Raw genomic sequence first — 59,119 nt, 5'->3', positions numbered from 1 at the left:
TTCCTAACATAAACACTTTTTTAAAGAAATAAAATCTCTCACAGGCCAAATTACTAGTCCACCATTCTCTTGTAATACAACAACAGTAATAATAATAATAATAATAATAATAATGTTGTTGTTTGTCTTTCGGCTTTTTCCCGGTAAGGGGTCGCCACAGCGGAACTCCGGTCCGCTAATGATTGGCAGTAGATTTTTACAAAACGCCGAGGTGCCAGCTCGACACCCAACCTTCAACAAAGGCACGCCCATTTACGCACGCATGTCTTTCGAACACTACCCAACCGCGGGGAGGACATGCAGACTCCACACAGAAGGCACTCCCAAGCCAAGCCGAGAATCGAACGGGAGAACCTCTTGCTGTGAGGTAACAACGCTACCACCGTACCACCGCGGCAACTAATAATAATAATAATTAGGAAGGCAAGGTGTAGTGAATTTATATTAGAAAATAGTTATATTATTATTATTATTATATATATATATAATAAATTCACTACACCTTGCCTTCCTTAGGAGAGCAACAGACAAAATTGCCAAACCTCTTACCTTCTTTTTCAAGCTATCCTTAACTAAACTGTTCCACCAGTGCTAAAACATACCATCATCGTCATCTTTCCTTTTCCTAAGGTACATTCCCCCAACATGCACAAAGATTTCAGATTAATATTCAACCTGTGCACACTAGCCAAAATATTGGAGAAGATTCTGTACAAATAAATGGTTACACATATATGGCCTGCTCTCTTATAAGCACCATGGATTCAGACATGCATTTAGCACTTTTACAGCCATTCTCTCTGCAACTGATAATCTACAGTAATATCAACAATGGTCACATTACAGAAGGTATCTCTGTTGATATGACAGTTGCTTTGAAACTCTAAACTATAAGCTACTCCTCAACAAGGTAAAAAATTCAACTTTGTTAGGAACACCATAAAACGGTTCCAAAGTTATCTATGAAACAGAACCTTTTAAGTCCTAACAACCAATGTTCTGCAAAAAGTACCCTTAACACAAGGATCCCTCAGGAATCAATATTAGGACCCGTACTATTCTTCTTATTTACTAATGGTATCAGAATTTACCAGCACTGGATTTGACCTTATATCCTGACAACACACTGCTACTCAAATCTCATAAATCTACCTCCTACCTACAAAGCCAACTCCAATAATCATTTTCTCTGCACCTGGGTTGAAACTAACAGCACTCTCATTAATCACAAAAAGAACGCGATGCTTTTTGTCACCCTCAGAAAAGGTAACCGTTTGAAATATTGGGAACTGCTAGAGTGAGCCCCGAAATACAAAGACTAAATGAATGAAAGATTGGACTTGTATATGCCAAGTCCGAGATGCTATTTCTCAAAATATTCCCTTTTCTCTGGGTGTGGCGATCTTGACATTGGTAGATATAAGTTCAGAGGAGTGCAGAGCGGCTTCCCCACTTGCAGAAAAAAGTTTAAAGGAGAAGAGTGATTTTCAAGATTCACTCTTCTTCTGTGTTTTCAATCTTTTTTTTTTTTGACATGTCTGCACTCAGCATTTTGAGTGCTGACATTTCAATAGGAAGCTCCAGAAAAGCACAGGAAATGCCTCACTGTGTGATAACAGATAATCATAATAATAATAACAGTATTCCCAAAGTCAAAGACTACAAATATTTAGGCATTATTCTAGATGCTGCCCTCACCTTCAACATTCATACTGGCAATGTAAATAAAGTAATTATACAACTGAAAGTTAAGCTATAGAATATCTCACCTTCCCTCTCTCCAGCTGTGCATATTTCTCTAGCTAAAAATGTTCTTCTTCCAAAACTTGAATATGGATTTCCATTCCTAGTATCTCACTTCTCCTACACTACCCACATGCAGATTTGTACTACTAGCAGACCAATTCAGCCACCAATGCAATTTTCTGAAACAAGTTTACTGACTTCCTGTATCAAAAAGAACTACTTATCTAGTGGGTGCAATGATATAAAAAGTTTATTGCCCAACCCTTAAAGAGAAAACTCCCTTTTACTGAACATTCATACACTTATAGGTTCATAGGTTCATACTAGGCTATCTGCCCTAGGGCATTTATAAGCCTAGCCAGAGTTGTGTGGCTTTCACCACCCCTTAGGTTGAAGAATACTATACCCATTAGTTTGCCGTGCCTCTGTCCAGCAGTGATACAGAGATGATCCCCGGGGTAAACCTATGATCTCCCATCCACTGGTCAAGATTCCTCTTGAACAGAGCCAGCGAGGTGCTCTGTCTCACATGGACCGGGATTCTGTTCCACAGCATAGGGAGTCTCTGGGTGATGAATCTGTCCCTCCAGCACGTCCTATTTATATCCGTGTTGAGGTTTAAGTCTCTTGCTCTTGTGGCTCTGGTGGATTTGGATTTTTTGAGGTGGAGCATGTTCATTAATTCCGGGTTGGACATGGCCTTGTATGTCAGGCACAGGTCACCTCTGAGCAGACGGTATGCGACTGAATAGAGCTGGAGTTTCTTCAGTCAGGCAGCATATGGCATATTTTTGAGCCCCTTTATCCTTTTGGTGAGGAACTTTTGGGGTCTTTCCAATTGCTGCAGGTGTCGGGTAAGATACATTCCGAATGGGGCATTGTACTCAATCATTGGTCTGCTAAGTGAAGAGTACAGGGGAACAATGACCTCCCTTGATCTGGATGTGAATCCCTTCATAATCAGGTGGGCAATGTAGAAGGTCCTCCTAACCACTTTGGCAATGTGAGTGTCAAAAGAATGGTTACTGTCAACTTGGGTCCCCAGGTCCCTGATAACCTCTTCTGTGCTTAATGGATTCCCACCTATGTGGTAACTTGGGGTTACCTTGTTTTTACCAAAGGGTATGACTATACATTTTTTGGCGTTTAGCTTAAGGCCATGGCTCTGGCACCAGTTATCCATTTCTATGTGACCTCTCTGAAGGATATCTGTGTCTGATGGATTTTCAACTATGGCGCCCAGTTTGCAGCCATCTGCAAACTTTGTCAGCCACAATCTTCCTATGTTTGCCTGCACTTCTGAAAAGTAGATGCCGAACAAGAGGGGGCCCAGGACTGAGCCCTGTGGGACACCGCTTGTGACTGGCTTGGAGTCTGACATGGCACCAGCAACTCTAACCCTGTGGGTTCTGTCCTTGAGCCAGTTTGCAACCCATCTTGTGACATATGGGTTTACATTTAAGCTGGTGAGCTTTTCTATGATACCCGAGTGGGGTATTGTGTCGAAAGCTTTTGCAAGGTCAAGGTAGGCTGTGTGAACTGCCTTACCCTCATCAATGGCCTTGGTGACTGTTTCAAAAAAGTCGACCAAGTTCAAGAGGCATGATCTGCCCTTGACAAAGCCAAATTGGGTAGGATCCAGTGTCTGTAGGTCCCCTATGTCTTTATTTATGAGTTCCATTATGATCCTCTCCATAGCTTTGCAGACCAGGCTTGTTAAGCTTATGGGGCGGTAATTACCAGGGTCCGTAGAAGCACCGCCTTTGTGGAGTGGGACCACAGTTGCCGTATGCCACTCTTTGGGTACATATCCTGTGGTAAGGCTAAGATTAAACAGCAGCCTTATGTGTGGGTTTAGTTCCTCATTGAGTTTGTGTAGCACACAGCCGGGGACACCATCCGGTCCCATTGATGCTGTGTTTTTAGCTTTAGAGAGAGCAGCTCTCACCTGGGCATTGAGATGATTGGGAGGCTACACTCTGCTGGGATAGATATTTCTCCTTTTGGGGGGGGAGGGAGAAATTTTCACTGAACCTGTCTGCCAGTATGTTTGCAATGTCTGTGGGTTCAGTGATTTTGTATCATTTTGGACTAATTCTGAGCATATCTGGGAGTTTCCACCCAGATTTCTAACATAGCTAAAGAAGGCCTTATGATTGTCTTTTGAGTCCTTGGCGATTTTTCTCTCAAAGTTGGCCTTGGATGATTTTATGAGTGATCGTAGTTTTTTACTAGTATTGATCAGAGATGTCTTCCCTTTTAGGGATTTTGCTCTATCTTGTAGTAGCTTTCTCCTCTTGTTGTAAAGTTTGTTTATGGCTGGGGTCCACCAGATCGGGCGCTTGCATTTGGTGGAAAGGGTCTTGATTTTATTTGGGATTGCTTGATCCATGCAATCCTGGAGGTGCTCGTAGAAAGCATTTGTAAGGGATTCAGCAGCGTGGGTTGTGGTTTAGAAGCAGACAAGAAAAAGTTATCTTATTGAGTAGACTCCCTTTTAAGACAGTCACTGGAGAACGTGCAGTCTCCATACTGAGCAATGCCATTTGGAACAACCTACCATAATAAAACGCCAGGGGACTCACCAGTGATTCAAGTCATTCCTGGCAGATCATCTCCATAGAAAAAAAGTCTATAAGTGCTTCTGGGATAATGGGTAATATGGGTACCCCCTTCCTGAAACCTCAATCCAATAATCATCCTACTAACACTGGTCTCCAACCTTTTTTGCACCATGGACCAGTTTCATGTAAGACAACTTTCTAGGGACCAGCCATCGTGCGCATAATAAGTAAGCAGTAATGCCCAATAGGGTGCTTGTTAATGTGTAATTAATGCTCACACAGGAATGTTATGAGGCTCAATGCTGCAGGTGGTGGGCCTCTACACCCCTGAAGGGAGTTAATTACACTAACAAACACCTTATCAGGCATTATTGTAGTTAGGGAATGGGCTCTCTATAAAATTGTTGTGTTGTACTTATTTTTTTTTTTTAAGTACTGTATTTTTTTTATATATTTTTGATGTAAAATGGTTCCTCCGCCTAATGTTTCAAACTTGCTGTAGTATATGTTAATAGTGTTGGAGGAAGCATTTTACATCCAGAATATAACACTTAAAAAATATCTAGGCATTTACTTTATTTTTTAGTCTCTCACTCCTTAGAATGTTTGGTTTGTTGCTAATCATTAGAGATTGAAGTTACTAAATAATGACATACATTTGAGTTTCAGACTATTATTTTCTTCAGACGATTCATACTAGCACAACTCCATTCATTTAAGCATGTCTGTAATTTTATAAGAACAGTAATTAAAATCTGTTTCTGTTTTTGAGTCTTTGTTCCCTCTTTAGTTTGTTTATCCAGATTTCTTCAGTTGAAAGGTCCAGAGGTATGCAAACCTCTTTACTGTCACTCTCACTCACCTTCTCATGCACACCTCTGTTTCAGAAAATATATGCTAACACAAATCCTAATAATCAAGTAAAATATGTTCCTATTTTGAGCCTTTGTCTTCTGTTTATTTTAGTTTATCCAGATATTTTGAGCTAAGAGCAACAAAGCATACATTTCAGCTGTCCAGATTTTTGGCTCATATGTTTGGTCCCATCCACATAAAAGGTGTAGTTTTCTGCCAAATGACTGGAGATTGAAGTCATTAAATAATTACAGGCATTTGAGTTTCAGACTTCATATAATTCAGGTAATAACAATAACCAGAATTTGCTTGAACTGCACAAGCCTGCTCATCCTCCAGGCAAACACCTACTATCCTTTTCCCTAGCTCACATCTGGAACTCCCTGCCACCTTTTATTTGTACTCCAGACAACTGCTCTACCTTTAAGACCCTGCTTCATTCTCATCTCAAAACCCTCTGGGAATGTTCCTGCACTCATCCATGACTCACCTCTTTTTCCCATTTCTCACACTCCTTTACTTCTCTCTTCTCTTCATCATACTGAGCTTCTCTGACTACTCCCATCTTCATTTCTGTCATTTACTCCTACTCTTGCTCTATTTTTTTTCTTTCTCTTTCTTATTGTCACACCTTCCTTATATTCAGCAATTAACACCGCTTATCCCCATCCTACTTTAACTCTGCTATGATTTCATGTAAAACTGTAATGCCTACCCTGTGTTAGTTCACATTCTAACAAATGTAACAGGAATATGCACCAATGGCTTTTTTCTTATTTTAATTGACCTATTTATGTGTGTTTGTGTTTGTAATTTATTAACTGAATTTTCAGTGCAATCGTAATTTTTTTATCATGTTATGTAATACCATCGTTCTTCAGTAGTATTACATAAATATAAATGCATTGTCTTCATATTATATTGCTGTTCATGGAGCTTTTCTCGCCGGGACTCCCATTGAAAATGGGCTCTTCTTGGCCCAATGGACTATCCTGGTAAACAAACTGTAAAATAAATAATACATGCTAATGGAAACCCTGTTGTTTTTGTAACTTTCCAAGTTTATAAGAGCAGTATTTAAAATCTGTTTCTATTTTTGGTATTTTGTCCCCATTATTTGTGGCTCTGACCAGATTTCTTGTGCAGAGAGGTTGAGAAGTATAGTCAAGAGGTATGTAAACTGCTTAACTGATGCTGCTGCTGCCAGGGATCACTCTCAGTCTTCACTCTCTGTGTCTGTCTCACACACACACACACACACACACACACACACACACACACACACAGAGCCTCTTCTGCTTTCACACACGAATGCATATATACAGACACAGTCTCTTTTGCTTTCGTGTCGTGCATGCATTCACTCACATGCAGACTGAAACACACACATACGCACACACTTTTTTTATGTTTCATTTATTTTTATTTTACACTCACTAAACAGCTTAGCGAGTGTAAAATAACTGCTTGATCGATCTCACTGTTCATTCTTTCTCATACACACATACACAGTCTCTTCTTTTACACACATACATATTCTGCTTTCATGCACGCATTCACTCACACATGTAGACAGAAACATAAACACACTCATACACATACATACATACACTTTTGTCTGAACAGTTGGGTCACCAACATAAAAAGTGTTTTATTCTTTGTGTGTGGCCCAGTATCAAATGACCCACAGCCCAGTATCAGTCCATGGTCTGGTGGTTGGGGACCACTGCTACTAAGTTAGCAACACATGAAGCTGTTGAATATCTGGTGGAATACATTGTATATAGAACAGCAAATGATACTTTTTAACACCTTTATTAAATTATCACTTAAGACACAAGCAGGCATATATTACTATAAATGAAAACAAACCATGTTAATATGTTTCTAGTTATATCAGTCCAACATTACATAAATCGCTCAATTCCTGCCTTCCCTTAAACTTTTCTCCTCCTGAACATTACTCTGAATCTACTGTTCCCACAATTTCCATTTATTTCTATTTAATTTGTTCCTTGCCCATTCAAAAGATCCTACTTACAGTTCTTTTATCTCTGTTACAATATTCATTGCTTAATATACATTTGGTCTAGATTTTGATTCCATTTTCTAGTATATTTTTTGGCAGCCATCAGAATAAAATACAAGGCCTTAATATATACAGACAATTCAGATCCTGAGTCCCATCTTTATTTTATTTATTTATTTATTTTATTTTACATTTGTTGACCGGGCTAGTCTAACTGGAGATATTTCCATTTTCAGTAGAGGCCCGGGGAGAAAAGCTCCACAGAGAATACAATTAAGGCAAGCATACTAGAGTTTAAAAAAAGTTTTAAAAGACAGAAACTAACAACTCTACAGTTACTCATTATTACTAGTGAGCTTAATACTGACTCACATAGTGACAGTCACAAAAAAAATACTTATATAAATTATACTATACTAAGACTGATAAAGATAACTAAAAAATAAATAAATACTACTACACACAGTTAAACTCAAAGACATTATATTAAGTTATAAAATACTTTTGAGAGATAATAATAAGATAGTAAGTGTGAGAAAGAGAGCTAAGAATATGAGTAATAAGAAGAGGTGGGTTGAAGGAAGTACAGCAAGTAAGATAGTTAGCAAGCAAAGAGAGCTAGAAGCCAGTCTATAAGCAAGGAATAATAGGAAAACAAGTGGCAGAAGAGGAGGAAAGCCAGTTGGATAGTAGAAAAGTTTAACGTAGGAGATAGTAATGAAGTAGAGTCTAAGTAGTGAAGGATTAATCAGGTTTACTACATGTGCACAGCCAGTGGTTTTGGAAGTGAAGTTTAATGTTTAGTTTGAAAAGAGGTAATGATGCAATGGTTGTTATGTTACTAGGAAGTTGGTTCCATTTTCTACCTACTGAATTGGTGAAAAGGGAGTCGCCAGCGGTGTTATTTGATTTTGTGGAATTAGCCAATAGTTTACTGGAGGAGCGGAGAGAGCTAAGATTATTGTAGGGGATAATGAGTTGAGAGAGTATAGGGGTGTTTGTTGGATGGTACAGAATTTTATGGGCAATAGTGAGTTGTTGGGTTGCAAGATAGTTTTGGAGTTCTGGCCAGCCTAGTAGTTTCAGGTTGAGACAGTGGTGTGTTCTGTAGGGGTTTCCTGTAGCGAAGCGAGCAATGTTATTATAGCAGGTAGAAAGTTTGGTAAGGTTGTTTTTATTGAGGTTGGTGAAAATGGGACAAGCATAGAGAAGAGAGGAAAGAAGATGGGAGTGAGCGATCCAAGTCCTAGAGGAGGGAGTTAGGAATGGTCTAATCCGATATAGAGATCCTATTTTCCTATTAACAAGTTTAATGGTGTTGTTAATGTGTTGGTTGAAAGAGAGATTATTATCAATTGTAATACCTAACAGTTTAGTAGTAGAGTCGGGAGAGATGATAGTGGCATTGTTAGAAGAGATAGTGAAGTTTAAAGGGGTGGTTCTGGAGGTAGGAGTAAAGAGGAGGAGTTTAGTTTTCTTAGCATTTAGTAAGAGAAATCGACTAGAAAACCATGTCTCGACGGTGTTAAAGACATTTTGAGTATGAGATCTAAGTTCTGAGGTAGAGGATGCAGAGCAGATGAGGGTAGAATCATCTGCATATTGAATGCAAGTAGCTTGGGGGATTGTGTTTTGGAGATCATTTATGAAGAGGGAAAAAAGAAGTGGGCCAAGAATAGAACCTTGTGGAACTCCAATAGAAACTGGCAGAAGAGAAGAGATGTGGTTATTCCAGAGAACAGCCTGTTTCCTGTTAGTGAGATAAGAAGAAAACCATCTAATGGCAGGGATGTCAAAAGATAGTGATTCTAGAGTTTTGATTAATAAAGAGTGGTTAACCATATTGAATGCTTTGGAGAGGTCTATGAAGATGGCAGAAGAGAGTAGGTTGTTGTTACGGTTCAGGTTAATAGTGTCTACAAAGGAAAGAAGGGCAGTAGTAGTACTGTGATTAGGTCTGAAGCCATGTTGACTGTTTGCTATGATGTTGTGGAGAGAGAGGTGTTGTACAAGCTGATGGTGTATACATTTCTCCATTATTTTGGCCAAGGGAGAGAGGAGAGCAATAGGTCTAAAGTTAGAGTAGTCAATGGAGTTACCACCTTTATGGAGTGGGATAATGTGAGAGACCTTCCATATATCAGGGATGATATCTTCTTTGATTGTCCTATTAATGAGAATAGAAATAGGATATGCGATAGCCTTGGCAGCTTTTTGTAGAAAGAGTGAAGGTAACTTGTCCGCAGAGGGGGTACAAGGTTTTAGCTTAAGAAGGAGTCTGTATATGTAAGATGTAGAGATGGGATGTAGAGAGAATTTAGAGGAGGAGTTAATGAGGTTACATGTTGGGTGTGAGTTATTAGTGTTTAATTGATTAGCAAGAGCTTGTATAGTTTCAGTGAAGAAACAATTGAAAGCATCTGCAGTTTGTTGGGGGGTATCAGGATCAGAATTAAGTGGGGAAGGTGTTTTAGAGCGTCCTGGGGAAAGAAGTCTATTAACTGAAGACCAGAAAAGTTGTGAATTATTAAGATGGGTTTCTTGCAGATTGAAGTAGAATTTCTTTTTATCAGCTATTATTGCTTTTTTGGTTAGATTTCTAAGCTGGCGGAAGTGAAGAAGATCAGGGTTTTTTCTATGTGATCTCCATGTGGCCCAGACTTTATTTCTAGTGAGAATACGTTTTTTGGTTTCATGGGAGAGCCAGGGGGCAGCATTGGATTTAGTTCTAATGCTACGTTCAGGAGCATGCAAGTCAAGGATAGATAAAAAAGTAGAGTTAAAGTACATTACTGCATTTTCAAGAGGGAGTGTTTTTAATGGGTTCCAATTACATGCAGTAAGTTCAGACTGGAACAATTCTGGATTGAAGTGTTTGATGGTGCGTACATGTCTTATGATACAGGGGTTTGTACAATCAGCCTTATCCCTTGTTATGAATGTTAAGGAGTGATCACTAACATCATCAGGTAAAATTCCTACTTTGTAGTTATCTTTGACTTTATTTATAAGAATCCAGTCTAGAATGCTTTCTCTATTACTTTGTTTGTTGAGCCTTGTGGTTGAGGTAATAGTTTGGATAAAACCATGGAGGTTGATATGAGAAGAAGGATTATCAGCAGTAATGCTATTCCAGTCTATATTCAGGTCACCTAGTATGATAGTTTCTTGGGGATATGTGATAGATATCCAGCTAAGGTAATTTTCGAGGATTGGTATGTTATTACCAGGTGGTAGGTACATGCATATAATATAGATGGATTTTTTGGAGTTTAATTGTAGTTTTGAAATGATAGCTTCTATTTTGCTATCTTGTGTTGGAGAGGCAGGAAGGGTAGTAATATTTAGATGATTTTTATGAAGAATTGCAACTCCACCACCTTTACGGTTGGGACGGTCAAGTCTTATGATATTATAACCTTGGGGAGTAATCTCAGTGTCTTTAGTGGAGGGCTTTAGCCATGTCTCAGAGATGCAGAGATGTCAAATGAATGTATCTGTAGGAGGGAATGCATGTAAGGTATTTTGCTGTTTATGCTTTGGGTATTAAGATGTCCTATTAGGAAGGTGTTATTGAGTTTGGGTATGGTCATTAGGGGAGAGTGGAAAGTTGGACCAGGGTTAGGGTGGATATCTCCAGATTGAAGGTTAAGATTGATAGGTTTCATAGTGTGTTTACATTTTAGAAAGGTTAGAAGTTTAGTTTTGTAGTCTAAAGACAAATTGTATTTTAGGTGTGACAGTCGGTGGAATCTAGGTGGTTGATAGCTAGGTATAGAAGAAATATATGGATAGGAATTTAGAGGATTTAGATATATTGTAGTTTGTTTATGTGGATTGAAAGGTTGGACATGCAGTGGTTTCTCATAGAGGGATAGAAGGTATATTGAGCATAGGGTGGAAACTAATAGTGTGGAAAGTAAAATGTGGGATGACATGAGTGGAGCCATAGTGGAAGTATGTGTATTTACGAAAGGTGAAGAGAGGTAAGAGAGGGTGGAGTAGAAAGGTGTTGTTATAGTAAAGGAGAAGTATGGAAGAATATAAGAAAGATAACAGAGGATAGGGGTATAACAGAGACCAGAGTACAAAGAAAGAGGTAGGTTTTAGTGTAAATAGAGTACAGTAAGGTGGTATGAGTGAAGGAAGTAGAGTTTAAAAATAGAGAGAATTCAATGTGAGTGTGAGACTGAGAAGGGGTAAGGGTGGTTGAGGGAGGAGGGAGGATTGGAAGTTTAGAGTAGGGGTGTGTTCAGGGAAGGGAGGGAAGAGGATTGGAAGAATAGGGTAGGGGGTGTGTCTATGGGGCTTTATGTTTAGGACCCCTGGGGTGGGTGGGAATTGGGGGTAGGGAGGGGAGCGGAGTGAGCCCGAAGGGCGAATGGAGTGGGTTCAGCCAGAGGAGTCTGAAATTGAGGAAACAATCAGTCAAGTGTAAAAACAGCAGGTAAGTTAGAACTGGTAGAATAATGTTAGGAGGTAAGGTGATAGTAGGCAGAGCTATAGTAGGCAGGTTAAGGTCAGGATAGAGATGGCAAGGGAGGGGGATAGGGACTATGTTAGAGAGCAGATACAGGTAGAAGGCTGAAAACAGTAAGTTTGGCAAAGACTGAGAAGAGAAGGTAAGGTTATGGGAGAAGCAGTGGGAAATATAATTAGAAGTCAAAGGAGGATAGGCAGAAATGCAAGTGATAATGATAGCAGAGTAGGAATAAGGGTCTGGGCAGTACGATATAGGGAGAGTTGCTGGCTGCTAGTAGGCCTGGCCTATCTCAAAAGAATAATTTCCTTTGTTACACCCATCCCATCTCAAAATAATAATTTCCTTAGTGACACCCATTTTCTCAACCAGTATTTCTGATAGAGTACTTTGTATGGGATTTTTAAAGTCTGCCAACTCATTACACTCCCAGAACATATGCTCCAGTTACCTCTTTCTTCTCCATCACACTTTCAACATTTGCCATCTACATTAGGAAAAATTCTTTGGTGTCTGCTTGGGGGGAATACCTATGCAAACACTTCCAAGCAAAAATCCTAAAACTTCTAGACTTTGTTGGAAATGTTGGAGATATACATATGTCCTTCCTTTGTTCTCTTGTTAATTGCTTATTGAGTCTCTCTTCCCAAGCTTTTCTAAGCTCCTCTGATCGATTCTCACAGCCATTGTGAAATATTCTATTTGCCCTACTAATAATCCTTTTTTAGCAGCAGCTTCTGTTCTAAATTCAACTAAAAACTCTACCAGAGCAGGTCTTTCATTTAGGATTCCTCTATCCCTTTCTCTTTGCTTATACTCTGATATCAATCTTTGGTATGGAGAGCAGTCTTTGGCCTGCAGTCCAAATGTCTTCTTGGCCTCATCCCATTCTATTACATTTCCCCCCAGCTATTTGCTCCCAAAACCTTACTTCCTTTGGCAGTTTTGTCCAGTAAGTTCCAGACCTCCCTTGTCTATCACTACCTGCAGTCATTCCTATTGGCAAAACTTCCTTTCTCCATTCTTGAGTTGGCTTAGTTCTTAGAATACTTTCTGCTACTTTAGAAATATAATATTATATTCTGTATGGCTGTTGTTGATCTCCTTAAAGATATGCATCCAGAATCCCAGTCTGTCTTCTTATATCTTGGCCCCCCTTTCAACTTTGAATTATGACTTCCTGTTTGTGTTATGTATATGAGCCTTAGCCTAAAGCTCTGACCATCTTGGTGACTACACCACTATCACAGTAGCAGCCATCTATATTCCTTCAGGAGACAACATTCCTCTGCTCGAAAATATTCTTTCATACTTTTCTCAACACATCCCCAATGAAACTATCCTCCTTGGGGATGTCAACATTAACTGGTTAACTCTTAGTAATCCAAACTCTAATACTCATATTAATTTATATGGCTTTACACAGCTAATCTCCCAACCTACCCATACAAAGAACTCTCACACATCTAGTAGTCTTATTGACTGGGTACTTGTATCTAATCCTTCCAAATATCATAACCCTGAAACCCTACCAAACACCCTGAGTGATCACTCCCCTATAAAAGTGCTTAGGTTCACTCCCCATTTCTCAAAACCTCCTAAATTTATCACTTGTCGCAAACTCTCTAACTTCCATCCAGAAACCTTTAATGCCCTCCTCTCTAAAGTAAACTGGAAATTCCTTACCCAGCTCCCACTAGAAGAAGCAGTCCTAGCTTTCAACTCCACCTTCCTTAGCATCTTAGACTCACTTGCTCCCCCTCGCAAACTCTGAATTAAGTCCACCATATATCCGTGGCTTTCAAAAGCCACTCGTACCCTTATGATAACTAGAGACAGATTACAGAAAAAATGGTCACAAACTAAGCTCTCTGCGGACTTACAAAAATATAAAGAACTCCGAAATCTGACAAAAAAACACATAAACAAAGATAAAAAGAACTTCTATAACAAACCTCCCACAGCCCTAAAATCTAATCCTAAAAAAATTCTGGAACTCTACTAACCAAATATTACATCCCAGTAATCTTAACTCCCCCAGTCCATGCCCAGACAAGACATCTGAAGAAACTGCCACTATCTTCGATACCTATTTTATTGATTCAATGTCTAAGCTACTGAACCCTAACCCAAACTCCTCTACTAACATCTCCAACTTTTCTGAACCTACTCCTAATACTATCTCCTCAAATACCTTCTCCCTCAAACCTGTACCTACTAGCTACATCAAAACTCTACTCTCTAAATTAAAACCATGGTCAATAACAGCTGACAATATTCCTTCCACTTTTCTTCTACTAGCAGCTGACTCTCTTGCTCTCCCTGTATCTATCCTAATTAGTCGCTCTATCTCTGAATCGAAAGTCCCTTCCATCTGGAAACAATGCTACACTCTACCTATACAGAAAGGAGGTAACCCTCTGATATCTCCAACATTAGACCTATCACTATCCTCTCCCCTCTCTCCAAAGTACTAGAAAAATGTATTCATAAAGTTATGCGGTATCTAATACAGGAAAATCTGCTTACACCCACTCAACATGGCTTCAGATCCAAACATAGCACCACTACAGCTCTATTATCCTTCCTCAAGACTGTCTCTTTAGCCATGGATGACCATAAACTTATTTCTTGCCTATTCTTGGACCTGTCAAAAGCTTTGGACACTGTCTCACACTCTCTTCTGCATAAACTGCATAACCTCAACTTCTCCTCTGATACTGTTGCATGGTTCTTCAGCTACCTCACTGATATATCTCAATCAATGAGATGATGGCACTCTGCACTCTCCCCTCCTCTCCCTGTAAAAGTAGGTGTACCTCAAGGGTCTATCCTAGGGCATTTACTTTTTAATAGCTTTACTAATCAGCTCTATACCTCCTGTCCTCAGTCATCTTTAGTGCAATACGCAGATGACTCTACAGTCATCACCACAGCCAATTCTCCCTCTAAGCTCTTCTCAGCTACTGAGGCATCTTTTAACTTAGTTGAAACATGGCTCTCCAACAACCAGCTCATCCTTAACCCTAAAAAAACAAAGCAGTTACTCTTTCTACTTAAAAAGTTCAACAATATTAAACCCTCCTTCTCCACAGTCCATTAATAACACTCCAATTCAGGTAGAATCCAGTACTAAGCTCTTAGGTGTAATCATCAATGATTAGCTTACATTTGACTTTCATGTTAATAACTGTATCAAAAAGACTCATTCAAAACTAGGGCTCCTGTACCGTAACAACAAATTCCTCACCTCTGAAGCCAAGATTACTCTCTCTCTTACCTACCTTCTACCCAGTCTAATGTACAATTCTCAAATTCTCAAAAATCTTAACTCAGCACTCCTGACCAAACTTGAATCTACCTACAACAAGGTAGCTAGATTTGTTGCCCAACAAACCTATAAATCCCATCACTGTCTCTCTCTCTCTAAAACACCTAAACTGGCTTGAATTACCACACCAGCTTCTTCTCTCAGATCATCCATTATATCCTATACCAGCCTTCCTACTGTCCAGCACTATCCCCCATTATTCTCCCTCCAGACCTCTCCGAAGCTCTAGCCAAGACCTACTACAAATCTACAAACCCAAGTCTAAATTTGGATGCAACATGTACAGCTATCACCGCACTATTGCCTGGAATAGGCTCCCACTAGAAATCAGGACCCTTACACATCCTAAACAATTTAAGACAGGCACCAAAGAGCACTTTAAAAGTCACTGGTCCTGCCACTGCACTCTCCCTCCTTAAACATCCCCTACTTCTCATACCTTAATCTACTTTCTGCCCTCACTCTTCTCACTAGCTCTCTCTAATCTTCCTTGACTACTCTTTCTACTGTCTTCTAAAATCTATTAAGCAAATTGCCTCAGAGAAACATTCTATTGTAATTGTCTTGCCTTCATGCAACTACATTATGATAAAACTGGGTTTTTGTAACCACTTACCTCAAAAACTATACTAATCTTAATGACATATTTATTTTTATACATTGAAATAGTTACTCTATACTCCTGATTATTGACACTGTATAACATTGTATTGCTACTTAATGCCTTGTAATAATCCTGTAACATTGCTGTTTAATGCTAATTTATAATGAAAATTGTATAATATGTTGGAGCTTTTCTCCCTGGGCCTCCGCTGAAAAAGGGCTCTTCAGCTCAGTCGGATAATCCCGGAGAACAAATGTAAAATAAATAAATCTTGACACTTGCTTAAGATTGTAACTGTAATGCTTTGCCTAAATTAATGCACTCAGTCATATTTCATAACTCTTTAAGCGATCAGATATAACTTCTGCAACTGTAAAGCAAACTGCATACTGGAATTATTGTATAATTTCTGTAACTACAAACAAACTTCATGGGAGAATCCATGCCACAATGTATATTCTAAGCAAAAGTAAGAGGGAGAGAGCCCTAAACTGGAAATGCTCCCTCCTCAGCTTAAACAAGCAAATAAGACTTCTTATGAAGTCATCCAAAGCAAACTATGAATACAAATTAGCTTTCTCAACTAAGGACAACCATAAGGAGTTTTTTTAGTTACATCTGTAACCTAAAAGGAAAGGCCCAGATTTGTGCCGGACTGGTAGTTAGTGATACCATATATACTGAGCCTGTAGACATAGCTAACTTCTTAGCCAACAGGTTCTGTGAAAACGTCACTCCCCTGTCCCCACCACATGTACCCCATGACATCCCTATCACCTGTCCTCTACCTTGAACCTCTAAAGAGCAGGTCATACCTCCATCATCTTATAATACCTGGTCCACTCCATCCCACTTCCTACACACTTACTATTTTTCCTCAGTTAGTTCTCCTAGCTCCTTCAGATACAATACTAATTACAACCCTTCCTGCTTTTTACTCTAAGCAATACTCTCCCATTCCTAGATCCTAATCTACTATGTTTGCAAAACCTGCCTTCTACACAATCCAAATACTTTTTTTTACCTTATCCTATCTCACTCACCCACTTATGTCCAATCATTCCCCACCTTACCATACAACAAATACATTTCCCCATAACCCACACACACATCAATATTCATATCCCCTTATCTATATCTCTTCAATTACAGTCTACGTACTCCCTTTAAATGTATTTCTACCATCAAGCATTCTACTTCAGCTCTAACCAGTCTTACCACCACAAATCTCACACCACTCAAATCTGACACTAAGCAATCCAAGTTCCTCTCTTTCTTTATCCGCCAAATTACTACCATCCTTCTCCCTGGTGACATACATCCTAACCTTTCTACCCCTCCTTCAACAGCAAACTCCATTCTATTTACTTCACTAAATGCCCAAAGCATAGCTAATAAAATCCCCAATCTCCATGCCTGGCTTCTGTCTAATCAACCTGATGTCTTATCCATCTCTGAAACTTGGTTAAAAACGCACATAAAGGATACTGAAATAATATCCCCCAATTATTCCATTATTAGAAAAGACAGAACCCACAAAAATAGGTGGGGGTGTGGCCCTTCTCTTCTCATCCTCCCTCTCACTTACTCCATATACCAAACCTATTCCCCAATTCCCCAACGCTGAATTACCTTTAGCTCTATTTCAAATAAACAGAAACAAAAATATATGTATAGCCTCCCTCTACATTCCTCCTGGAGATAATATCCCAGTACTTGAAGATATTCCCTCTTGGTTCTCCACAAACATCAGCAATGAGACTATAATTCTGGGAGATGTGAACATTAACTGGACATCCATTCAAGCCCCAACAAACCCCATAAATATAAACCTCTATAATTTCACTTAGCTCATCAATTCCACAACTAGACCCTCCAGAGACTTGTCCTCAGGTAGTACTCTACTGGATCTTAGTGTCCCACTCTCATTATATCTCTGATACTGGTACTCTTCCCAATCCACTTAGTGATCACCTCCCCACTTTCACTCATCGCCTATCCTCCTCCTTACAGCTATCACACACCTATATATCCATGCGTCCTCTGAAACATTTCAATCCCAATACCTTCTCAAACTCACTAAAAGCAACAAACTGGAGCCCACTAAAACACTCCCCTTTAAAAATGCTATTTCCTACTTCAACACAATATTCCTAAAACTTGTAGATACTTTTGCCCCCCTTGCATACAAAAAGAATTAAAAGTAAAACTGCCCTCTGGTTAACTAAGAATACACTAGCCTCCATGTGCCTTTGAGATAAAGCCTGGAAAAGATACCAGAAAAATAAAATTCCCACCACCCTTAATGAATACAAAACACTTCGGAACAAAGTCAAAAGGCTGATTTTAGCTGACCATAAAGCTTACTTCTCCATACTCCAAACTAGCCACAAAATAAATCCTAAAACATTTTGGAATAGTATCAACTCCCTCCTCAATTCTGGCAGAGAAGAAAACCCCTGCCTTGATCCAAATGCTTCAGACACAGACTTAGCCACCCAATTTAACTCTTTCTTCGTCAAATCTATTACCAAACTAACATCTTCCTTCACTAATTACCCAACAGCCTCTCCTCTACCATCCCCTTCATCGTCAAGAACCCCAACCCCCCAATCTCCTCCTTTCTCTATAAGACCCATCCATATAGCTACCATAAAAAACTTCTTCAGAATCTGAAACCATGCTCCAACGCTCCCGATAACATTCCCTCCTACTTTCTAAAGATAGTTGCAGAAGCCATCGCCTTCCCCACCTGCACTCTAATAAACAGGTCAATACAAGAAGGCCACATACCCCAGCTCTAGAAAAAGGCCTTCATTATTACCCTTCACAAATGTGGTAATAATTACAATATTTCAAAATTTCGACCTATCGCCATTCTATCACCCATCTCTAAACGTCTCGAAAAATATATCCACCTACAACTTCTGCCCTATCTCATTGACAACCACCTACTAACCCCTACACAACATGGATTCAGACCTGGCCATAGCACTACCACTGCTCTCATCTCCTTCCCTGAAACTATAAATAAAGCCTGTGACTCTGGCTGTATCGTTTTTACTCTACTTGTAGACCTTTCAAAAGCTTTTGACACCATTTCTCACAACCTCCTACTAACTAAGCTCTCTAATCTAAACCTATGCCTCTCCTCTCACAGTTGGTTTACCATTTACCTCTATAATAGGCAACAAGCAGTAAAATGGAAAAAAGCCATCTCTCCATTCCTTAATACCCAGACAGGTGTACTACAAGACTCCATACTAGGTCCCCTTATTTTCAATATTTTCATAAATGATTTCCACCATTCTATTCCCAATGCAAACCTCATCCAATACGCAGATGATTCAACTATCATCTGTTCTGCCACTTCCATCCCCACCCTTATAAAACTAACCCAAGATGCCTTTAGCACCATGGAACAATGGATGTTAGACAACCGCCCAGCACTCAACACGTCCAAAAAAAAATGATGATATTCAACCCTTCTAAATCAACCACCATAGACAAAAACTTCTCCATCACTAGCCAGAGCAGTACATCTCTCAAATTAGTTTGTGAAGCTAAACTCCTAGGAGTCCTCATTGACGACCAACTTAAGTTCAACACCCATCTACAAATAAATATTAAAAAAAAAAAAAACACCAGAAAGTTGGCATGCTTTATCTCCATAATCGCTGCCTCACTCCCTCTATCAAGTTCATTCTCTCTACCACATACCTTATTCCTTCTCTACTATATGGTGCCCCACTCCTTACTAATCTACAATCCACTCAAGATGAAACTCTCCTGCTGTTACAATAAAATTGCCAAAATTCACCTCAGGATACAAATTATCTACTCATCACTGCACTGCTCTACACAAACTTCATTGGTTAGAGCTACCAAATTATCTCACCTACATTCAACTCATTCAAGCTCATGAACTCATCTTCATTCCTTCCCTCTGTCCCTCCCTTTCCTCTACCTTTAAAATGCACCTTCTAGAAAGACTATTAAGATCCAACAACTAGAACATGATTGAATTGCATACACCATTATGCCCTCCAGGCAAAAACCTTTTGTCCTTCGCCTTAGCATGCCCATGGAATTCCCTACCCCCACTTATCCGTACCACCACAAGGCACTCTACCTTTAAAAAATTACTTCACTCACATCTAAAATCTGACTAGGAATGCTCCTGTTCCCATCCCACATAACACCTTTACTTCTTACCTTCCTCTCCCCCTTACTCTCCCACCTCACATCCCCACTAACACCAAAAGGTCATTTCCCAGCTGCTTTACAGTAGGAACAAATATATTTGTAAATACTTGCTTATATTTTATAGTTCTCTTTGTGGAGTCCTGTATTTTTAGTGTGGATTTTCAATTATTGTACCTCTAAATGCCTTGTTTTATCTATATTACTGTCCTATTATGTTACTGTCAATTTATTTTTCATGAATATTGTCTTTATGGAGCTTTTCTCCACAGGACTCCATTGAAAACGGGTTCCTTTTGGCCCAATTGGACCATCCTGGTAAACCAACTGCAAATGAATAAATAAATAAACACCTTCTCTAAGGCCAAAAACACAGCATCTATAGGACCTGATAACATCCCAGGCTGCATTCTACATGGGCTCAAACAAGAATTAGCAACACCACTGGATACTGTTTTCAATTATAGCTTAAGCACTAGCTTCATCCCAGCTGAATATAAAACAGTAACTGCTATCCCCTTGCACAAAGATGGTGCATCCACTGACCCTGGGAACTATAGACCTATTAGTCTGACTAGCCTTATCTGCAAGGCCATGGAGTAAATCATCATGGACCTTATCGACAAAAATATAGGTAATTTCCAAACATTTGACCCTACTCAGTTTGGATTTGTCAAAGGGAAATCATGCCCGTTAAACCTGGTGGACTTCTTTGAGACAGTCACCAAGGCCCTGGACAAGGAGAAATACGTGCATACAGCCTACCTAGACTTAGCCAAGGCTTCTGATACTATCCCCCACTCAGGCATCCTTGACAAACTCACCCAGCTAGGTATCAGCCCTTATATTTTTAGATAGGTAGCTAACTGGCTCACTGATAAAACACAAATAGTCAAAGTACGGGAATCCATCTCCAACAGCAGACCTGTAACCAGTGGTGTTCCACAGGGATCAGTCGTGAGACCTCTACTGTTTGGAATCTATTTCTCTGAAGTACAAGCTAAAACTAAATGTCTTTGGCTGACAAAGTTTGCTGATGACTGCAAACAGGGAGTGGTCATAGAATTTCCAAATGATCTCAACATCCTTCAAGAAGGTCTTACACAAACAAATGATTGGTGCCAAAGTCATGAAGTTAAACTTAATGCAAAAAATGTATTATCACCCCTTTCGGTAAGAGCAATGTTCCTGCTAAATACCACATCAATAACAACACCTTAAGTACACACTCAGTGGTGAGAGACCTGGGCACATAGGTTGACAGCAAACTTACCTTTGATCACCATGTCTCTACAGTGGTAAGAAGGGCATTCTATATTGCTCATCTCATAAGTAAGGGCATTGCATCCAACAAAAAAAGAAGTTAGAACCGCTGTGTACTCTTCCCTCATCAGGCCAATAACTGAGTACAATGCCCCTTTTGGTATGTAGCTTTCCAAGCACCTGCAGTACTTGGAGAGACCACAAAGGTTCCTCACAAGGAAAATTCAAGGTCTTCAGCATCTGTCCTATGTGGATCATCTGAAATGACTGTCACTTTATTCTGTTTCATACAGACTACTCAGAGGCAATCTATGCCTTACATATAAGACAATCTTTGACCCTGCTTAATTGGAAATGCTGCATAGCAAGTCAAATGGTACATGGGTTACTCACTGTAAAGACCTTAACCTGGTATGCGACATTAATAGAACCTGCTGGAGGGACAAATTTGTCTCCCAGAGGTTACCACACCTTTGGAATGGACTCCATTTCATAGAGCACCTCACTGGCCCTCTTCAAACACAATCTGAACACTTGGATGGCTAATTGTAAATTCACATGGGGGGGGGGGGGTTCCACCTGTATCCCTCTTGGACAGAGTCAGTTAGTGCCGATTGTGGAAATAAGGATAGAACTTGGCTAGGCTTGTAAGGGCTCTAGGGCCATTAGCCTAGTAACGTCCTATGATCCTATGAATTGTGGACCTATTGCTGTAGTATTTGAAAGTTCTGTATTCTTGCCTTTAATGGTTCCGGGTCCTTTCTAAATAGGGCTGCCACCTTTTCAAATGGCCAAAGTGGGACATTTTTGGTACAAACATCAGATGTTACAGGCCGACACATACCCATGGCCAGTACAAAGGATAGAACTTAACTTTTTTGCCTAAATAAAAGCTTATCCTTGCAGCATTTTAGTTACTTATTCTGTTTCTTATAACATTTAGTTATTTTCAAATACAGAATAACTGTTTTATGCAACTATTACATAAAATATAGGAAATAATTTTGTCCTACAATCTCAGGACATTTGCCATTTTTACAATTTTTTGTCAGGACACAACTGCCCAAAGAGGGACAGGTGGTAACCCTATTTCTAAAAAGGTCTCTGGACCAGCTCAAGAAACTAAATAAATATCCTTTATAAAGTAATATCCTTCAAACTAAAGGAAAACCTGTTATTCTGTTGTCTTTCTAAGTTAATACGAGCAATATTTAAAATCTGTTTTCCGCTTTGGGACTTTGCGTCCTCATTGTTTTTGTCTTTGTCCAGAGTGGGAGCAGGCTTTTATGACAAAACGATGGTTTTAAGTTTTAAATACGTATAGTAGTCCATGGTTTTAAAACTTGTGTCGAATTTGGGAAAATTGACCTTCGGACTGCAAAGCCTACCCATATTGTGAGACGATAATACATTTTCCAGGTCAATGTTTGACGATGATATCTGCAGTCTATTGGTCGAGCCTTTTTTTTCTGACATCACTTGTGTTGGACGATGACGGTAGTGGCATACTCTCTTTCTTTTCTGTCGTTCTGAGTGTTAAGATTTCTGGTGGTGGATTGGACTGTTCAGTGTTTTTTTACTTTTCTTGATTTACGTGAAAGAAGTTAGATAAGAACAGCAAGATGAGCAAAGCGCACCCCCCTGAGTTGAAAAAGTGAGTCTAATAGATGCCGCCGTAAAGTCGGCTTTTATTATATGCAGTTTGGCCTACTTGTTTGCAGTTTATGATTTTTTGGCGGTAAGCGTTGGTATTTTCCAATTACAAATCACGTTTTAAATATGATAAACTTCTGACGTTAGCGTTGTTCGCGAGGAGGGTGGTAGTAGCTACAGCAAAAGACTGTACTAAACTGACACAAGTTTAAGATATGTGTTTGCACGTGGATATCCTTGAAGGGATGCACATGGTGTCCGGTATAGACTTTTGTTCAGAAACATATGGGCCAGAAGATTTTAAGGATTTACCTGATGTTCATAATTGCCCCAAGATTACTGTCTGGTGTATCACCTTAAATTGAGGCCGAGGGAATCAAACCTTGCCAGACAAGAAGCTACTTGTTAATGATCTCGATCCCTAGTATTAACTGTTGTACTATATTTCCGATTTGTATTACTGAGGAGGTGCGGCTTTCAAGCGTACTTTTATATTTATGTCGATAGACGTTTACGTTTGGAACTGTTGGTGTTGTAGTACAGATTGTGGCGATTGGAAAGCCTAGCCCCGCTTTGGAGTTCTAATTCCTCGCCACTTTCAATGTGCATAGGTAAACTATCCCGGGTATACACTTAGTTGATAAGTTTCATCCTTAGCATCGGCACGCCGCTATATGTAGGTGGGCAGAACACACTCGGAGAGGTACTAGGAAAGAGGAAAACGCCAGCTTGCAAGTAGCTATCAACTGTATTTCTTAGAATGATGACCGTGTTTTTTATTTTAAGTGCTCTCTGTTCGATTCATCTAGTGTCTCACACGTGCATATTTAATGTGCTTCTCAGGTGTCCACGTCATACATATCAATCTACATGGACTGACAATACCCCCCCCCCCAAAAAAAAAATCCTGGCGCCTAATTAGCACCAACATTGAGTAATAGGATGCTAGGAGATTACTGGTCTATCGACCCGGAGGTCATTTTAAACCCAAGTCCATAACTCTCAACCTCTTAGAGCAAGAAATCTGGACTGGAGAAAGTCTTTAATAAAAATGGGACAAAGGCCTAAAAATAGGGACGATTTTTATATATTGCTCTTGCAAACTTAGAAAGTTGATAGAATAATAGGTTTTGCATTAGCATGACTTTTTCTGAAGAGTATAAAGTCTGAAATTAAAATGTATGACATTATGTTCTAACTTCAGTCTTAAATGATTTGCCAGAAAAAACAGAGTTTTATGACAATTGGACCAAAATATGAGGGGAAAAAATCTGGACGTTCTGTAAAAAAATCTGTACAGTTGAGTGGTATAAGTCTTAACTGTTTCATCCCAGTGTAATACTATAGAAATGCTAATCAGTACCCAAGATTGTATTTAGTGATGACCCTCCTTTCCAGGAGGGTTATGGGCTCTATCCCCGGTAGGAATTTGTGTCCCATCCAGTCATCCAGGTTCCTCTCTAACAGTGTCATAGAGGTGCTCTGTTTCACGTGAATTGGTAGCCTGTTCCAAAGACACGGCAGTTGCTGGGAGATGTCTGTCCCCCCAGTATGTCCTATTTGTCACAGGCCATACTCTGGTCCCTGGAATGGGCAGCCCTAGTCCTGTTTGATTTATGGATATGCAACAAGTTCATTAGGTTTGGGACTTCTCTGTAGGCCAGGCATAAGTCTCCCATAAGAAGTCTGTGCGGTACAGTGTAGTGACAGGGACTTTAGTTTTGTGTAAGGCACGTGTATAACTTCCTTTACTAATCACGTGTGCTGCATAGAAAGTTTTCCTTGGTATGGTAGACATATGGTCAAAGTTAAGGTTGCAGTCAACTTGTGATCCCAGGTCCCTTACCAACTTATGGGTACTTAGGATATTATTGTTGATTTGATAGTGTGAAGGGACAGTGTTTGTGCCAAAGGGGATGAAAATGCATTTCTTTACATTCAACTTGAGACTGTGACTAATACACTAGTTGTTGGTCTGTGCAAGACCCTCCTGGAGTATTTGGTGATTCAGTTATTGCATGTAGTTTGCAGTCGTCTGCAAACTTGGTCAGCTACAACCCCTCCTGGAGTATACTGACTTTTGGTGATTCAGTTATTGCATGTAGTTTGCAGTCGTCTGCAAACTTGGTCAGCTACAACCCCTTAGTTTTGACCTGAACCTCTGAGAAGTGTATACCAAACAGTAGGGGGTCCAGTACCCTGTGACGCCCTACTGATGACAGATCTGCTGGTTGATGTGGAGTCACCCAATTTGATAGTTTGTCTGGTTTGTGAGCCAGTTGGCAACCCATTTTACAATGAAGGGGGTTTACATTCAGGTGAAGTTTATCAGTAATGCCTGAATGTGGGATTGTTGAAAGCGTTGGCCAGGTCGAGGAATGTGGGATTGTGAGGTATACTGTGTGCTCAGGTTTGCCCTCGTCAGTGGTCTTGGTTGCATTTTTCAAAGAAATTACCAGATTTAATAATTTAATAGGCAGGGTCTGCCTGCCATTCACAACGCCAAATTGGGTAGGGTCCAGGGTTTGGAGGTCAGCTATGTCTCTGTTTTTTTTTTTTGTTTTTTTTTTTTTATGAGGTCTGTAATGATGCGTTCCATGTAGCCTTCCAGTTGAGGCTGGGTCAGGCTTATGGATCTGTAATTCCCTGGATCTGTTCCCAGGCCACCTTTGTGGAGGGGAATAACTGTTGTTCTCCCTTCCGTAGAAGCAAAGCGTATAGTTAGACTTTAATTGAAAAGAGCACTTGGTGATGGTGCTAGTTCATCTTTTAGCCTGTTTAGAAGACAGTCTGGAATGTCGTCTGGTCCAGTAGAGGCTGTGTTTTTTTGCCTTGGACAAGGCTTTGAGGTTCTGTTCTTCAGATATGCAGGGTGTGTGTGTGGTGGGGGTGTTGCAAGTTAGGAGGGGATAATGGAGTGAAATTTTCGTCAAACCTAGCAGATTTGTTAGCTCTCTGGGGTCAGTGTGTGTGATACCATTGGCCACTAGTTCTGCACATGCTTGGGTCCTACCTTTTTTGGCTACGTACATAGCTGTAAAAGGCCTTACGGTTATCCTTGACTATACTTGCTAAGTTTCTCTCAAAGGAGTTCTTGGAGGGTTTGACAAGTTGTTTTATTTGCCTGTAGAGGCAAATAGTGTACAACGTTCCAGTTTGTAGTTGGATTTAGAGAGACTACTTGGGGAACACGAGTTTAAAAAATTGAGTATAATGTGAGTGATGCAAAGCGCATATGCGTATTGTCGTAGACCTGTAAACATTAATGAATTGTGTTGGAAAGCTCTTCCTCACATGGCCATTAGTGTTTGCTACTGAAAACGGGGGATATGGCACATGTGCCTGCTTTCTTTGTCTTAGGCTCATATGCAAGTATTATACTGGCTTCCCTTTAGCAGTTTTGAGCCTAACCAGTTTCTCTTTTTGGACGAGTTAACCTGGCCCATTTGATTATTAATTTGCTTTATCCATTCCCATGATCGATAATTGTATGTTACTCTCTAACGAGAATAACTGAAATCATGCTATAGATAATTTGAAGGACCTGTGCATGGAATAAGGCATTTTGGAGCTGCCTTTGTCTGTTAGTAGTATGGGGGCAGTCCTGGGGTAAATTTTCATCAAATTTTATTTTGAGTCACACTGTCCTCTGGCAGCACCAGCAGTCTGAGGAATTAGTGATGGCCGAATACAATTGAAGGCACAAGTGAATGGGAGCAGTATATGCTGTCAAACCCTGATCATGTAGAAAGGTAGTGCACACATTTTTCCCTTTGCAAAGGCTTTGTTTTCGTGTATTTTTTGTAGAAAAAATAAGGATATTAAGATACAAGGCATTTGGTTGTGCATAGTATAATTAGTCTATGGTGTTGTGGTTATTGTGCAGAAGTCTTCATGTCTGCTCCTATAAGGATACCTGTACTGCAGATTGTGCTGTTGGAAAATATGTGAGCACACTGCAAAATTCTGCCACACAAGATCATTTTATTTTTGCGTCAGAAAGAGAGGTGCAGGATGTGTCCTTTTCATTTTAAAGTATTATTGCCACTACTATGGGTCATGTTGTTCCTTTAGGTGGACAGAAACATCACTAGACTGTGCTTGACAGATGAGGTGGTACAACATATGTTCCGCCATTCAAGACTGTATGGTCTAAATTGAAATATTGCCAAACTTTTTGTTTCCTATCTATAGATCCAGGTTGCAGTGGACTGTAGACAGAGATGACATTTTTTATGTGGCCCTAGACTAGTTTCTAACTTGGTTGGGGGATGCTTTATTTGCCAAACACAAGTCACTTTTTAGGAGGCTCTGGGATACAGAATATAGTGACAAGGCTTTGAGTCAGTCAGTGTGGGACATGTTTAGGTCTTGTATTTTTGTGGGAGTTGAGTTGCATGTTTTTTTGTGGGAGTTGAGTTGCGTGTTTATGGGCAGATATGTGCCAAAGGGGGCATTATATTCAATGACTGGCCTGATGAAGGCTTAGTAAGGGGGGGGGGGCAGTGGCATCTAACACTGTGTAGTGTAGAAGTACTTTTTTGACCAACATGTGTCCACTTTTGTAACCAGAGTACTGTTCTCCATAAGTTCCTGAATAACTTGGTTGGCTCTTAATGGGCATATTATCAGTGTGTGTGTTTTGGGATTGATGACTTCCTAAAGAAATTTTTTAGCATTTAGTTTTAGTCCATGATTTTGGCACTAGTTTGTTTGGGACAAACCTTCTTGTAGGATGCTAGTCATTTGGGGGTTCACTGAATGCTCCTAGCTTGCAGTCACCTGCAAACGTAGCCAGAGAGCCTTTTGGTATTTGGTACATATCTTTCAGAAGAAAAAGCCAGTTGGTAGAGGTCCAAGCACAGAACCCTGGGGGACTCCACTGGTGACTGCTCTGTTTGTGAAGGTAACGTCCCCTGTTTGGATTTCTTGCATCCTCTTTCTGAGCCATTTGGCAGTCCAGCAGGTGACATGGGGTTATTTTCCTAGTTTACCTTTTCTGCTGTGCTGTGTAGAATTGTCAAAAGCTTTGGTCAGGTTGCGTTTTGCCATTTTGCCTTCATCTGTTGCTTTGGTGACCTTTTCAAAGAAAATCCACTAAGTTGAGTATGCCTGACCTTCCCTTGAGCAATCCAGACTGAGACCAGTCAAGTGTTTGGAGTATGCCTGACCTTCCCTTGAGCAATCCAGACTGAGACCAGTCAAGTGTTTGGAGGTTTTCTATGTCCTGATTTAATTAGTTCCATGTTTTTTTCCCATGGCTTTGCATATGACAGGTCAACATTGTGGATCTGTGGATTCCCTCCCTTCAGCACTTATCAGTGGTGCCACCAATTGTGTTGGTTGCACAGCATGTTTTCTTGTGGACTAAATGGCTTCAGAATTCCATGGGGGTTCAAAACATTGTGTGAAGGGATAAATAAGCCAGAAAATAGGGGCCTATTTCCAAAAATAGGTACCTCGTGAAGGAGTAAAACTTGAAAGTAAGTATGGACCTCCAAAATATGTAGAGTTGAGAGGTCTGTAATCTTTCCTAAATGTGCTAATTTTTTTTTTTTGGGGGGGGGGGGGCAGTGTTGATTACACTTTGGCAATAATTGTAGGATCTTAGGAGGTTACTGGGCTAATGACCCTGGGCCTCAAGTCTAGGCAAGAATTTATCCCCAAAAAGAAACATCAGTGAGTGCCTGTCAGTGAGGGACAAAGGTTGAACCCCTGGGACAAATTTGTTGCTTCCCATCCAGTCATCAAGGTTGCATTTGAAGAGGGTCAATGTCTGTGTATGGGAAGTCTTTTCCAGAGACTGGGCAGCCTCTGGGAGACGAACCCCTCCCTCCAGCAGGTTTTGTTAATGTCACATGTTGGACTCGGGCCTTTCAAGTGGGTAATGCATGAGGAGTTAGACTTGCGTAGGGCAGGTTCCGAGATTTCCTTATAGGCGAAACACGGATCACTTCTGAGCAATATGTACGATACTGAGTAGAGTGATGGTGATTTGAGCCTGTCCGCATATTACAGGTAAGAGAATCCATATCTGTGGCCTTTGTAGCTGGTGCAGATGTGTGGAGAGATGCATACTAAACTGGGCATTAAACTCCATTATTGCTCTAATGAGGGAGGAGTATAAAGAGGTAATGACCTCCTTTTTTTCCTGGATGCACAGTCCCTTTATTTAGAAGATGAATAAAGTAAAAGGCTTTTCTGACCACTGCCCCCTACATGATCGAATGTGAGGTTGTTGTCAACCTGAGTACCCAGGTCTCTTGCAACAGATTGTGTGCTTAGGGGGTTGCCATTGAAGTGGTAATCAGTAGGGGCTCTGTTTGCAGAATGGTATGATGCATTTTTTGCATTTAACTTGAGGGCGTGACTTTGGTAGCAGTAATTAGTTGTTGTGAGACCCTCTTGCAGTATATTAACATCATTTGGGGAGTCAGTGACATCACCCAACATGGTCAGCCACTGGCCTTTTGTCTTTGCCTGGACCTCTGAGAAGTAGATGCCAAACAGTAGGAGTCAGAGTACAGATGGAACTCCACTAGCGACAGGTCTGCTATTGGAGGTGGAGATGCCTGTTTTAACCTTGAGGGTCTTGGTGAACCAGTTGGCCACCCACCTGACTGAGATAGGGATTTACGCCAAGTTGTGTTGGCTTTTAGATGATGCCCGAGTAGGGAGTTGTCAAGGTAAGCTGTATGTACTGACTTCTCTCGTCCAGGGCCATGGTGACAAGTCTCAAAGAAGTCAACCAGGTTCAGCAGGCAAGATCTGCCTTTGACTGATTCAAACTGGGTGGGGTTGCCTATGTCCTACGTTCCATGGTTTTACAAATCCGACTTGTCAGGCTAATGGGGCAGTGGTTTCCAGGGTCAGTAGTAGCACCACCTTGCAAGGAGATGACAGTGGTAGTTCCACTCTGCTGGAATGAATCCTATACTTGGGCTTTGGTTGAATAGGATGCTCAATGGTGAAGCTAGTTCTGGCTGGAGATGGTGCAGAATACAGACTTGGATACTATTGGGTCCCATGGAAGCTGTGATCTTTGCCTTGGATAGGGCCTTTAACACTTCTACAGAGATGTGAGGTGTGGAACAAGTATCGAGTATGTAGGAAGGGCGTTTGGAGGGGTGAAGTTTACGCTAAGTCAACAGGATCAGTGTAAGTGATACTAATAAGTTCTAATTTTGAACAAACCTTGGCTTTGCCATGGAGGTTCCTGACGTAACTGAAGAAGGCTTTGTGGCTTCCCTTTGTTTTAGAGGCTAGTTTCAATCCATGATTGGCTTTGGAGGTTTTGTCTAGTGATCTGATTTGCTTGTTGAGGCTAAGGAGGGAGTTTTTTCCAATTTGTAATTTTTCTTTTTACCCTTTGACAGCAGTTTCTTCCTTTTGTTGTAAAGACTGTTGATAGGGGATGTCCACTAGACAGGTTTGTTTCCTTGAGCAGGTTTTGGTTCTGTTGCATATGACCGAGTCCATGCAGTTGTACAGGTGCTTGTATACTGCATTGGCATACTGTTTGGGATAGTTGTCTGCGTCCTGTGAGGGGGCCAGTGGTGTGAAGCTACTGATATCCTCCTTTAGGAGGTTGTAGGCAGATTTTGAGAAATTATTTTTAGCTTGATTATGGCTGGGTGGGATAGAAACTGCGAATGAGTCAGACAGATGATCTAATCTCAGTAGGGAAGAACATACTGTGGGAGTGGTGCAGTGGTCGCCCATGTTGGTGACAACCAATTCCCGAATGTTTATACTCTCTCCTTCAGAATATGCATGTTGATTTAGCCTTTTCTTTTAGCTTCTCAAGCTAATTTTAAAGTCCTGATTATTTCTACAAAAATGAAGGGGAAAAAAGTAGCTGTATGCCTGATCACAGCAACGTAATAGTTTTGCTCTGCAAAGATCTCTACTCTTCATGTGTGCTGTTAGGAGGGCTGCACAGTTACTGTATTTGTTATATTGGAACAAACTTGTGTTGGAACTTTTAGTAATGATATAGCATTTGATGGGTATCTTTGGGTGTTAGAATCAACAGTGTTTGCTCCTCCCAGATTTTAAGTCAGGAGTGTTCAAGTACAGGTATTAAGTAAATTATGTAAACTTAAACAGAGATCTGTTGCTTCTAACTGTGTAGGATCTAATATGTGGGGAAGCTGTTTCAGAAAGTCCAAGTATTCATCTCTTGGACCATTTGCAATGTTTTTTAGAGGCTTGCTGTGATTTTTGATACTGTGGTTGAGAGGTGTGGTTATAACTACATTGGTGTTAAACTGTACATACTTTGTGTCACTAATGCACTACAAAACTTAACAGTAAACATTTTCTGCAGTGTGCATTTAAGTAAAAGTAATTGCTTGCTTGCATACTTTAGTCATATTAATTTTGCATTTTTCTAGTTTTTCACACTTTTAATTTGTAATGGCCTCACTTTTCCCAGTTAAATAATGCTTCTTGTACGTGTGTGAGTGAGCTGCTGACAAGTGTGTGCACAGTCATATGTATCTGAAGCATATTGTGTGTGTGGGTTTCTGCGAAGCGCACCCCCCAGCTACTGGCACCCTGTTAGGTAAGCAGTGGAGACTGAGGTGATCTTGTCCATCACTTTCTTTCTTAGTCTGAGAGGTAATTTTCAACAGGTTCTGAAGGATTGGATCCCTTCTGATTTTTAATGGGAGGCTCCAGACTGATGATAATGTTCAGCTTAGGAGTATAAGGTTGGAGTTGAATGCTAGCCAAACTGAACAGTAAAATAACAAAACCTAAGATTGCTGTTCAAAGTGAATTGCAGATGGCATTGCTTAGACTAAACTGCACGTGGTGCAAATGCCTTGTTTTATTTATTTATATATATATATATATATATATATATATATATGTTTGTATGTGTGTGTGTGTATGTATATATATATATATGGGTACTTACGTATTATCGCAACCAGATTTTCGCGGTTGCAAAATTCGCATGCTGCAATGAAATCGAGTGCGGGGAAACACTGTAAGGTGTAATTTCATTTCTTTAGTAAGTTAAAAAAAGTTTGGGTTACATTTTGGAAGAGAAAGAAATGTGCAATTCTTCTTGTTTTTGTGCATTACACACTCACGCTTCAATTCTCACGGCTGCTGATTTACTGACGAAAGAAATAATGTGACTGTAAGGAAGGAATGCTGCTAGGAATTAAGGAAGGAATGCTGCTAGGAAAAGCACCCACACACATGGAAATGCTTTGGGTAACGCTTTTATTTCTAAAACTTTGTAGACAGACTTGAAAGGAAACTTTTGTAACAGCAAGTTGCAGTAAGGAATGGCTTGCAAAAGTCTTGGTGGATGATGTTGACAGGTAATTCTGGGGTCGTTTCTGATGGGAGAAGTTGGAGGCAGTGGGTTGTTTTTGTGTTGTTGCTGGTATCCTCAGACAAACTTTGATTGTACTTCAGTGGTTTTGGAAGGTATTAGACCAGGAAATATGTGGATTGGTCATTCTCTGTTTTTTTTTTTATGCGGAGGAATGTTGTCACAGATTGTAGTCAGGAGTGCTTGAAAACCGTACTTTGGATGAGCAAGCTGGGTTTCACACCACTTGCTGCCGGGGAAGTGCATACATAAACAGTCAAACATAGTTTTTAATTTTTGTTGATAACCCTGCAGTAAAACAACCCTAAGTGTGAAAGAAAACAGATTGTATAACTTCATTATAACATCAACAGTCAGATTACAATATCGGGAAGCAACCAGTACTACCGTGAAAATCTGGTTGCGATAATACGTAAGTACCTATATATGTATAGATATATATATATATATATATATATATATATATATATATATATATATATATATGTATATATATATATATATATATATATATTTGTTGTTGTTGTTATTGTTATTATCCGGCACCACCTCCTGTTAACCTAGAGGAAATAGTTTTATAGCTGTACAGTCTCCTTACTGCATGTCTTAACAGTTGTCTAAGTTCTTCCCAAAATGTACCTTGTTCCTGTATTCACCCTCGCTAAAAAGGTGACTCTGTTCTTGCTTCCTCTTGCAAGTCTCCAACATATTCCTACAGTTAGGAACATTCTTACTAATCTTTGTCATCCCTTTGTATTTTGGCATAATCTTTCTACCATTTACTTAAACGTCCTGCTTTTACTTTTGCTGCTTCATTGGCATCCTTTGTAGAGATTTAGTTTTATTTGCATTACTGTGTATTCTCTGGTGGTTGGTAACTTGCCACCTTCTGTTTATAAAGCCCAGTGTGTTCTGTTCTTGTATTCCCATATCAGTTTGTTTGTCTAGCTAGAAGTTACTCTAAGCTACTTATTCTAGTGGCTACTGGTTTAGCATTTTTACTATGTTCCTCTGTGTAAAAGACAAATAATATTGGAGGTTATGGCCCTTGATTGATTGCTACTTCCTAACTGGGAAGACACTAACCATTTCCTTTTTTTATGTTTTTACATGCAAAAAATGTTTACAGTTCTTTCCCCTACACAGCATATTCCCTTTTCATCTTTTACCTGTTTTTTTTTTTTTTTTTAATTAATAGGTCTCAACTTTTTAAGCACTTTCTTTCTTTATCTTCAGTCCTTTGTATTGTCCTGCTGCTTTCCTTCTCAGTTCTTAAAATTTCTACTTTTTTTCAATATTTCTCCCATAAACATTGTGAAGAAGCTTCTCCTATGTTACTGTTTTACTACTACAGTCTCTCTCCTTTCATACTCCCTCTGATTTTGCTCCATTTCTTTAAGCTGCCCATCATGCAGAGGTGGTTTAGTGCCCTCTTAAAGATGGACACCTGGAAACCAAATTCTCCCTATAAAACCACCTCTGAAACTGTACCAGTAGCTCTGAGAGTGTAACTTAACCACGCATTGAGTAGCATAGAACAGCTAGTTGTGTGGTGAGGAGCACTGCCCCTTAAATTTAGTATAATATAGACTAGTCTAGTATCTAGCCCCAAAAGTACCCTTATCCAGCCCACTATTTAACCTCTTGTGCCCCACACTTTTGTATCTTGCCCTATAAAGGGAACCGACGACATGAATATGCACTTTCCCAATTTCTCAGTGGCAGGTGTTGTGGATATGAGTATATTGAGATGGTGACAATTGTCTAATATTCACTGGCAGCCATTTTAATCCTCAAGGAAATGACTACAACTGTAGTATGCGGAAGTTGTATGTACACACTTGCACATAAACACGATCTGGTTGTCAGAAGTACACAAACACACTCACTACACCCACCCCTAACACAGACTTATTATGCTGAGGCCCTTTTAAGTATAATCTTCTCAAATGCTAAAGATCTCCCAAAAAAAATCCTCAAGGAAACAACTACAACTGTAGTATGCGGAAGTTGTATGTACACACTCTTGCACATAAACACTCATGGTAATGATCTGGTTGTCAGAAGTACACAAACACACTCTCTACACCCACCACACACAGTACCCACCCCTAACACGGACTTATTTATGCCGAGGCCCTTTTAAATATAATCTTCTCAAATGCTAAAGATCTCCCAAAAATTCTGCCGGCAAATTTTACCTCCGCAAACTCCACACCCAATGGAGCCTCTAAGTCCAATCCCATAAAGCAAGAGAGTTTACTACCTAGTATTTATCACTGTGGGAGGACATAATTAACAAACCACGTTGCTTTGCCAAGGATGGTCCCACCTAGGTTTTTGAATATTAGCTAAAGGATTGTCCTCCCCCACAATGCCTTTTTTTGGCAATATAAATTGACAAACATTCCAGCATGGCAAAATATACCCTAGGAAATCAAAAGCTGTTACTGTTCTATGCCAGGAGTCTAAACAAGAAGCTGCACTCCCTCCAAGCTCCCCTCGCCTTGGAAAATGCAGACATCTTTGCAGTTAAATTGACCTGGCTTAAAGCTGCAGAGTGTACCTGGCAGTGCAAGGCATCAGTGCATTCCAACTGCACAGACTGTGACTAAAGGTGGGGGTGTCTCAAGTCTGGGTATATATTGTAAGCTTAACTTAAGAAAGCAAACACTCTCTCTCTTTATCTAGCTGTAAACATCGAAACCACTAAATAGCAAAGACATGGAACAGCTGTTTTGTTTCCCCCAGGGAAAAAAATCGCTGCTCCGCAAAAAAAAAAAATGCCAACAAAGTGGGGGACTATGCCCCCATATCCCCCCACTTAAGTATACCATCTCTGAGATCGTGCCACAGTGAAGGAAATGGCAATGTCCCGAAAATGGCCCAGTGTCCCCCCCCCCCCCCGGGGAAAAAAATCGCTGTTCATGTATCTGCTATTTAGTGGTTTTGATGATTACAGCTTGATAAGAGCATTCGTTCTTTTAAGCTTTTGAGCTTATAATATATACCCTCTCAGTCTATATCAACAATTAACCATACTTGTTCAACAGAATGATGCACTGAATCCCTCCAAGTCCAACTTGCCATAGACTGTGCCATAACAATATTCTAGCAAGCTGTAGGGCACCCTTTGGCCTATGAAACCAGCTCATATTTAGTTTTATTGGAGATGCTTGTTATTCAACCAAATACCATACTCATGGGGAGGACTTTAATTTTATACCTCTCTAAACCTGGACTCCTGCATGACCTCAGATTTGCAGAGGCAAAGATTCATAGTCTTTGTAAACCCACACACCCAAAACCAGTTGGTCCATACTCCTACTAGAGGTACAAACATATTGGACCTTGTACTCTCAAAATATGGATAGCACTGCCTCCTGTACAACCATGTCAGTGAGGTTGCTGTGCCTACCAAGAAGTAAGCCCAAAACTTAACTCAAAAAAAAAAAAAAAAAAAAAAAAAAAAAACACAGGTGGAAAGTTGTACACAAAAGAGGAATAGGTAATTTCATAAGTGTAACACAAAACATGTATATAAAATTATCAGACAGAATAGACAACTGAGGACTAAGTCGACAAAGCAAGTTTTGAGGTAAAGATGATATCCCAGGCCAAGGACAGCCATGAGGCCCTCATTAGCTACGTCCGTAACCCCAAAGACGACACACAACTGTGTGCAGAACTGTTGGTAACTGGAGTCACATTCACAGAACGGGGAGATGAAGCAAATCTTCTGGTTGATAAATTTTGCTCCAACTTTACCTTCACCTACATTTGATCCCAAGAAATGTTGTCTAAAATCTCCCCAACTACCATCGGGGAGCAAGTCTTTGCACTCTAAAGCCAAGAATACAGTTTTGATGGTCCTGAAAACGTCCCAAGATGCCTCCTAAGTACCCTTCAGTATGACCACCTCAGAGCCATTGGTGCCATTGTTCAACCATAGTCTCTGCACAGGCTTCATGCCACTTGATTGGAGGACTGCACTAGACCACCCTTTACACAAGGGTGGACCATCAGTGGATCCTGGAAATTACTGACCCATTAGTCTAGTCTCCTGCAAAGTTGTGGAGAGAATTATGAAAACAAGTGTCATAGGAAAACTTCAGATACTGCACCTGACCCAGTTTGGTTTAGTCAAAGGCAGGTCATGCCTACGGTAGATGTCTTCGAAGCTTGCCAAGGCAATGGATGGGGGGCAGAATGGTGCAGTCTGCCTGCCTTGACCTAGCTAATACAATACTTCACCCAGACATTTTAAACACACTTATGGAATTGGGTATAACCCCCTAAGTAACTTACTTGATAGCCAGCTGGTTCACACAGGATATGAGAAGTTAGGATTGGGGAGAGAGCACTGCCACAGAAGCAGCTCACCGGTGGTCCCCCTGGGACTCTGTGCTGGATATGCTCTTCTTTGGCTTTTTTTTTTTTTTTAAGTAAAGGCCAATATCCAGAGCTTCTGCTGCCAACTTGCAAACTTCTTAAACCAATTGTAGTATCTATGGGGGGGGGGGGTCCTAACGTCTTATGGGAAGGTCTTAACACAACCAAGACTGGTGCCTCAGTCATGGCTTAAAACTCCATTCCAAGAAATGCTTAGTATTTTTTGAGACGTCAGCCACCCAGGGAAACTACCTCATTGATAAAGCATCTGTAAAAGCAGTGTGCGCTAATTGGGGACTCGTAGACAGCAACTAGCTTTCAACCAACATGTATCTTAAGGTTGTATGAAAGTAATTATGTTGATAAACGTATAAGTAAGGGTATGGTATCTAGGTCCAGGGAAGTCGTAATGTCACTGTACTCTGCTGTCTTCGGGCACGTAGTACAACACCCCCTTCTGTATGTACCTGACTGGACACCTGCATCAACTGGAGTGTCCACAGAGGTTCATCCCAAAAAGAAAATGGGGCATAAATGCAATGTCTTAAGCAGATCGCCTCAGTCTTCTCTCTCTAGTGTTTCATACAGACTGCTGAGAGGTGATTCCAAGGGAATGAGGCTTTGTTAGCCATTTAAGGCATCTTTGGATCCTCCTCTGATGGACCGTTTATATCTCCACAAAACTATCACCACCAGAACTACTAGATCTAAGGATTTTAAGCTTTGCTTGCAACTTACTTGAGTAGGACATGTATGTCTCTCTCAGAAATCCCCATTCTCTGGAGTAGACTTCCCATCCATGTGATGTAGAGACATTCCCTAGCTATATTCAAGTGCAACCTGGACCAGTATATGGGAAATTGGAAATTCGCCCTGGTCTGATGCATAGATGGACAGATGCAGACATTAAAAAGTCATGCCCTAATGCAGAGTGATAGAAGCACTTTAAGGTACGCCCCTTAAAATCTGTAAGGCACACTAATGGGATGCGTTTGGGTTGCATGGCTAGGGTTATAAAGGCCCCAGTGGTCATTAGCCGAGTGTACACCTGTGAATGCTGGCAACAGCAGTCTCATCTTGTTCCCCTTTTCACTCTGTTTGGTGGTGGGTATAAACTCTAAACATAGTCATATTTGAAGAACATACTTTCCAAACCTATTGTGTGAAGATTGGCTTGTTAAATTCCATACCTTCCCTGGTATGCTTTCTTTCCTCTCGTAGGAGAGGAGTTGTGCTGTAATTGGCCTTTGTCTGTGGCCAGTTCTCTCTCTTGCTCTCTTGTGGTGTGTGTATGTGATGTTAGTCCATTTACAAAGTGCGAGAAATAAAAACTGTTGAAACAAACCCCAACAGCAAGTGATGCAACTAAAGATAATTTCGACAGAATATGTAAATATTTTAAAACCAGTTTAATTAACACTTTCGGCGAGATCAATGCTTCCCCTTCATCAGACAAAATACATCATTAACGCAGCATTTTTATGCTAGCATACTTTCCTTGATCAATTACCAAATTAATCCGTTATCTTTATTAAAGAACGACTTCTATCTCTTAAAAAAAATTTACTCAATCTAAAACTAATAAATCTATGAATGCATTGCAAAAAAAAATATACTCAATAAATAAAACCACTACCTATCCCGGTACTTACTGGGTGCCGTTGGTCAAGCGCAAATGTATTTGAACTTACAGCCTTGCCTTGTAAACATGTACATGCCCATATTGGACACTCAACTTTGTTTGCATTTTTTTAGCTTACAGGTTATCAGTACCTACCCATTCTGTACCTAGATGTTAATACCTTCATATTAAATATTCTCATGCTAAAAGAGTCCTGAATTGATCACTTACAATGACATTCAATAATTTTTAACATACAATTTAAAATCCGTATATACCTTTCCTTCTTCATGTGTACATATTCTTACTCGTATGGTTTAAAGTTAAAATCATCTTATTATAGGTTGATACTAGGCTATATGCCCTAGGGCATTTATCAGCCTAGCCAGAGTGTGTTTAGCTTTCGCCACCCCTTAAAAATGGGTTTTACTGTGCCCTTTTTAGGTTAGTTTACTGTGCCTCTATCTAGTAGTGACACAGAAGTGATCCCCGGGGTGAACCTACGATCTCCCATCCACTCGTCAAGATTTCTCTTGAGAGTCAGCGAGGGGCTCTGCCTGATGTGGACTGGGATTCTATTCCAGAGTGCTGGGAGCCTCTAGGTCACGCATCTATTTCTCCAGCATGTCCTATTAATTCCTGTGTTGAGATTCAAGTCCCTTGAGCGCATAGCTCTAGTGGATTTGGATTTTTTGAGGTGGAGCATGTCAATTTAATTCTGGGTTGGACATGGCTTTATACTTCAGGCACAGATCACCTCTAAGCAGGCGGTATGCAACTGAGTAGAGCAGGAGTTTCTTTAACCTGGCAACATAGGTCATCTGTTTTGAGACCCTTGATCCTCTTGGTGAGGTACTTTTGTGGTCTTTCCAGTTGCTGCAGGTGTCTGGTAAGGTACATCCCAAACTGGGCATTGTATTCAATTATGGGCCTAATGAGGGATGAGTAAAGGGGCACAATGACCTCCCTTGATCTAGGTGTGAACCCTTTTCATGATAAGGTGGGCTATATAGAAGGTCTTTCTAACCACTTTGGCAACGTGGTTGTCAAAGGAGAGATTACTATCAACTTGGGTTCCCAGGTCCCCAATTACTTCCTCCGTACTTAATGGATTACCGCCTGTGTGGTAGTTTGTGGGCACTTTGTTTTTCCCAAAGGGGATGACTATACACTTCTTGGTGTTTAGTTTTAGCCTATGGCACCAGTTGTCTGTCTCTGTGAGACCCTTCTGGAGGATGCCTGTGTCAGCTGGAGAGTCTATTATGGCACCCAGTTTGCAGTCGTCCGCGAACTTGGTCAGCTGTAGGCCTCCCGTGTTGGCCTGTACCTCTGAAAAATATATACCAAACAAGAGCGGTCTCAGGACTGAGCCCTGTGGGACGCCACTTGTAACGGGTTTAGAGTCTGACATGGCTCCCGCAATTCTGACCATGTGGGTTCTGTCCTTAAGCCAGTTTGCAACCCATCTTATGACATGGGGGTTAATATTTAGGCTGGAGAGCTGATATATGATGCCAGAGTGGGGTATGGTGTCGAAGGCTTTTGTGAGGTCCAGGTAGGTGGTGTGGACTACCTTCCCTTCATCTATGGCCTTGGTGACTTTTGAATAAGCCTACCAGGTTCAAGAGACAGGATCTGCCCTTAACAAAGCCGAATTGTGTAGGATCCAGCGTCTGTAGTTCCCCAATGTCTTTGAGTTCCATGATCCGCTCCATAGCTTTGCAGACCAGGCTAGTCAGGCTTATGGGGCAATAGTTTCCAGGGTCCGTTGAGGCACCACCTTTGTGGAGTGGGACCACTGTTGCTGTACGCCATTCCTTGGGTACATATCTTGTAGTAAGGCTGAGATTGAACAGTAACCTGATATGAGGTTTTAGCTCTTCTTGGAGTTCATGTAGGACGCAGCCCGGGCCACCGTCCGGTCCCATTGATGCTGTGTTTTTTGCTTTGGAGAGGGCAGCTCTCACCTGAGCATCTGAGATGACAGGGAGATAACTCTCTGCTGGGGTAGATATTTGCTCTTTTGGGGAGAAGGGGGGAGTTTGCACTGAACCTGTTCGCCAGGATGTTGACCATGTCTGTGGGTTCAGTGTATTTTTTGTCATTTTGGACCAACTCCAAACATATCTGGGAGTTGCCACCCTGGTTTCTAACATAACTTAGGCCTTGTGGTTATCTTTAGTGTCTTGTGCAATTTTTCTCTCTAAGCTGGCCTTGGAAGGGACCGTAGTTTTTTGCTAGTACTGATCAGTGATGCTTTCTTACTGAGGAATTTTGCTCTATCCTGCAGTAGCTTCCTCCTTTTGTTGTATAGCTTATTTATGGCAGTGGTCCACCAGACAGGACGCCTGCCTTTGGAGGATTGCGTCTTGGTTTTATTAGGGATTGCATGATCCATGCATTCTTGAAGATGTCCATAGAATGCGTTTATAAAGGATTCTGCAGTTTGGGCCGTAGTTTCCACTGGCCCGGGGGCTTTGAATTCACCTCTGTTTTGAGAAGTGTAAAATTAGTCTTGAAGTTTTTTTTACTGTCGTTTTCTGGGGTGGTGGTGGGGTCGGGATGTGGATGTCCAGCGAGATTAATTTGTGGTCTGATCTTACCAATGAGGGGTGTACCTCTGGTGCAGAGCATAGAGCCCCCATGTTTGTGATGATCAGATTATAGTTATCTTATTATAATACAGAAAACTGACGACTTAGAATCTCACTAAAATTTATAGAGATGTGTGTACAAAAATTTTTTAAATATTTTAAGTAATTTGTACAATCGGTTGTTTTGACCTATACTTTTTATTACTATATTCATATTTCTCACAAATATTTTTAACTTCATACATTTACCTACACAAAGCTTTTAACTTCAAAATACTCTCTATTGTTAAAGGAGAATGAAGTAATGTGGCAGATTAGAGCATCAGCCCATATTCCACCAGGCCTCAATGAGTATTTTTCAATAAAGTTTTTGCACCAGTATACAACTCCGCATAGCTCCTTGTGAGTGATACAGGCATCGGAGAGACTTTTCTGTGGTGTTTTTTTTTTTGCTCTGTGCTTTAAAAAGTTTTAATTGCATTGCCTTTCTGCTTTTTTACAGTTTTGCACTTGTATCATTTTAAGTCATTTTTATATTGTATAACTGTTGTAGGCTACACACTAAAGTGTGCTAGCCTGTTTATAGCATTTACAGTGTTTTCTGTTTGTTTTTCTGCTGTTTCCTGAAAAAAAAAAACAAAAGAAATATTCTCTCTTCCCACCTTTGCTGAACTAGATTAGGTCAGATTTCAGGTGCTGCTGAATTCCAGACTGTGGAATAGTTTCCTGTGTTGCCCATATCCTCACTTGGGTAGGAGGAAGCTTCTCTGTTCACCAGTGAGTGTGTGGAGCTTTGAGCAGCCTGTCTGTCCCTGGAGGAGTGGTGTCAGCCCTGAAACTAGTAGCTTATTGGCCGTTTTGGGTCAATTCCTTTCTCTTTTAGTTTCCCTGCTTTAAAACCCACATTTGTGCGATTTTGTGCATAGCGCAGCATCGGGCAGCACCGCTGAAACAGGTTTAAACTATTGCCTGCTCCACAAAGTCTGCTCTTCACTTTTTCCCTTAGAACGGTTTTAAATTTCAAAGTAAGCACTCTATTTTTCATTCTAAAGCTCTGCACTTGCTCGTATAAGTAATTTTTATAAGTAAACACTAACAAACTAAAGCACTACACCCTCTTGTACTCCTTTTAAGTACTTGGCTCCCTATTGGTCCTTTCTGATCAGTCAAAAAATAGTTCCTTATACTATTCTGGCATGTCCAAAAGTCAGTTTCGGGTTTACTCTCCAGTCCAGCTGGTGAGTCTGGGAATCTTGAGGCAGTTACAACCGCCTTGTGTACACAGACCCCACTCTCCTCCTCCCAACAAGCTCAAATATGTGAGAAATGCAACTATATAGCCAAACTGGTGGCTGAGCTCTCTCAACCCAGTACTGGCACAGTCAGTCAGGAGGAGAAGGTTAACCACACACACCACAAATCCAGTCCCACATAGACTTATCGCATCAGCAAACCAAACACATAAACACACACAAACATACTCTGAGGCTCTAAATAAAAATCTGCCTAAGCAGCAGAGACCTCAAGCATACATCTAAGCAACCCCTACCCCACAACAATACCCACGTATCACATAGTTCACAAAGTCAGTGTGCCACACAGTCACAGCTATTAAGGCTAAACAACACACCTAATACACTTCTAATAGGTGACTCTGTTGTCAGACACACTGACATCCCACTCGCCAGACTGAACAAGGAGAAGGTCACTGTAAGCTAGCTGCCTGTCGGGTGCGAGGATCCGCCACATAACACAAGCACTCCGGTCACTCCAAAGCAAGTACAAATATGACTCTGTCATTGTCCATGCTGGTTTGAATGACCTGAGACGTACCAACCTGGACTACGTGAAGAGAGTCAGAGGAGCTCTCTGATCATGTGGCCCAGGCCAATATGACCCTGACCTTGAGTAGCATCTTGCCCTCACCAAGAATGATGTCACAGTATAAAGACAGAATGATAAATTGTAACAATTGGCTAAAGTATTGGTGTCATTCAAAGGGGATCCAGTGTCTGTCAGCCTGGGATGACATGCTCGACAAGCCACGTTGCTTCGCTAGGGACGGTTTGCACCTGTCACCCCTGGGCTTTCGAATACTGGCTAAGGCTCTTGCCACCCCCATAGTGCCTTTTTTTTTTTAGGCAAGGCTCAAAAGACAAACCCACCTCCATAGACAACACAAGGGGGAAAAAAACTAATGGTAATGCTGCTCAACGCCAGAAGTTTAAACTTCAAGATGCATACACTCAAGACTCTCCTCAGTATGGAGAATATAGATTCTGTGCAGTAACAGAAACCTGGTTCAAGGCTCCTGAGAGCACCCCAGCACTACCAGGAGGTTATACCTCATACCATGCTTTTCGGCCCCAAAACTCGGACTGAACCACAGAAGGAGGGGGTGTATCCATATTAATCAGATACCCACACCTCCAGGTTAGTGGCACTGCACGAAGCATCTGAGACAGTCCATGTGTAACTAACAGTGGGCAAAACTGCCTTTCAGTTTGTAGCCTGCTACAGACCACCCTTCCAAACTCAGGAACCCCACTCACCTTTCCTGAGAACACTGGAGAATGTGAAGGTCTCTCCAAACACCAGTATATTGGGTGACTTCAACTACTCAAACATTGATTGGAAAAACTACTCGAGCCCCAACACCCTCGCCCAACGGTTCCTAGAATTTATAAACTCAAATGCTGTGGAACAACTGGTCACCACTCCCACAAGAGGGGAAAACATATTGGACCTGGTCATCACCAACATGGGGACTCTTATGTTCCACACCAGAGGTATACCCCTCATTGGTAAGATCTAACCATAAATTAATCTCATTGGACATCCATATCCCGTCCCCACCCCCAGCCAAGGAAACCACGGTGAAGAACTTCTCAAAACCGAGATGGAATCCTTCAAAGCCCCCGGGCCAGTGGAAAATACGGCCCAAACCGCAGAATCCTTTACAAAAGCATTCAATGGACACCTACAGGAATGCATGGGTCATGCTATCCCAGATAAAACCAAGACACACTCCTCCAAAGGCAGGAGACCTGTCTGGTGGATCCCGGCCATAAATAAGCTATACAACCGAAGGAGGAAGTTACTACATGATAGAGCAAAATCCCAAAAAGGGAGGGCATCTCTGATCAGTACTAGCAAGAAACTACGATCCCTCAAAATCATCCAAGGCCAGCTTCGAAAGAAATTGCGCAAGACACTAAAGATAATCACAAGGCCTTCTTTAGTTATTTATTTCCAGTTTGATAACCGGGGAAGTCCACTGGGCTCGTTTTCAGTGGAGGCCCGGGGAGAAAAGCTCCATGATAATACAATGAAATAATACATTGCACACAAAAACGCAAGCATACATTGATGATAATACATTGTAGACAAAAACACAGCAGAAAGACTGTAAACTAATACATTATACACAAAAACACTAGTTCTAATAGCACAATATTTTAACAATTTTTCAAAAATGAAGTACATTAGGCAGTATACATAAGAAAATCTTGTTTTTATGCAACTGTGAAGTAGGAAAGAAAAAGGAAAATATAGAATGAGTTTGAATGCAAGAGCAGGAAAGCATAGGAGAAGGAAAAAGTTTAAAGGAGAAGAGAGGTCAGGAGGAAGATAGCAGAAGAACAGAGTAGTTATGTCAGGAAGCTGGGTGGCAACTCCCAGATGTGCTCTGATTTAGTGCAGTGACAAATACACTGGACCCACAGACATTGCCAACATCCTGGCAGACAGGTTCAGTGCAAACTCCCCCCCCCCCTTCCCTTCCAAAAGAGCAAATGTCTATCCCAACAGAGTGTAGCCTCCCTGACATCACAGATGCACAGGTGAGAGCTGCCTTCTCCCAAAGCAAAAAACACAGCATCAATGGGACCAGACTGTGTCCCAGGCTGTCTTACTCTAGCTCTAAGAAGAACTGAACCTTCACATAAAGTTCACTATTCAATCTCGGCCTTACTACAGGATATGTACCCAAGGAATGGCGTACAGCAACAGTGGTCCCTTTCCACAAAGGTGGTGCCACAACGGACCCTGGAAACTTATCACCCTATAAGCCTGACTAGCCTGGTCTGCAAATCTATGGAGCGTATCATCATGGAACTCGTAAACAAAGACATTGGGAGCCTCCAGACACTAGATCCCACCCAATTCGGCTTTAAGGGCAGATCTTGCCTCTTGAACCTGGTCGATTTCTTTGAAACCGTTACCAAGGCCATAGGTGAAGGGAAGGTAGTTCACACAGCCTACCTGGACCTCGCAAAAGCCTTCGACACAATACTCCACTCGGGCATCATAAATAAGCTCAACAGCTTAAATATCAACCCCTATGTCACAAGATGGGTTGGATACTGGCTTGGGGATAGAACCCACATGGTCAGAATTGCAGGTGCCATGTCAGACTAAACCAGTTACAAGTGACTTCCTACAAGGCTCAGTCCTGGGACCTCTCTTGTTCGGTATATATTTCTCTGAGATATATAGGCTAACACGGGTGGACTATGGCTGACAAAGTTCGCTAATGACTGCAAACTGGGTGCCATAATAGAGACTCCTGCTGACGCAAGCATCCTCCTAAAGGGTCTCTCAGACGGATAACTGGTGCCAGAGCCATGGCCTAAAGCTAAATGCAAAAAAGTGCAGTGTCCTCCCCTTTGAGAAAAACAAGTGCCCACAAACTACCACATAGGTGGTAATCCATTAAGTACAGAAGTAGTAATTAGGGACATGGGGACCCAAGTAGATAGTAATCTCTCCTTTGACAATCACGTTGCCAAAGTGGTTAGAAAGACCTTTCTATATAGCCCACCTTATCACAAAAGGGTTCACATCTAGATTGAGAGGTCATTGTGCCCCTCTACTCATCAGGCCCATAATTGAATACAATGCCCCATTTGGGATATACCTTACCCGACACCTGCAGCAACTGGAAAGACCCCAAAAGTACCTCGACAAGAGGATCAAGGGACTCTAAACAGATCCCCTTTGCAGCTCAGCTAAAGAAACTCCAGCTCTACTCAGTTGCGTATCTCCTACTCGGAGGCGATCTGTGCCTGACATATAAAAAAAACCATGTCCAACCCAGAATTAATGGACATGCTCCACCTCAGGAAATCCAAATCCCTTAGAGCTACACACTCCAGGGACTTGAACCTCAGCACAGAAATAAATAGGACCTGCTGGAGGGGCAGATTCATATCCCAGAGGCTCCCCTCATTCTGGAACAAAATTCCAATCCAGGTTAGGCAGAGCCCCTCACTAACCCTCTTCAAGAGAAATCTTGACAAGTGGATGGGAGATCGTAAGTTTACCCCTGGGATCTCTTCTGTGTCCCTGCTAGACAGCGGCACAGTAAACTAACCTTAAAAGAGCTATCTTCTGTGATGTACTATACAGAGGCACAGTCAACTAATCTAAAAGGGTGGCGAAAGCCAAACACACACTAGCTAGGCTTATAAATGCCCTAGGGCAGGTAGCCTAGTATCAACCTATGAACCTGAGTATTTTGAAGTTAAAAGCTTTGTGTAGGTAAATGTTTGGCGTTAAAAATATTTGTGAGTCATAAGAATATAGTAATAAAAAGTATAGGGCAAAACAGCTGATTGTACAAATTACTTAAAATATTTAAATTTTTGTACACACCTCTAAATTTTATTGAAATTGTAAGTCGAAAGTTTTCTGTATTATAAGATAACTATAATAAGATAATTTTAACTTTAAACCATACGAGTAAGAATATGTGCACATGAAGAAAGAAGGGTGTATGTAGGGATTTTAAATTGTATGTTAAAAATTATCGAATGTCATTGTAAGTGAATCAATTCATGGCTCCTTTAGCATGAGAATATTTAATATGAAGGTATTAACATCTAGGTACAGAATGGGTAGGTACTGATAACCTGTAAGCTAGTTGTTGAATTGACAAAAAATGCAAACTAGAAGTTGTGTCCAAATATGGGTACGTACATGTTTGCAAGGCTGTAAGTTCAAATACATTTGCGCTTAACCAACGGCACCCAGTAAGTACCGGTATAGGTAGCGGTTTTGAGTGTTTTTTGCAATGCATTCATAGATGTATTAGTTTTAGATTGAGTAAATGTTTTTAAGAGGTAGAAGTCATTCTTTAATGAAGATAATTGATTAATTGGGTAATTGATCAAGGAAAGTATGCTAGTATAAAAATGCTGTGTTAATGATGTATTTTGTCTGATGAAGGGGAGGCATTGACCTTGCCGAAAGCGCTTATTAAACTGGTTTTAAAATATTTACATATTCTGTCGAAATTCTTTAGTTGCATCACTTGCTGTTGGGGTATGTTAATCCATTTAGCAAGAAATGTTCATGTTTCTGTCAGGAGCAGCATCTTGGTTCCCATCCTCTAGCCCATTTTTCCTTTACTGTTCTCCCTTGTGGTTTGTAGGTCACCAGAGTAGTCTTTATCTAAACTATCTCATTACTTGAACTGCTTTTCTCTCTCGGGCTTTTTAACAGCTGTTTGTGTGCTATATGCCATGGGTTTACTGCTTTTTTTTTGGCATTGTGCCATACCAGAAGTCCCCATCTGCAAATGTCTGAAGATAGTAAACCTAAAATGAGCAGAGCAGCAGTTGATGCAACTGCCCTAGTGTGCTGCTTTTGGATGCTGGTGGCATGACCTCTGACTGGAGAATTCTAAGCTGCCATGTAACAACATGTTGTGCAGTTAAGCCTTATGGGTTGGGAGAGACTTATTTTCATAGACGTCATTATACATGAGTTGGCTTGCCTTAGTTTACCGATTTCTTTCTGTGGTGAGACTACTTTGTATTGCACCCTTTCAGTGCAAATGGGATAGGTGTAGACCTGTCCATACCATCTTAAAGCTGTTTATAACATATTTGCTGAACAGGTAATGCTTCCCTCGGTGTTCAAACCCATATACTGTAATTGCACTGCGCGCAGTTTTGACATCCCCTTGCCAGTAATGTGGCTTATATGGCTTTGCTTACAAGATGTCCTCCAAGGAAGAGCACAATTGCATTTACTGTGACATTAGCTGCCTGTGTTTTAGGTATGTTATGGTTGAGTTGTGAGCCTTTCTAACTCTGGTTACAGCCATCTGTGTATTCCTACCTCGCACCATATTTATTTTTGGTGTACCGTTTAGTGGTTCCAAGGGAATGAAGCTTTGTTAGCCATGTTTCAGTTTTTTGATTGAGGAGTTTTGTGTTGGCAGATTTGGATCTAAAGAGTGCCCATCGAGATTCCTGTCTCCCATATTTACTAACCATTTCACTGCTTAGAAGGCATCTGACAAGGGGTGGCATTTTTTTTTTGTCTCTCTCCCTCTAAAAACACAGAACATCATATTTACAACAATTTAGCCGGAATCCACATCCTTGGAAGATGAGGAACAAAAAATGCTTGGTGTTGGCCCTTATCCTGTAATTTGTTTTCACCTTTTTCAGATTTATTAAAAACTGTGGCATTGCAGCTGTATGTCTGACTTGCTTTCAATGCATTGTCTAGATTTTTGAAATGTTAATTGATTTTGCATTTGTGCATTAATGCTGCATTTAGTTTTGTTTTTACTGTGAATCTGTTATGACTTGTAGATCATTTTATATAAAATCTAAGATGCACCTTATTAGCGTTTTTTCATGCTGGGAACTTTTCTGCTTCTCTTCCCTGTGGCTTTTTTAAGTTGAGCTTATGGCTGTTTTAAGCTACGTTCAAAGTAAAAGTACCATCTTTGCATGAGTCACCGGACAATGCTACTGTTATTTCTGTTCACATAATGCATGCTTTCAGTTCCTTTTGTTTTGTCCTGGTCATCTGCAGTTTATCAACTTAAATGGCTTGTGACTGTTTTTTGACAGTACCAAGTTAACACCTGGTAGTAGCTAGAAACTTATTAATTTAACCATATATTTTACATATGATGAATGTCAATATGATGTTTCTTAAATTCTTAATACTTTATGCATTTTGTTGTAAGTGTTAATTTCACTGAAACCTTTTTTTTTTTTTTTTTTGTTTTTTAGGTTCATGGATAAGAGACTATCATGTAAGTTAAACTGCTGCACTGTCTGCTGTAATGCTTTAATTTCGTATGCATTTCTTGTGCACTGTCTAATTTGTTTACTTTCCTTTTTTTTAACACACTGAGTAAAAGTTGGTCTAAAGTGCTACATGTCTGTAGGTGTAAGTTTGGCAAGCTTGTAGCCTAAACCCACTGCTTTATACAAATTGAGATAATATATTTGGTCTTTATTTGGTTTCATTTAATTTGTTTGCCTGCCTTTGTTTGTCAACTCTTCAGACTCTCCACTTTACCCAGTGTCTAACTTCAGCCCATTCATTCCCTCATTCTGGGCGTCTCCAGTGTAGTGGTATGAAACCACCACTACTTGGAAGTTTCATCATTCAGGCAGTTATGAGGGTGCTCTGTGACCCTTTCATGCACCCCAGTGTCTAGTCATCCACTGCTAAACATTGGTACCTGTCACTACTCAAGGCTAAGACCTTTGGGCAACAATAACCTGCTTTCGGGACTACATGAACCCTTCCTACTCCCTATCGGCAGGTCACATCCTTACTTGATGGAAGCATTCGGGGTATTCCTGTTAAGCCCTAACCCTGCTCTGTGATATGAGGGTATGTTTGTCCTCTTACAACCTTTTCTTTGTCACGAGTTAGCATCACCAGACACCAAGTTATGAACACACTTGTTTCTAAAAATGAACATGTTGCTGCAGAAGCATTTTGTGTGCTGAGACATAAGGTTGAGTATTTGTGCTTTGCTCTAAAAATGGCCTTCCCCACATCGTCTTTACGAAACTGTCAATCTGAGGGCAGTGCAGAGAGGGAGGCACTTGGGTTAGTTTACGACAGAATAACAATTTAGAAATTTTTTAAACATGTACTGGCTATTATAAGCTCCATTTTTGGTTGAGGCACTAGTGTGTGTAGCGTTTTGTATCGCATCTGGACAAAACTGAGCGAATACTAAAATGCTGTGCAATACATTAGCTTATGAATAATTTTTTCCTACAATTAGAATCCAGGAAATCCCCTGTATTTAAATATGACTGCTTAAACTAGATTATGTTCTACCACAGTTTTTACTAAGCCGTGCTAAAAATACTTTTATTCTGTGTAGATAGCAAACAAGGTCTGTAGATTTTAGCACTGGTACACTGTAGAAAAAGTGAAATGGCTGCCAGTAACTTTGAGGCCGCAGTCTTAATTGTTTAGCAAAGAAGCTACTAAAATGCTCCAATGCCTAACGCACAGTAGCATTTAGAACCGTTCATAGTCCTCTGTATGTATGTGTATGCATAATGAGTCCAAAGGTTTAGGCATTGTTACGCAGGATTGTGTATTTGTGTACATGTGCAATGTGTAATGGCCCACTTTGGGGGAGGGGGGTGGAAAGATAATGTCCAGGTTACTTAAGAATTTGACAGAGGTGGCAGGATGGGGCGGGGGCTGCAGAACCAGCCACAGCTTGTAGAGTCCTTCATAGGAGGAGTGGTAAGCCTTTGACTTTTGGGATGTGCCTGTGGCTCATCAAACACTGCCTGGTGGTAGCCTCCATTGAGCAAGTACATGGGGAAGTGCATTTGGATTGGGGAAGCCATTGCGACTGCAGCAGTGATGCAGGCTGCGTGTTCTTTTCCCGGGGTGAGTTGGACCAAACTAAAAAAATATTCTTATTGCCAGAACAAGGGCGATCTTTGACTGTCTAAATGACTGTTCTCCATAATGTCCTGGGAAAAGAACTTGAGTCCAGTTGGAGAAGCTTTTGGTGGTCACCAGGTGCTAGGGCAAAAATATATGTTCTAGGAAGGAGTACCTGGAGAAAACCTACATAGAAAGTGCAAACCTGCATGGATGGTGACATACTTATTTTCCTGTTGACTGCTTGCATATCGCTGTAGCGCTTTTTTTTTTTTGTGGCTCCTGATGTGATATTTGTGGTACAGGAAGAATTGGCAAGAGGAGGGATCTACTTTGGGGGGGGGGGGGCAAAGTTGCAGTGAGTAAGAGTTTGCCAGTACACAAGGGACTCGTCCCAGTTTCATTACAGTGCTTCAGGCAGCAAGTGTGTTCAAGTCGTTGAGGTGGTTCCAAAATTTTTAAATGGTCATCCAAGGTGTATGCTCTATATGTTGGAGGTTTTGAATAGCGCATGGTCCATTTCTGTTTTGTTCTTTAACACTGAACTGTATTAAAGGTTAAGGAGTCAAAGGAAAGAGCTGAAGTATAGCCAGGTGACAACTTGAAGCTTGGATAGTCTATATTGGTTGCACTGATTTAGTCCACCTGTTTAATATTCAGGTAATTTCTTTTAATGTTTGACACAGGAAGAATTGCTGGTCAGGAGTAGCTTTTTTGCTTATGCTAACACTTTACATGGGGTTGTGAAAGAGTACTGGTGATGCTTAGTATTATGTGTTTGAAAAACTATTTCGGATGTGCATTGATTTGTTACTAAAGTTGGTATCCTCTTGTGGAGTAGTACGTTGTTACAATGCAGTCACAACCATAGCTGCTGTAAGTCTCTCCTGCTATATGGAAGCAAGTAAGCAGAACTCTAGCTTGCCATTGGCTTGACATTTGCATGTGGAATGAGAAACTTAAAATAATTCCGTGTCGTGCTGAATTGGGGCTGTGGACCCTTAATGTAATCTCTGCATTTTTCAGTACAGATTGGGAAGCCGCCTTCCTTCAGTCATGGTTGAAAGTTTAAGTGAACTTTGTGAGTTGTACAGAAACTGAGAAAAATGAGCATGTCAGAATTTTAATATTAAGGTTGTGCCTCTCTGCTTGCAAAAGTGTTCATATCCCAACTGATCTTGGCTCATAAGACATGCTTCATCTCTCTGCTGAATCTTACCTGCCTTAAAGAACAGCAAAAATGAGTAGTATAAACAATGGATTATTGTTTGCAAAGAAAGAATCTAGTATGACAGATTCTGCATTAACCTCTTCAGTGGATGGAGCATGACTCTGGAGAGTTTTGATTAGCCTAATGGACAAGGAAGAAAATGCTGAAAGCTGGAAAACAAATTGGTTAGTGCTGCAGCATTTGACGTGTGTTAATCACTTTATAACAGGTTGGAAGACAACAGCACACTTTAGGCTCAAGATGCTTCATTTCATTCCACCAAACTGGATGTGCTTAGTACAGCATTAACTTTAACTGGCAGCCAACTTGTATGCAGAAAATGCAGGGGTCTTCGGTATTTCTGATACCTTCTGGAGGTGGAAGCTTCAAGTGCACAAGACCTCAAATCTGCACCTTTAAGGGACTCCATTTTAGGGCACTAATCGGACCATTGGTAGCAGCTCAATGTGAAGGAATATTGTGGAAATGTATGAACTACAGATGCATCCCTGCTTTAGTATATCCAGAGTCTGAGCATGCATCCAAGTAGGTACTGTAGTGTCTGGCAAGCTTGTATGGCCATGTTTACCATTTGGGGAGTGAGTCTCTGTAGCATGAATTTTGCTTGCTTTTGTTTGGGGCCTTTTTTTCATTTGTTGAAATGTATGCTTACAGTGAGGAACATAATAAAATATCTGTCCTTGGTAATAGGAGATGCTGCACTTTTGTAGTGTAACTGGTGAACCAGAGATGTAAACCTGTGAGGGTCAAAATAGGTCAAATCCTTTTGAGCTGCTTAGACATCCCTTCGGTTCACTGGTAGCCAGCACCAAACACGTTATGTACAAACCATTGTATAAGTGTTTTGAAAAGGTAAAATGCATTTTACCCACAGAGAAGTAGTAATTTTTGTATTCTGCAGCCTTGGTCAGATGCACATGAAGTGCAATAGATGACTTCTGTTAAAGGAATTTGTTCAGTTATGTCCTGTAGGAGGTCTATTTGTTTAAAAAAAATATAGGGAACATCCAGTATGAAGTACCACCAGCTTTGTCAGACAGGCCTTGTTGAACTGCATCATGATGTGGTACATTGCAGAATCCTGTTAAAAAGTACACTTTCTTGGAATGGATTCGCAGTCTCCAGGAATCTGTGCCCAAAGATAATGAGTTGCATTACTAAATGAATGAAAGTTAGTGGGTTATATTGTATCCTGATTTGACTTTTTAACCCACAGTTTAGCTAGTAAAACTCATGGTTCAGAGAGTGGCATCTGCCTAGCTAACTTTACTGCTAGTATGAAATGAAGATTATCTGATCTCTGCACCACAAGCACACTGTTGGAACAGAACCAAAATTTCATGTCATTTGGTCCTGTTCTCCTATGGTACTTTTTTTCCAGGTTAGAAGCTGAGCACGCGTTAGTGGCTTGGATGGAAGAGTGAATTCTTGTGGGATGAGGAGCAAGCCCATCTGTGTTCCCCTGGGTGGATGGAAGTGTACACAGTTTGGTTGGACAGGGCTCGTTTTGAAAGATTCCCTAGATGTTGTGTGATGCTAATCTGGGATGGTCATTCTCTCTCCACTTTGTGTGATGTCTAGTAAGGCTGTTGGGGAGAACCAAGTGTGGCAGCACTTTAGAAAACCTGGATGTCATTGTCTAGTTTCTTACCACTTTGTATAATGGTTAAGGTGTTTGGTTTTTCACCTTTGAATGGAAAGCTGACTAGGCCTGAAGTGGCCAACAATGGCAGCTAGCCTAGTACTTGTCTATGAACTTTCCCTTTGTACTTGGGTTGTGTCCCTACTTTAAGGGGGGAGGGTGTTTACCATTATCAGTCACTATTTACTTTTGTGTTGCTGCCATTTTTTATTTCAAGCCTAATATGCTGTTTAGTGTCTGCTTTTTATATAAAAATCGTGCTGAATTTAACCCAGAATTGAAATTGGGATTAACTGCTGGACATGTACAAAAATGTTCAGCTTTTTTTATTTGCTGCAGATTACTGCTTCAGAGTTTTTATAATGTATTTACTGTTGGCATCTTTTCTCCCACAGTGAAACTGAATGGAGGCAGACTTGTGCAAGGAATTCTTCGGGGGTTTGATCCCTTTATGAATCTTGTGATAGACGAGTGCATAGAAATGACTGTGGGGGGACATCAGAATGCAATTGGGATGGTGGTAAGTTTGCTTTGCTGTCATGGAATTTTTATTTATTTTTTTTTCACTAACTGATGTGGGTATTTGTCACTGTAATCAAGTTCAGTTCTAACTCCCCTTATTCAGTTTTGCACAAGGGAAGAGAATATATTGCTTTAAATGCAGTGGCCAGACAACCCAGTGGTTTATTGCTCCATATCGCTGACAGTTTTATTGCTGAGCCACTTCTGTCCTTTTTCAGGCCAAATTGATTATAATCCACTGAACACCCTTTGCAATAATGAAGAGGTTGCAGCTTTTTTGTGTACAACTGGTTTAGACTTGGAATTGGTTTACCTTTATTTTGTGTCATTTGGGGATCGGGGTGGGGGTTTGGTTCTGTAAATCAAAATAGTGCAATTTGTAGCTGTTCTGTGACTGTTTTAGCTGTATTGGGATGATGGGCACACTGTTTAATTGATGCTGACCATTTACACACTGTACTTAAACATACTGGTTATCTAAGCATATATAGTGTAATGTAACTTGGCTTGCATTTGTACTTCAGTGTGATGATAGTGGTGACTACAAACTTAACTTGACTCAAGTCTTGTTTTCTGACTCTTACTTTAATCTTGGGCTGTAGAAGTACCAGTGATCAAAACTGGTTAGGTTCCAGCATTTTTGGGCTTTGAATGGGTGCGTGGTTGGCGATTGGTCTCTGAGCATTCTTTTCAGTAGGACACTTTCATTGCCACACTGTCGCTTTTATATGCTGTGCAATCCCCATGCATGGTGCAATTAACTCTGCTCTGATTACAGGTGTAACTACCTACTTCATGTACAAATTAACATCTATTTCAGTAACTTGCTATTGTTAAACAGGTACATACTTTGTATTGCAAACAATTATTCTGCTGTGTCTTTAGTTTGTTTTTAACATGGCTCATTAAACACTTACGCAGACAAGTTAACTTTATTGTAATTTTGAGGTCCGGAACTGACTATTGACTTAACTTTATTACAAATCTTAACAGTTGGGCAAGTGATTTCCATAATGTTTAACTGTAAGAGCCATTTCTTAAAGGAGTATTTGGTCTTCAGTCCAATCTTTGTATTCAGAAAGCAACGCAAGCTGTACTGAGTCATGTTGATAAGTGGTCTTTCGGAACATGTTGGAGGGCACTTGGCTTGTGTTTTCTGCTCAGTTGGTAAGGTTGGAAGTGGTGCTTTTGTTTTATGCTCGGATGCAGATATATGTACATTTTGTGAGGTATTGGAAATCATTTGCAGTGTTTTTCCACATGGTTGTGCATGTAAAATGTAGGGTGTGCTATGCTGACGGTTGTTTTTGCAGAGTAGGTTTGAGATGTGGTTTCAGTTGTGGGGGGTGGCATTGATGGGTGGCATTTTGCAGGTGATTATTTGATCTGAGAAGCTATTCCCCATCTTGTAATTTCGTCCTATCTGTGTGGAACATGACAAACCATAGATTTGGGAGAGGGGGCACCACAAAGCTTTCTGATGGCAGTATCCCAGTTTTGGTTGGAGGGGAGAGTATAAGTAGTACTTTTTCCCCTTGGTGTTCAGTATTTTGACAGACTTGGGGACGACATGTAGATTTCACTTGTTAAAGATTTAATGTAGATTTTCATTTTTTTTTTTTTTTTTTCTTTAATCTTGCAGGTTATAAGAGGAAACAGTATAATAATGCTGGAAGCTTTGGAACGAATACTGTGACCAGCATCCTAAGAGTGAAGTTGTGGTGTTCTTGGTAAAGAACTTTGGATCGGTTGGAATGAAACATTGCTTATTGTCCAGTCTTGAGTACGTCATTTTAAGTACTGTTCTGCTGTATGTCATCCCCTGTTTCAAAAAATATGTATGTGACCACACAGTTTACCCCCTATGTCATGTCCTTTTATTTTCTTATTTAAAGTTTATCCTACATTAAAATAGGATCCTGTTGCCTTGTCTGCAGCTGAAGTCAAGGTTCCATGCTGGCAAACCAAGTTGATAAAACAAAAGTCATGTAAACGAGGCTGCTCAGCAAAGGATCATGGTTTCAGGCATATCTTGTTAAAGGTTGAAAAACATGTTTTTCTCTGTTTTGAAGTAGTGTTTTTTAAATAAAACTTTGTTTTTGGTAACTGTTGTCGCACTTTTTATTCTGATCCCAGTGTACTAAGTGTGCTAAATACTTGTCACCATTTAGGATAGTGAAAATATTCAGTGTTAAGTAGCAGTTTAAGGTGGCTTGAGTGACTTTCAGAAAAAACACTTCCAAGTACAAACGATAGTCACATGCCCAGGTACAAGGCAGAGCTTCACTGACAAACCACTTTAAAACAGGTTCTCTTAATAAAGCCATAAGCACTTTAGTTTTACACATTCCTTAAAACTTCCTCAGACTTTCACCAGAAAGGGGTTTAATTCCCCCCCCCCCAGCGGTTCATTTCTACTCTGACTTTGGTTTCCTTAGTTTGCAAAGTATTTTCCCATCTGAAATTACCCCCCCCCATCACTTTTGAAAATATCCTTTCTATGTATCCATGTGAAGACTATGTTCAATTTGAATGCCACTGCTTAATTCTGGAACAGTCGTGGCGGCACACGTCCAAGGTAGGTGTTCTGCTGATTTTGAGTGTTTTTTGCCATGCCTTTAGCTGCTTGCATGCCTCTACTGGAGGCCTGGGTAGAAAATGACCACATGGAAGACAAATGCTAGACTACCTTAAGTTTATTATGCTGTGGAAGCTTAAATAGCAAACGTTGTCAGAAGCTGTTGTAACATTTTATATTGGGTATAAGAAGCTTAGGCCATTTAATGTAGCTTAGTTTTGCCCCTTAGATGGCTAAATACTCAACAAAAGCACATTTATCTGTAGGCATCTAATTCAGTTGCAAATTGCTCAACAAAGAGGTTGAAAAGTGCCAGAGGGTATGAGTTACTTTACAGGTTTAGTAATTTTAGTCACCAAGGCAAGTCCATTTTGGTTTAAGCATCTTTGCCAGGCTTGGCGTACAGTAGCTGCTGTGTTAAAATGTACAGTTTTAAAGTGCTGTGAGCTTGAACATACTTGGTACTTCAGTGTGATCATTTTAGCCTTTTTGGTAGTAGTCCCTGAATGTCAAAGGTTGCTTAATGACGTCTTTCAGAATGCACAGATCTTGTGTGAACCAGTTTGTCAGCCAATGGGAGTAGTTGCTACAGTCTCCAGTCATTTCTGCACCTGACATTTTGAGGCTGTAACTTTTTCTCTCTCAGGATCATAGGAGATTACTAGGCTGTCAACCCAGAGGTCATTTTAATCCTAGCCGTTTCATCCCACTGTAATACCATGAAAATGCTAGTCAGTACCCAAGATTGCATTTAGTGATGACTACCCATGCCCAGGAGGGTTGTGGACGCTATTCCAGGTAAGAATTTACGGTGCCCCATCCACTCATCCAATTTCCTCTTGAACAGTGTCAGAGGTGCTTTGTTTCACATGAAGTGGTAGCCAGTTCCAAAGACACAGCAGTCACTGGGAGATAAATCTGTCCCTCCAGCATGTCCTATTCAAGTTGCAGGCCATATTTAGGTGCCTGGAATAGGCAGCCCTAGTCCCGTTTGATTTACTGATATGCAGCAAGTTCATTAGGTTTGTGTCTTGGATTGCTCTGCAGGCCAGGCATAAGTCTCCCCTAAGAAGTCTATACAGTATGAAGTACAGTGGCAGGGACTTTATTCAGTCTGTTTAAAGCACATGGTGGAGCCCTTAGATCTTCTTTGTTAGAAACCTCCTGAAATCTCCCCGGGTGCTTTTTATGGTACATGCCGAACGGGGCTTTATAGTCCATTACGGGCCAGATTAGTGACTAGTAGGGTCTATATTAGAATATCGAAAGATGTAAACACCGAATGTTTAAATGTCTAACTGTATTCAGCGAAAGCTGAAAACAACGAACATACAGAACAGCGAATTTTTTCCTAGGGAAAAAATTAGCTGTTCCAAAACACACACACAACACAAGCACACCAAACAAACAGCAATCCACACACATAACACCTAAAATGTTACACCTAACCCAACACTAAACTATATACACACCACTAACTATCCACTTACCTTAACCCAAACCCTAAGGTCCGTCACTATCACACACTCACCTCACCCGCGCCCTAACTCACCTACCCCACCCTAACCCTCACGTCCACACAATCGCACACATACCTAACCTGTGCCCTAACTAACCTAATCCACACTCAATCGCACACTTACCTGAACCCAACCCGTAACATTCCACCACAGTGCTGAAAATACCGAAGCAACAGAAATGAACAACCAAATTCTTTCCCTAGGAAAAAATTCTGTTTTCTGTTGCTTCAATATTTTCAGCTTTTGCTGAATACAGTTCAACATTTAAACATTCGGGGTTTACATCTTTCGATATTCTAATATAGACCCAACTAGTATAGTGGGGTTATAACTTATTTTGCTATTGAGGCGATGCCTTTTACTAATAGTGTGCTTACATAGCCTTCCTTACTACAGTAGACACATGGTGGTTGAAGTTAAGGTCACAGTCAATTTGCAGTCCAAGGTCCCTTACCATTTTGTGAGTATTTAGGGTATTGTTAATTTGTTAGTGTGACATTGTGCCAAAGGGAATGATGAAGCATTTCTTTGCATTCACTTTGAGACAGTGACTAAGATGCCAGTTGTTGGTCTGCGTAAGACTCTCCTGGAGTATACGGACCTCATTTGGGTAATCAATAACTGCACCCAGTTTGCAGTCATCTGCAGACTTGGTCAGCCACAACCCCTTAGTTTTGACCTGACCTGAGAAGTATATACCAAACAGTAGGGGGCCCAGCACTGACTCCTGTGGCACCCTGCTAGTGATAGGTCTAGCTCTTACTCCCATAATGTATTCTGTCTCACCTCTTTCTCTTCTGATTTGAAAATTCCCCCAGGCTGTCTTGTACTATTTCTAGTAAAATTTGAGGCAATTTCTTTTTGATGGATCCTTTTTAAGTCAATTGGTTTCAAGTCGCGTCTTTCTTGAGGATTTGTACAGTTCAGTATTCATGGCAGTCTCATCATTCCGTAAGCTACTTTGTCGCACTGCATTTGACTGCTCTGCATCCTTGATTCATGGTTTGGTGCATTGGTCTCTGTATGACTTAAGTTGTGCTGGCAGGAAGTAGTCTGGTGCGTGTTTTTAAATCTTGGTCCCTAGATAAGCATATGTCATGTTTGGTTGATCATTTCACTTTCAGCAGTGTAGTATTAGTTTTGAGCAAAACACATTAAACAGAGATTAACTAAGCACCTGTCTGGACAAACAAGGGAAGGAGAAGAGTCTAACAACTGTAGTGCTCATAAATGGTACACAAAGTACTCTGCCAATAGATGAGTC

General features: G+C 40.7%; 1 protein-coding gene across 1 annotated transcript; it reads left to right on the top strand.

Moving 5' to 3' along the window:
• Window positions 1–22,553: 22,553 nt before the first annotated feature.
• On the top strand, window positions 22,554–55,863 carry SNRPG (small nuclear ribonucleoprotein polypeptide G). Its single transcript, XM_044083133.1, has 4 exons — window positions 22,554–22,729; window positions 48,724–48,746; window positions 53,631–53,755; window positions 55,400–55,863. Exons 1-4 carry the CDS (start codon window positions 22,698–22,700, stop codon window positions 55,451–55,453), a joined length of 234 nt encoding a protein of 77 aa, XP_043939068.1. The 5' UTR covers window positions 22,554–22,697; the 3' UTR covers window positions 55,454–55,863.
• The last annotated feature ends 3,256 nt before the right edge of the window (window positions 55,864–59,119 follow it).

The sequence above is a fragment of the Protopterus annectens genome, chromosome 9.part0 (assembly GCF_019279795.1).
Source record: "Protopterus annectens isolate FY-2018-M chromosome 9.part0, PAN1.0, whole genome shotgun sequence".
Classification (NCBI taxonomy): Eukaryota; Metazoa; Chordata; order Ceratodontiformes; family Protopteridae; genus Protopterus; species Protopterus annectens.
The sequence above is the reverse complement of the archived record's forward strand: the minus strand, read 5'-3'. Positions and strand labels throughout refer to the sequence as shown.

Excerpts from the sequence above, each read along its gene's own strand:
- SNRPG (XM_044083133.1), top strand. The coding sequence starts at position 22,698 with ATGAGCAAAGCGCACCCCCCTGAGTTGAAAAA. Across the intron at positions 22,730-48,723 it reads CACCCCCCTGAGTTGAAAAA|GTTCATGGATAAGAGACTAT; the intron begins GTGAGTCTAATA and ends TTTGTTTTTTAG. Across the intron at positions 53,756-55,399 it reads AGAATGCAATTGGGATGGTG|GTTATAAGAGGAAACAGTAT; the intron begins GTAAGTTTGCTT and ends TTAATCTTGCAG.